Source organism: Mustela putorius, unplaced genomic scaffold, assembly GCF_011764305.1.
Source record: "Mustela putorius furo isolate JIRA1106 unplaced genomic scaffold, ASM1176430v1.1 tig00000081_pilon_pilon_pilon, whole genome shotgun sequence".
Classification (NCBI taxonomy): Eukaryota; Metazoa; Chordata; class Mammalia; order Carnivora; family Mustelidae; genus Mustela; species Mustela putorius.
Genome location: NW_025421272.1, coordinates 2,690,535 through 2,762,623, shown reverse-complemented (window position 1 = coordinate 2,762,623; position 72,089 = coordinate 2,690,535). Strand labels below are relative to the sequence as shown.

Below are 72,089 nucleotides of genomic sequence, written 5' to 3'. Positions count from 1 at the left end.
CAGTTCTACAAAATAGAAAGGCATTAGATATTTTAGCTACTTCACAAGGTTGAACTTCTGCTAATATAAAGACAGAATGCTGTGTGTACATTACAAGATAATCACAAACAGATTTCTGGGTTCCTATCAGACATGACTGTTCCAATTGGTGCTTTAAAGGATCCCTCTCTTTCCTTTAAGGATTGGCTCAACTCTTGGATTGGGGGAGGATTCTCATCCTCTATCAAAGGACTTTTAATGAGACTTCTCTTTCTTTTTGTTATTCTAATCATGTTTTGTTGTTTTCTCCCATTGTTCCACCTGGTGCCAAAAATCCTTCACTACAATAATTTCCAGACACTAGATGGTCCTTTCCACTCCTGGATTCAGCTGTCTCTGCCTTTTGCAACTCCTACATAGATGGGTCCCCAGCTGACCAACAGTGACTCATAGGTAGGGGCATTTATATCCCCCTACTGAGCAGGAAGAAGTTACAGAAGATGAGACCCTTTCTGTCCACTGGTACTATCCCCGTGCTTTAATAAAGTCACATTTAGTCAACAAAGATTTCTCAAGAATTCATTATTTTTAAATTTATTCTTTATTTATTTTCAGCATAAGAGTATTCATTATTTTTGCACCACACCCATTGCTCCATGCAATACGTGCCCTCTATAATACCCACTACCTGGTACCCCAACCTCCTACCCCCCGCCCCTTGAAAATCCTCAGATTGTTTTTCGGAGTCCATCTTTCATGGTTCACCTCCACTTCCAATTTCCCCGAACTCTCTTCTCCTAACTCCCCATGTCCTCCATGTTATTTGTTATGCTCCACAAATAAGTGAAGCCATATGATAATTGACTCTCTCTGCTTGACTTATTTCACTCAGCATAATCTCTTCCAGTCCCGTCCATGTTGCTACAAAAGTTGGGTATTCGTCCTTTCTGATGGAGGCATAATACTCCATAGTGTATATGGACGACATCTTCCTTATCCATTCATCCGTTGAAGGGCATCTTGATTCTTTCCACAGTTTGACGACCATGGCCATTACTGCTATAAACATTGGGGTACATATAGCCCTTCTTTTCAGTACATCTGTATCTTTGGGGTAAATACCCAGGAGTGCAATTGCAGGGTCATAAGGAAGTTCTATTTTTAATTTCTTGAGGAATCTCCACACTGTTCTCCAAAGAGGCTGCACCAACTTGCATTCCCACCAACAGTGGAAGAGGGTTACCCCCTTTCTCAACAACCCCCCAAACACATGTTGTTTCCTGTCTTGCTAATTTTGGCCATTTTAACTGGTGTAAGGTGATATCTCAATGTGGTTTTAATTTGAAACTCCCTGAGGGCTAGTGATGATGAACATTTTTTCATGTGTCTGAGAGCCATTTGTATGTTTTGATTGGAGAAGTATTTGTTCATATCTTCTGCCAATTTTTTGATATGATTGTTTTGTGTGTGTTGAGTTTGAGGAGTTCATTATAGATCCTGGATATCAACCTTTTGTCTGTACTGTCATTTGCAAATATCTTCTCCCATTCCGTGGGTTGCCTCTTTGTTTTCTTGACTGTTTCCTTTGCTGTGCAGAAGCTTTTGATTTTGATGAAGTCCCAAAAGTTTATTTTCGTTTTTGTTTCCTTTGCCTTTGGAGACATATCTTGAAAGAAGTTGCTGTGGCTGATACCGAAGAGGTTACTGCCTATGTTCTCCTCTAGGATTCTGATGGATTCCTGTCTCACATTGAGGTCTTTTATCCATTTTGAGTTTATCTTTGTGTACGGTTTAAGAGAATGGTCAAGTTTCATTCTTCTACATATAGCTGTCCAGTTTTCCCAGCACCATTTATTGAAGAGCCTGTCTTTTTCACACTGTATATAGCTGTCCAGTTTTCCCAGCCCCATTTATTGAAGAGGCTGTCTTTTTCCCACTGTTTATTTTTTTCCCATTTTATCAAAGATTAATTGACCATAGAGTTGAGGGTCCATATCTGGGCTCTCTACTCTGTTCCACTGGTCTATGTGTCTGTTTTTATGCCAGTACCATGCTGTCTTGGTGATCACAGCTTTGTAGGAAAGCTTGAAATCAGGTAGTGGGATGCCCCCTGTTTTATTTTTGTTTATCAACATTTCCTTAGTGAATCGGAGTCCCTTCTGATTCCATAGAAATTTTTGGATTATTTGCTCCAGCTCTTTGAAAAATACCAGTGGAATTTTTATTGGAATGGCATTAAAAGTATAGATTGCTCTAGGCAGTATAGATATTTTAACAATGTTTATTCTTCTGATCCAAGAGGATGGAATGGTCTTCCATCTTTTTGTGTCTTCTTCAGTTTCTTTCATGAGTGTTCTGTAATTCCTCAAGTACAGTTCCTTTACCTCTTTGGTTAGGTTTATTCCCAGGTATCTTATAGTTCTTGGTACTATAGTGAATGGGATTGATTCTTTAATTTCCCTTTCTGTATTTTCATTGTTAGTGTATAAGAAAGCGACTGATTTCTGTACATTGACTTTGTGTCCTGCCACGTTTCTGAATTGCTGTATGAGTTCTAGTAGTTTGGAGGTGGAGTCTTTTGGTTTTTCCATATATAGAATCATGTCATCTTTGAAGAGAGAGAGTTTGACTTCTTCATGGCCAATTTGGATACATTTTATTTCTCTTTGTTGTCTGATTGCTGTTGCTAGGACTTCTAATACTATGTTGAACAAGAGTGGTGAGAGTGGGCATCCTTTTGTGTTCCTGATCTCAATGGAAAGGCTGCAAGCTTTTTCCCATTGAGGATGATATTTGCTGTGGGTCTTTCTTAGTTAGTTTTGATGAAGTTCAGGAATGTTCCCTCTATCCCTATACTTTGAAGTGTTTTAATCAGGAAAGGATGCTGGATTTTGTCAAATGCTTTTTCTGCATTGATTGAGAGGACCATATTGGTTCTTCTCTCTTCTCTTATTAATTTGTTCTATCACATTGATTGATTTGTGAATGTTGAACCATCCTTGTAGCCCAGGGATGAATCATACCTTGTGTTGGTGGATAATCCTTTTAATATGCTGTTGGATCCTGTTTGCTCGGATCTTGTTGAGAATCTTAGCATCCTTATTTATCAGTGATATTGGTCTGAAATTCTCCTTTTTGGTAGGGTCTTTGCCTGGTTTGGGATTCATTTTTAATCATTGGGCAAACCATAACATCTTTCTTACATCAGTCCTCACTCTTGTAAGGGCCCTGTGGTGACACCCCTGCAACACTGCACCATTCCTTTCAAATCATCCATCTTCACCCACCTAATCAGCTGCACATTCCATGGTCTTGGGGGACATGACATTTCTGGTATTCTTGGACTACAACATGGCACCTCTATCAGTCCCTTATTTTTGTTGAGTTTCCCCATTTAATCTCCCTAGCTCCCCATCCTCATTTTCTTTTTCTCACATTTTACCTTATGAGTAGGTTCTAATTCCTGTGGTGGGATTGCGTGCAAGTGCCCTCAGCAAACATTTATCCCTTCAATGTCATGGGCACATTCACTGGAGAGAAATTGGTTGAATGTCGTCTGTGTGCAAAAGTATTTAGTCCAGCCACATCTTCAGCCAGAATCTGAGAACCCACACCAGTGGACAAATGTGGTCAATGTGAAAGAATCTTTAGATACAGCTCTTACTTTTGTAGATACTAGACAACTCAGAGTTGAGAAACCTATGTCTGTCATCACTGGGCTACTGCCTTTACCCATAGCACCCACCTTTTCTCACCAGCACAGAAATTACATATTACAAACCTTGTGTGTCTGATCAATGCGGTAGAGCCTTCAGTCAGAAGTGATCCCCTTTCAACCACGAGATAAATCATGTGGGGAGAAATGCCAGCACTGCATTTTGATGGGAGAAGCTTCAGCTGGAACTGTTCCCTTAACTTCTGATAATAACTCACAGGGCACATCATCCCTGACACAGTAGCAAGGTTACAGGAACCTCCTGGAACTCCCTGGATAATCACTGCTGCTGAATGCCGATGAAATCCATGTGGGAATCCCATTAGTCATGCAGCCAACACATGAAGGACCTGTGATGAATCACACAGAATAAAATTCTCTCAATGATATGAGGAAAGGAATGTCCTAAGCTATCTCTTTTTTCTTAGCGACCAAAGGCATCCTTACACTGTGAAAACTGATCCCAAGGCAAGGTGGATAATATTTCCCCTGATATTCACATGAGAAACTCTAACTGGGAAAATACTTCACAAAGAATTTTTTAGTATAAATTTGAGACGCAAACTCAAATATCAACAACTGTTCATTACAAATACATACAGTTGGGTAATCTTCTGAGGAATGTTGAATGTAAAAATATTACAGTAACTGGAAACAAAGCAATTCAACTTCAATCCATCAGTACTTGCGTACAGGCCAGCACTACTGAATGGCGTGGGTCTCACAACCATGAACATTGTGCAAAGTAAGAAGGGGTGAGTTTCCCTTTAGTAGCTGTCACAGTTGACACTTGTGCTATCTATATGTGAGAAGCTTTACATATAATTACAATGCCTGTCATCCAGAAGAATATAACATTGAATATTAACCCAGAAATGTAGAACACAAGGTGATATATGTTCAAGATAGTACTGAGCTTTTGATGCATGTAGATCGATGGCATGAATGGCAACAAGTTTCAACACACACAGGATTTGTGATTCAACTCTCATGTTTTATTAATCCTACTAATATTGTCCTCATAATTTAGAAAGAACTTACAAATTAATTTCATGTTTAGAAATATTTTTATTTTCTTTACTTATTTGAGAGAGAGTGTGCTAGAGAGAAAGCAAGAGTGGATAGCTTTGGGGGGCAGAGGGAGAAAGGTAATCAGGCTTCCCACTGAGCAGGGAGCCCAGCGATGGGCTTGATCCCAGGATCCAGAGATCCTGCCCTCAGGCCAAGGCGGATATTTAACCAATTAGTCACCCAGGGACCTCCAAATTAATTTCATCTTTAACAAAGGTGCTGTTTAGAAAGAACTGTGTATACCAGGACAAGAAAAATCTGTACAATTCAGAGTCAGACACTGAGGGATTCCTTCCATTCTCTGCCAAATTTTTATCCAAGTGTTTTTCTCCCCTCACCAAGAAGAAAGAGATATGTGAGACAGAGAAGGTGTAAGACCACTGCAGATGTGGAAATAGTCCTTTATTCAGAGGGCATTAGAACAGGAGGGTGTACATAAACTTCTTCCAATATAGACAATACACATGCAATGCAATGATGCCTGAATGGTTCTATTGATTAAGTCACTAACTCTTGATTTTGGCTCAGGCCATGATCTCAGGGGTGTGATATCAAGCCCCATGTCTCACTCTAAAAAGGGTGAAGAGCCTGCTTAAGATTCTCTGTCTCCCTCTGCAATGCCCACCCTCAAAAAACACAGTTCAGTCACATATTCATTTATAAAGGTGCCCGATACTCTGCTGTAGATGAATGATCCTAAAAAGAAAGTCTTGGCAGAAAGATCATTATAGAAAGAATGTCTGTTTATAAAGTAAACCTGCAATAACTCAAGATTATGCTAACAAGGGCTCTATTTCAGATATTTTTATGCAGAGATTTGCAGAACTTTGTAAATATGTGCCACTAAGTTATTTTCCCCAAAGAACAAATGGTATATTCTCTGGTTAAAAACTCATCTCTATTTTAATTGCCAAGAAGAGGGCATATATATATATTTTTTTTAGAAATAAAGACATAAACCAGCAAAAGAGGACACCCAAATCAAGGTCTGAACCTCATCTCAGGTGGGAAGTTCAGAACCAGGACAACATACCACTGTGACACACAACCACCAGGGAGACGACTGGGGTCACACCCCTGTACTTGTAGCACTTGAATCTACACTGAAGAGACAGAGGCCAAATGATGTGGATGCTGCCCACAAGGCCAAGTCATGTAAGCCAAGAAGCATTATCTGTAAAAACAAAGAGAACATGCGGAGAAAGGGGAACCCTCCTACACTGTTGGTGGGAATGCAAGCTGGTGCAGCCACTCTGGAAAACAGCATGGAGGTTCCTCAAAATGTTGAAAATAGAACTGCCCTATGACCCAGCAATTGCACTATTGGGTATTTACCCTAAAGATACAAATGTAGTGATCCAAAGGGACACATGCACCCGAATGTTTATAGCAGCAATGTCCACAATAGCCAAACTATGGAAAGAACCTAGATGTCCATCAACAGATGAATGGATCAAGAAGATGTGGTATATATACACAATGGAATACTATGCAGCCATCAAAAGAAATGAAATCTTGCCATTTGCAACAACATGGATGGAACTAGAGCGTATCATGCTTAGCGAAATAAGTCAAGCAGAGAAAGACAACTATCATATGATCTCCCTGATATGAGGAAGTGGTGATGCAACATGGAGGCTTAAGTGGGTAGAAGAAGAATAAATGAAACAAGATGGGATTGGGAGGGAGACAAACCATAAGTGACTCTTAATCTCACAAAACAAACTGAGGGTTGCCGGGGGGAGGGGGTTTGGGAGAAGGGGGTGGGATTATGGACATTGGGGAGGGTATGTGATTTGGTGTGTGCTGTGAAGTGTGTAAACCTGGTGATTCACAGACCTGTACCCCTGGGGATAAAAATATATGTTTATAAAAAATAAAAAATTAAAAAAAAAAAAAAAAAACAAAAAACAAAGAGAACATTTAGTTGAAGTCTCAGGGCCTGCACTTGTGGAGACAGAGAATCACCCAAAACTGAAAGTGTGCTCCTCCCTCCAAGCAGGGAGTGCAGACTCAAAGAGGTCAAAACCACAGGGCCCCGGGATATGTGAAAGACTTAGCATTGATGCTTACAGACCTTCACTTAATACGTGCTTGGCAATTTTGCTACCAGGTGTTCCATGATGTCTATGCCAGACCAAAGCAGGAGGATGTGGGCCAAGACGTGTCCCAGATGACAATCATCATCTGCAACTAGTGTGGAGAGTCTAAATAAAGTTCCTGCTGCTCCCAGAGCCAAAACGGAAGACCTGAAGAACCCTATTTCAACTGCATTTTGCATGACCATCCTAGGGATGCTTACTTCTCTTTGAATCTTCATTCACACTTGACATGCATTCTTATTCATCTACCCCATAACTTCAATGATAGGGAGCTCCTATAGGAGATGTGCATACACCCTAACTCCACAATGTCTTTTCCACTCTATGTGAGAGACCTTTTTAGTGTTACTTCTTTTCTTCTTTCACAACTCTGTATTCAAAAGCGTCTTAACAGTCATTAAATATGTTTCTTAATTTTTGGCTTATATTTTAGTCACAGGGTGAGTAAGCAATTCTTTAATTTTTTATTTTTTTATAAACATATATTTTTATCCCCTGGGGTACAGGTCTGTGAATCACTCTTGATCTCACAAAACAAACTGAGGTTGCCGGGGGGAGGGGGTTTGGGAGAAGGGGGTGGGATTATGGACATTGGGGAGGGTATGTGATTTGGTGAGTGCTGTGAAGTGTGTAAGCCTGGTGAGTAAGCAATTCTAAAAAAGTGAACAAGGATGTCTTGAGATAAATAACGCAGTAAAGTACTATTACTTTCTTAAATGGAATTCTGTAAAATTCAAGAGGCAAACTAGATTAATGCATATCAGAAGGAAGTTCTGATCTTTGCCATCTCAAAAATATCTATTTGGCTGATAAGGTCCTCTGGTCTTTCCTTGAAAAGATTTGCCTCTCATAGACAGCTGAACTCAAAAAAGTAATTTCCAAAAAATGCAAATGTAAAATTTAATGAGGAGGTTGAAGGAGTTTCACTAGTAACCAGCAATTATGATTCTGACCCACAGTGCAAGCCCTCCAACAACCAGCGTCTAGAGGATTCCAGGACCATTTAGGGATGCATTCTGATAGGATTTTCCCAGTCATAAAACACTGACATTCTCAAAAGTGATGTCTCTAACCCAAATTGCAAACAAAATAGTTTCATAGCTTCAGGGGACCTATTTTGAGCACATAATCTCTGGCAGTGTTTGCAATGGGTGCCAGTTCAGATGGGTGATGGATTTCAAGTAAACTGATTTGTTATTGTTTCTTAGATGCAAGAAGGTAGCAGCAATCACTCCACACTTGGTGTACTAGCATCTATTCTAACTAAGCTCAGCGATTACAGTAATTTACCATATAGATTTTTAAACTCTGCTTTGCTGGAGATTTTCATGAGGAATCTTTGGATTGAACTTTGAATAGTGTTTCAAGGCCCATAGCCAAGAAAATTCTCATATCACACTTGTCTGAAATACCTGTAGACTTGGGTGGAATCCTATTCTCGAAATTCCTAAAATATCCTAAGGTTCCGGTATCTGCCAGGAAATAAAATTCTTTTTTTTTTCTTTAAGGCCATACATACTGTATTCTCAACTTAATCTTTTTGCTTTCTTTGGAAACAGTCATGGAATTTTTGGATCAAATCGTAGTTCTATTTTTAAGTTTTTGATGAACCCCCCACAATGTTTTCTGAGTGACTGCACCAGTGTACATTTACAAGAACAGTGCTGGAGGGCTCCCCTTTCCCAAATGCTTCATCAATACCATTTGTTTCTTGTATTGCTGATTTTAGACTTCTTTTTTCAGCATAACAGTATTCATTATTTTTTCACCACACCCAGTGCTACATGGAATACGTGCCCTCTGTAATACCCACCACCTGGTACCCCAACCTCCCATCCCACAGCCACTTAAAATGCTTCAGATTGTTTTTCAGAGTCCATAGTCTCTCGTGGTACACCTCCCTTTCCAATTTCCCCCAACTCCCTTCTCCTAACTCCCCATGTCCTCCATGCTATTTGTTATGCACCACGAATAAGTAAAACCACATGATAATTGACTCTCTCTGCTTGACTTTTTTACTCAGTATATCTCTTCCAGTCCCGTCCATGTTGCTATGAAAGTTGGGTATTCATCCTTTCTGACGGAGGCATAATACTCCACAGTGTATATGGACCACATATTCCTTATCCATTCATCCGTTGAAGGGCATCTTGGCTCTTACCACAGTTTGGTTACCTTGGCCATTGCAGCTATAAACATTGGGGTACAGATGGCCCTTCTTTTCATGACATCTGTAACGTTGGGGTAAACACCCAGTAGTGCAATTGCAGGGTCATAGGGAAGTTCTATTTTAATTTCTTGAGGAATCTCCACACTGTTCTCCCAAAAGGCTGCACCAACGTGCATTCCCACCAACAGGGTAAGAGGGTTCCCCTTTCTCCAAATCCCCTCTAACACATGTTGTTTATTGTCTTGTTAATTTTGGCAATTCTAACTGGTATAAGGTGATATCTCAATGTGATTTTAATTTGAATTTCCCTGGGGGCTAGTGATGATGAACATGTTTTCATGTGTCTAACTCTTTCTATGAAGCCAGCATTACCCTGATCACCAAACCAGGCAAAGACCCTACCAAAAAGGAGAATTTCAGACCAATATCACTGATGAATATGGATGCTAAGATTCTCAACAAGATCCTAGCAAACAGGATCCAAGAGCACATTAAAAAGATTACCCACCATGACCAGATGGGATTCATCCATGGGCTACAAGGATGGTTCAACATTTGTAAATCAGTCAATGTGATAGAACAAATTAATAAGAGAAGAGAAAAGAACCACATGGTCCTCTCAATTGATGCAGAAAAAGCATTTGACAAAATCCAGCATCCGTTCCTGATTAAAACACTTCAAAGTATAGGGATAGATGTAACATTCCTGAACTACATAAAATCTACCTATAACAGACCAAAGCAAATATCATCCTCAATGGGAAAAAGCTTACAGCCTTCCCATTGAGATCAGGAACACAAAAGGATGTCCACTCTCACCACTCTTGTTCAACATAGTATTAGAAGTCCTAGCAACAGTAATCTGACAGCAAAGAGATATAAAAGGTATCCAAATTGGCAATGAATAAGTCAAACTCTCTCTCTTCAAATATGACATGATTATTTATATGGAAAACCCAAAAGACTCCACCCCAAACTACTAGAACTCATACAGCAATTCAGCAACGTGGCAGGATACAATGTCAATGTAGAGAAATCAGTGGCTTTATTATACACTAACAATGAAAATACAGAAAGGGAAATTAAAGAATCGATTCCATTTACTAAAGCACCAAGAACCATAAGATAATTGGGAATAAACCTAACAAAAGAGGTAAAGGAACTGTACTCGAGGAACTACAGAACACTCATGAAAGAAATTGAAGAAGACATAAAAAGATGGAAGGCCATTCCATCCTCTTGGATCAGAAGAATAAACATTGTTAAAATGTCTATACTGCCTACAGCAATCTATACTTTTAATGCTATTCCGATCAAAATTTGACCGTTATTCTTCAAAGAGTTGGAGCCAATAATCCAAAAATTTCTATGGAATCAGAAGAGACCCCGAATCACTAAGGAAATGTTGATAAACAAAAATAAAACTGGGGGCATCATGTTGCCTGATTTCAAGCTTTACTACAAAGTTGTGATCACCAAGACAGCATGGTACTGGCATAAAAACAGACACATAGACCAGTGGAACAGAGTAGAGAGCCCATATATGGACCCTCAACTCTATGGTCAATTAATCTTCGACAAAACAGGAAAAAAAATACAGTGGGAAAAAGACAGGCTCTTCAATAAATGGTGCTGGGAAAACTGGACAGCTATATGTAGAAGAATGAAACTCGACCATTCTCTTACACCATACACAAAGATCAACTAAAAATGGATAAAACACCTCAACGTGAGACAGGAATGCATCAGAATCCAAGAGGAGAACATAGACAGTAACCTCTTCGATATCAGCCACAGCAACTTCTTTCAAGATATGTCTCCTAAGGCAAAGGAAACAAAAGAGAAGATGAACTTTTGGGACTTCATCAAACTCAAAAGCTTCTGCACAGCAAAGGAAACAGTCAAGAAAACAAAGAGGCAACCCACGGAATGGGAGAAGATATTTGCAAATGACAGTACAGACAAAAGGTTGATATCCAGGATCTATAATGAACTCCTCAAACTCAACACACATGAAACAGGCAAACATATCAAAAAATGGGCAGAAGACATGAACAGACACTTCTCCAATCAAGACATCCAAATGCCTATCAGACACATGAAAAAATATTCATCATCACTAGCCCTCAGAGAGATTCAAATTAAAACCACAATGAGATATCATCTTACACCAGTTAGCATGGCGAAAATTAACAAAACAGGCAAGATACATGTGTATCTTTGTGGTAAACACCCAGTAGTGCAATTGCAGGGTCATAGGGAAGCTCTATTTTTAATTTCTCCACATGTGTTGGAGAGGATATGTAGAAAGGGGAAAGGGGAACCCTCTTACACTGTTGTTGGGAATGCAAGTTGGTGCATCCTCTTTGGAGAACAGTGTGGAGATTCCTCAAGAAATTAAAAATGGAACTTCCCTATGACCCTGCAATTGCACTGCTGGGTATTTACCCCATAGATACAGATGTTGTGAAAAGAATGGCCATCTGTATCCCAATGTTTATAGCAGCAATGGCCACGGTCGCCAAACTATGGAAAGAACCAAGATGCCCTTCAATGGACGAATGGATGAGGAAGATGTGGTCCATATACACTATGGAGTATTATGCCTCCATCAGAAAGGATGAATACCCAACATTTGTAGCAACATGGGCGGGACTGGAAGAGATTATGCTGAGTGAAATAAGTCAAGCAGAGAGAGTCAATTATCATATGGTTTCACTTATTTGTGGAGCATAACAAATATCATGGAGGACAAGGGATGTTAGAGAGGAGAAGGGAGTTGGGGTCAATTGGAAGGGGAGGTGAATCATGAGAGACTATGGACTCAGAAAAACAATCTGAGGGGTTTGAAGTGGCAGGGGGGTGGGAGGTTGGGGTACCAGGTGGTGGGTATTATAGAGGGCATGGATTGCATGGAGCACTGGGTGTGGTAAAACATAATGAATACTGTTTTCCTGAAAATAAATAAATTAATTTAATTTTAAAAAGATATTTAAAAATAAATAAAAAATAAAAATGAAAAAAATACAGACTTCAGAGTCACACACTCAAGTCTGCATATGGTTTTAATATTTACTATGACATTGAGCAACTTACTTAACTTCTATTAAAACATATTTATTTTAGAGAGAGTGGGTAGAATTGGGGGGAGGAACATAGAAAGAGGGAGAAGAAGACTCCCGACTGAGCAGGGTGCCTCACCTGTGTTTCAATTCCAGCAACTTTGGATTTATGACCTGAGCCAAAGGCAGAATCATCACCAACTGAACCACCTTGATACACCTACTTAACCTCCTTTGTGCCTTTGTGCCTGCATTTCCCCAACTTGGAGTTTAAGATTAATATTTGCTCTTTGAAGGGCTTTTGTTTATTTATTTATTTGTCAGATATATATCAGTATCTTTTTTTTTTTCTTTTCAGCATAACAGTGTTCATTATTTATGCACCACATTCAGTGCTCAATGCAATCCGTGCCCTCTCTAATACCTACCACCTGGCTCCCCCAAACTCCCACCCCACACCCCTTCAAAAGCCTCAGGTTGTTTTACAGAGTCCATAGTCTATCATGGTTCACTTCCCCTTCCAATTTCCCTCAACACCCTTTACCTCTCCATTTCCCCATGTCCTCCATGTTATTTGTTATGCTCCACAAATAAGTGAAACCATATGATAATTGACTCTCTCTGCTTGACTTATTTCACTCAGCATCATGTCTTCCAGTCCTGTCCATGTTGCTACAAAAGTTGGGTATTCATCCTTTCTGATGGAGGCATAATACTACATAGTGTATAAGGACCACATCCTCCATATCCATTCATCCATTGAAGGGTATCTTGGTTCTTTCCACAGTTTGGCAACCGTGGCCAATGCGGCTACAAACATTGGGGTACAATGGCCCTTCTTTCACTACATGTGTATCTTTGTGGTAAACACCCAGTAGTGCAATTGCAGGGTCATAGGGAAGCTCTATTTTTAATTTCTTGAGGAATCTCCACACTGTTTTCCGAAGTGGCTGCACCAACTTGCATTCCCACCAAGAGTGGAAGAGGGCTCCCCTTTCTCTACATCCTCTCCAACACACATTGTTTCTCTCTTGCTAATTTTGGCCATTCTAACTGCTGTGAGGTGATATCTCAATGTGGTTTTAATTTGAATCTTCCTGATGGCCTGTGATAGTTAACTTTTTTTCATGCGTCTGATAGCCGTCTGTATGTCTTTATTGGAGAAGTGTCGGTTCATGTCTTCTGCCCATTTTTTGATATGGTTATCTGTTTTATTTGTGTTGAATTTGAGAAGTTCTTTATAGATCTTGGATATCAGCCATTTGTCTGTACTGTTTTTTGCAAATATCTTCCCCCATTCCGTGGGTTGCCTCTTTGTTATCTTGACTGTTTCCTTTGCTGTGCAGAAGCTTTTTATCTTGATGAAGTCCCAAAAGTTCATCTTCACTTTTGTTCATTTGCTTTTGGAGACATATCTTGAAAGACGTTCCAGTGGCTGATATGGAAGAGGTTACCGCCTATGTTCTACTCTAGGATTCTGATGGAGTCCTGTCTCAGTTGAGATCTTTTATCCATTCTGAGTTTTTTTGTGTGTGTATGGTGTAAGAGAATGGTTGACTTTCATTCTTCTACATATAGCTCTCCAATTTTACCAGCATCATTTATTGAAGGGATTGTCTTTTTTCCACTGTATATTTCTTCCTGTTTTGTAGAAGATTATTTGACCATAGAATTGAGGGTCCATATCTGGGCTCTCTACTCTGTTCCGCTGGTCTATGTGTCTGTTATCATGCCAGTACCATGCTATCTTGGTGATCACAGCTTTGTAGTAAAGCTTGAAATCAGGTAGTTTCTAAAGTAAACTAAAATTTTAAAAAAAGGAATTCAAAAAATAAAAATGCAAAAGAAAAACATAGGTGTATGTATCAAAAAGTTCAGGTTAGAAAGGTATTATGGAATTTGATGTACTGTACAACTCACTGTGATGGTAAATAGGTTAAAAAAATTACCTATTTGTAAAAAAAAAAAAAAAAAAAAAAACCCGAATATGGGAACGAGTGAACAATACAAGTTTTCCTATGAAGTAGTGGTTGTTCTCTTGTAGCCCTTTTTTTTCCCTCTTTTTTTTTCTCTCTCTCTCTCTTTTTTTAATTTCTTGGTTTGTTTACTGGGGGAGGGGCCTGCCACAAGGGTTGTCAGTCAATGATGTTTCCTGAGTTAAGTCCTCCCGCACCCCTCAAGGGGGTGGGCTATGAGGAAACTGTTTTTTTTTTTTTTTTTCAAGCTTTTGTTCTCTGGCGGGTTTTATGCTTGTTCACTTTTTTTTCTCTCACCTGGACCACCTTTGATGGTTTTTGTAGTTTTAGAGGAAAACAAACCGCACCCTGATGTCCCTCTCAGAGAGAAGCCTCAGTCTGGGTGCAGAGCCTAAATAAGTTCCCCCTTGGCCACTGGCAGAGCAGGTTCCAATTTGCAGACCCTCGGGGCACAGGATCTTTTGCTTGTTTCCAAAGCCAAGGCAGTGGCAACTGTCTGGGAGCTCCCGACCACCAGAGAGGTTCCAAGCAGCAATCGCACACTGAGATTTTGCCACTGGCCTGGGCTGGGAGTGCCCGGCTTGGGCACACCTCTTTCAGAGGTGGCTATGGGTCGCACACACGTCTCAGGCACTGAGGACGGGGCGCAGGTCCGTAAGCACCAGGCTGGGCTTTTGTGCACCTCTGTCAGGGGAGAGTTTGGGGAGCTCAGCTTAGGCTTTGAAACAACGGCATGGGTCCAAGAGTGCCTGCCGGGCCTTTGTAACTCAGGGGAACATGGGGGACATGCGTATGAGTCTCAAGCTTTGTGCTAGGGCTCGCGTGTTCTGCCAACTGGCGTGGCTCCCATCCCCTCACAGGAGCTAGAACCCACGCATTCTCGGGCGCGCTGGCAGCTTATGGACCAAGAGCTGGCTTCTCCGCCACACTCTCTCTGCCTCAGCGCCAGGGAGGTTGTCCTGGGACCAGGGACTTAAGCCCCTGTCCCTAGCTGTCCCAATTCCAACAATTTCCCCCCGCGATCCTTTGCTCTTTTGGAGTGCTTTCAACCAGTTTCCAAGTTAATGCTGGTCCCCAGATGCAGGGCACTCTCGCTCGTATTGGGGTAATACTTTCCAACCGGTTGCCTCTGGTGGCTCCCTCCCCCTTTTGTTTATCTTCCAATATCAGTCCGCCGTTCCCACTCCACTTTACCTGCCCACTGGTGTCTTCTGCCCCTGTAGAGATGCAGACATATATAATTCTGATCTCAGGCTGATTTTATGGATGAATGGAGTTGTTTGGTAGGTAATCAGCTCACTTTGGGGTACTGGCTGAAAAGGTGCCTCCTCCTACTCCCCCGCCATCTTGCCCCCCCCCTTTTGTGTCTTCTTCCATTTCTTTCATGAGTGTTCTGTTGAACACTGAGTTCAGTTCCTTTACCTCTTTGGTTAGGTTTATTCCCAGGTATCTTATTGTTCTTGCGGCTATAGTAAATGGAATTAATTCCCTAATTTTCCTTTCTGTATTTTCATTGTTAGTGTATAAGAAAGCCACTGATTTCTGTACATTGACTTTGTATCCTGCCACGTTACTAAATTGTTGTATGAGTACTAGTAGTTAGGGGGTGGAGTCTTTTGGATTTTCCATTATCATATGGTTTCACTTGTTTATGGAGTATAACAAATAGCATGGAGGACAAGGGGAGTTAGAGAGGAGAAAGGAGTTGAGGGAAATTGGAAGGGGTGGTGAACCATGAGAGACTATGGATTCTGAAAAACAGTTTGAGGGTTTTGAAGGGGTAGGGGGTTGGAGGTTTGTGAACCAGGTGTTGGGTATTGGAGAGGGCACGTATTTCATGGAGCACTGGGTGTGGTGCAAAAATAATGAATACTGTTACACTGAAAAAAAAAAAAGATGGGGGATTTGTTGAAGGCCTTATACTGAGGTGGTAGCTCTTGCATCCAAGTATCGAGGATTAGTGTTGATTTTACAAACTAGATGAAATATAAGCATTGGCCAGTGAATTCTTTGATCCAATTCAAAGACAATTGATTTCCGATCAAAGATCTTGTTTCAAATCTTATCCCAACATGTTTTAGCTGCAGATCTCAGACAAGAAACTCAACTCCTTACTCTCAGTTTTAAGGGAAAAATAATTTGGAAACTACTAGCTAAAAATATTTAAAGAATCCATGTTCACATAATTAAAGTGAATCTCTGGACTCTCTTTTGGAGCTGTTTAAATAAACTGGATTTAAGAAAGAAAAAAATTCAAGGCCTGTTTAACATTACAAAATGAAACAATCTAATATTTTATATTAACCAGCTAAAAAAGAAAAAACATTGATCTTATCAACCAATAGAAAAAAAGAACATTTCACATAATTCAAAACTTATTAATTAAAATGGATGGAAATGAATGAAAAAATGAATAAAAATATTGAGAGCATAAAAATAGAGAAGCACATATTCAGCTTGATAAAGGAAGGTATAAAACTGTAGAGATCTATACAACTATAAAGCACACGCAGCTCACACACATGAAAAATGATAAAGTGAAACACTAAAAGCTTTCCTTCTCAGGTAAGGCCAAGGTGAACATGTCCAATCTCAACACTGTTGTTTGACATTGGACTGGATTTTCCAGAAATGTTTCAGAACTACAAGGCAAGAAAAACAATAAAAAGTGTCAGACTAAGACAAATAAGAGACAATCAACCCTATTATCAGGTAAGAACCATTCTCTACACCATACACAAAGATAAACTCAAAATGGATAAGGGACCTCAATGTGACACAGTAATCCATCAGAATCCTAGAGGAGAACATATGCAGTAAAGTCACATAGACACATAGACCTGTGGAACAGAGTAGAGAGCCCAGATATGGGCCCTCAACTCTATGCTATGGGCAAGTAATCTTCGACAAAACAGGAAAAATATACAGTGGAAAAAAGACAGTCTCTTCAATAAATGGTGCTGGGAAAACTGGGCAGCTTTATGTAGAAGAATTAAATTAGACCATTCTCTTACACCATAACCAAAGGTAAACTCAAAATGGATTAAAGATGTCAACGTGAGACAGGAATCCATCAGAATCCTAGAGGAGAACATAGACAGTAACCTTTTCAATATAAGCCACAGCAACTTCTTTCAAGATATGTCTCAAAAGGCAAAGGCAACAAAAGCGAAGATGAACTTTTGAGACTTCATCAAAATCAAAAGCTTCTGCACAGCAAAGGAAACAGTCAACAAAAGAAAGAGTCAACACACAGAATGAGAGAAGAAATTTGCAAATGACAGTACAGACAAAAGGTTGATATCCAGGATCTGTAAAGAACTCCTCAAACTCAACCCACACAAAACAGACAATCATATCAAAAAATGGGTAGAAGATATGAAAAGACAATTCTCCAATGAAGACCTATCAGACACATGAAAAAATGTTCATCATCACTAGCTATCATGGAGATTCTAATTAATACCACATTGAGATACCACCTTACACCAGTTAGAATGGCCAAAATTAAGAAGACAGGAAGCAACATGTGTTGGAGAGGATGTGGAGAAAGGGGACCCTCTTACACTGTTGGTGGGAATGCAAGTTGGTGTGGCCAGTTTGCAGAACAGTGTGGAGATTTCTTAAGTAAAAAAAAAAAAAAAAAAGAAAAGAAAAAGAAAAGAAAAGAAAAACAGAACTTCCCTATGACCCTGCAATCGTACTACTGGGTATTTACCCCAAAGACACAGATACAGTGAAAAGTAGGGCCATCTGTACCCAAATGCTTATAGCAGCAATGGCCATGGTCGCCAAATTGTGGAAAGAACCAAGATGCCCTTCAATGGATGAATGGATAAGGAAGATGTGGTCCATATACACTATGGAGTATTATGCTACCATCAGAAAGGATGAATACCCAACTTTTGTAGTAACATGGACGGGACTGGAAGAGATTATGCTGAGAGAAATAAGTCAAGCAGAGAGAGTCAACTATCATATGGTTTCACTTATTTGTGGAGCATAACAAATATCATGGAGGACAAGGGGTATTAGAGAGAAGTGAGTTGGGGTAAATTGGAAGGGGAGAAGAGCAATGAGAGACTATGGACTCTGAAAAAATAATCTAAGGTTTTTTAAGCGGTGGGGGTGGGAGGTTGGGGAACCAGGTGGTGGGTATTAGAGAGGGCACGGATTGCATGGAGCACTGGGTGTGGCGCACAAACAAAGAATAATGTTACACTGACAATAAATAAATAAATAAATAAGAAAATGACTTACAGGAAAATGCAAAGGAAGCTACAATATGTATGTGAATATATAAATTCAAAGAGTAATAAGTAATTTTGTGAAGGCGAGGTACACAAGATCAACCTCGAACAATCATTTAGATGTGTATATGCTGTAATAAACACATGAAAAATAATTAAAAATAACACTGAAACCCACTCAACCATGAAATGAATAATTGAGTATTTAACAAAATATGTACAGTCCACGGGTGCTGAAATGCTGATACATGTAATCTATGTGGATCTAAAACAATGGAGAGACATGTTCTGTTCATGGATTAGAAGACTCCATATCATAGGAATGTCAGTTCTTCCCAAATTGTGTGAAAGTCTAATTCAGTTCCTATCACAACAAGAGACATTGGTATGGATGGAAGATAGACATGATGGCACAATGTAACATAAAAGAAAATGCAGAAAAAGACCCACATAAGAGGAGGTAAGTATTTTTGACAAAGTTGCAGAAGATTTTCAGAGTAAGAAGTATGGACTTTTGGAAAAGTGACTACAGGATAATTGGATATCCATAGAGAAAAATGAATCTCATCCAAAACTATCACTTTATTTAAATAAGTCACTAAACAAAATACACAAACAGAAATTAGGGAAAAAAAAAACAAGTTTCAAAAACAAATTATATTTCCCCTTGCACTAAGAAACAGGACAGTAATATGAAGTATAAAACCTGAGCTACTGAAACTGAGCTCTGAACTAGCCATGGTAGCTGGGAACTTAACTTTTGTAGGGTCACCGGGTCTAAGCATGATCATATGCAGCCAGGGTCATTGCCAAAAAACAAAGACTGCACCAGGACTCCACCATCAAGGAAAGGAGGCTGAAAAGCCATTGACAACTGTATCTGATATGAGGCTTGCGTGAAGCTGTGGTCCTTGGGAGGCAAAGAACACAGTGAAGTTTATGACCAGGAATTAAATCAAGCTGTCCACTGAAAGATTGGCTGCCTATTTGCCATTGCTTCAATATCACCATGGGGCAGGAACCCTACATTGCCAGATAAGACTTACTCAGGACTTTGGGAGCTGGGAAGGTCCACTGGGCTGGCTGGTAAGATTGTGAAGCAAGAGGGGAAGGGGAGCAGAGTGATGACAAAACAGTTTCCAAAATACAAAGACTAAAATAGTCTATTTTAAATCAGATGTATCCTTTAGCAAGAAGAAAGAAGGAAAGCTGTGGGTTTCAAAGTACAATGATGAATACAGCAATTAATGAATGTGTGCATAAATTTAATTAACCATAGACTATAAAAACTGTTAACTTTTTTATGCATAGAAAAGTGAAACAAATGATAAGAATCAGTATTGTTTGGTGTTTTGTTCACAAGCAATATTAAAGCCTGTTGAGATTCTTAAAAAAAAAAAAAAGTCACTAAAGAATTATACATATAACTGTAAAACAAAAGCTATAAAAATAAAGAGAAAATGTTCTGGATCTTGGTTTGTATAAACATGTTTATATCATCAGCACAATCCATAAAATTGATAAATAACTTCATCAACCATGGATTCATTGTTTCTCTTTATTTTTAAATTAGTAAGTCATAAAACTAGCTTTAAATAGCAGATTAAAATAAAACTCAATTTTTTGGATAGAAGTTGGAATCCATTGCTATAATGCACAGGAGTTGTAAAACATTCACAAGGTAAGCATATTTGAAATTACATATCAAGGCAGTGATATGATGTCTGCAGGACCTTCTGCCAAGTGCCAACATTTACCACTTAATTGAGGTAAACGTTTGCATCTCACATAGCTCAGGACTCCTTCTGAGAGTGAAAAATGCTACAGTATTCATGGACAGCACTATGGAATTACATTATCCTTGATTCAGTTCACTGGTGGTTTAATCCAAAGGGATCTGGTGAACCAAGGAAACAGGCTGGGTTCTCAGAGCTTAAGGCCATGGTGATGTGTGTGCCCTGCAGCCAGCAGGAGGTGCTGTGGGACCGCCCTTTGGATCCTACAAAGTAGTATAATGAAAATCACTCATTCAAAGGAGCCTTGACTGGGAAACTGGGCCCTTTGCCCCCTGTTGGGGACTAATATTGTGTCCTCCCTGGCCTGGCAGAGTCCCCTGAGCAGGGACCTGTGTGTAGTCTAAACAGGTGTTTCCTACTGGGGTTTTCCCTATGTGAGATGCAAACTCTCATGAAAGCAATGGAAGAAGACACAAAAGGGGGGGGGGGCAAGATGGCAGGGGAGTAGGACAAGGCGCCTTTTCAGCCTGTTCCCCAAAGTGAGCTGATTACCTACCAAAGAACTCTGATCACCCATGAAATCAGCCTGAGATCAGAATTATACACGTCTGGATCTCTACAGAGGCAGAAGATGCCAGTGGGCAGGTAAAGTGGAGTGGGAATGGCGGACTGATATGGAAGATAAACAAAACGGGGAGGGAGCCACCAGAGGCGACCGGTTGGAAAGTATTATCCCAATACGAGTGAGAGTACCCTGTGTCTGGGGACCAGCATTAACTTGGAAACTGGTTGAAAGCACTCCAAAAGAGCAAAGGATCGCGGGGGGGAAATTTTGGGAATTGGGACAGCTAGGGATAGGGGCTTAGGTCCCTGGTCCCAGGACAGCCTCCCTGGCGCTGAGGCAAAGAGAGTGTGGCGGAGAAGCCAGCTCTTGGTCCCTAAGCCACCAGCGCACCAGAGAATGCATGCGTTCTAGCTCCTGTGAGGGGATGGTAGACACACCAGTTGGCAGAACTTGCAAGCCCTAGCACAAAGCTTGAGATACTCGCGCATGTCCCTCATGTTCCCCTGAGTTACAAAGGCCCGGCAGGCACTCGTGGACCCGCGCCATTGTTTCAAAGCCTAAGCTGAGCTCCCCAAACTCTCCCCTGACAGAGGTGCACAAAAGCCCAGCCTGGTGCTTACGGACCTGCGCCCCGTTCTCAGTGCCTGAGACGTGTGTGGGACCCATAGCCGCCTCTGAAAAAGGTGCGGGCAAGCCGGGCACTCCCAGAGCAGGCCAGCAGCAAAATCTTAGTGTGTGATTGCTGCTTGGAACCTCTCTGGTGATTGGGAGCTCCCAGACAGTTGCCACTGCCTTGGCTTTGGAAAGAAACAAAAGATCCTGCGCTCCCAGGGTCTGCAAATTGGAACCTGCTCTGCCAGTGGCCAAGGGGGAACTTATTTAGGCTCTGCACCCAGACTGAGGCTTCTCTCTGAGAGGGACATCAGGGTGTGGTTTGTTTTCCTCTAAAACTACAAAAACCATCAAAGGCGGTCCAGGTGAGAGAAAAAAACTGAACAAGCATAAAACCTGCCAGAGAACAAAAGCCTGAAAAAACCAGTTTCCTCATAGCCCACCCCCTTGAGGGGGGCGGGGACTTAACTCAGGAAACTTGTGGCAGGCCCCTCCCCCAGTAAACAAACCAAGAAAGAAAAAAAAAAATAGAGGAAAAAAATAAAAAGGACTACAAGAGGTCAACCACTACTTCATAGGAAAACTTGTATTGTTCACTCGTTCCCCCTATTCCGATTCATTTTTTTTTTTTTACAAATAGGTAATTTTTTAACCTATTTACCATCACAGCGAGTTGTACAGTACATCAAATTCCATAATACCTTTCTAACCTGAACTTTTTGATACATACACCTATGTTTTTCTTTTGCATTTTTATTTTTTGAATTCCTTTTTTTAAATTTTAGTTTAGTTTAGTCTAGTTTATTCCTTTTTATTTTTATCCTCTTATATTCATATAGAGTTAAGCTTCAAAGTAATCCCCTTTCCCCAATCAATACTACCCCTATAGGTAAACCAATTTTTAAACCCCTTTCTCTTAGGAAAGTTGAGTCCTTTAACAAAGATATCAAGATATATCCAGGAAGAATCAAAACAACCTTCTTCGCACACACTGAGAATTTATAAGAACTCTCCCATCTTCTTCCACCAGTATTTCTGTTTTTTGTGTTTGTCCTGATAACATATAAATTTTATACTTGGGATTCTTTTAGACGAGGTTCTTTCTTTATTGGCATATATATATATATATATATATATATATATATATATATAAAAATTTCTCTTGTCATATACTTGTATCAGTCTTTTTATCCCTTTTTGTTTGTCTACTTCATAAATCTTACCTTGGGGGCCATCTGGGCTCAACCTTCCTTTTTCATCTTCCCTTTATTTCCTGTCTCTCTCTCTTTTTTTCTTCTTCTTTTCTTTTTTTTTCTTTTTCTTTTCTTTTGTCTTTCATTTGGTTGGGGAATCCTGATTGCTCAGAAGAGTTCCAGGGTGCACCTTGACTGAACCACAGTTGATACATCCAGCTACATCTGTTCAGTCATCTCCCAACAGAATGACTAGGAGGAAGAATGCCCAACAGAGAAAAATACAGAGGATGGACCTTCCGCAACAGAGCTAACGACTATCAACATAGACAATATGTCAAAAAGAGAATTCAGGCTATCAATTATCCAGGCAATATCTAGGTTGGGAAAGCCATGGATGACCAAACAGAATTGATTAGGGCCGAACTGAAAGCGACCAGACAGGATGTTCACAATGTTAGGGTGGAGCTTAAAGCTACAGGGGAGGAGGATCACAATGCTCTCAATGAGTTCCAATCTAATCTAAGCTCTCTCAAAACTAGGGTAACTGAGACAGAAGATAGAATTAGTGATCTGGAAGACAAACAGATAGAGAGAAAGGATCAGGAGGAAGCCTGGAACAAACAGCTTAGAAACCACAAAAACAGAATCAGGGAAATAAATGATGCCATGAAACGTTCCAATGTCAGAATTATTGGAATCCCTGAAGGGGAAGAGAAAGAAAGAAGTCTAGAAGATATAGTGGAACAAGTCCTTCATGAAAATTTTTTCAGGCTCGCAAATGGAACCAGCGTTCATGTACTAGAGGCTCAACGGTCTCCACCCAAGATTATACATTCCAAGAAAACATCACGACACCTGATAGTCAAATTGAGGAATTATAATTGTAGGTTTAATCTCTTGAAAGCTTCTAGGGCAAAGAGGCTCCTTACTTACAGAGGAAAGCCCATCAGAATAATGTCAGACATTTCCACAGAGACCTGGCAAGCAAGAAAAGGCTGGCAATATATATCCAGGGCACTAAATGAGAAGAACATGAAGCCAAGAATACTTTATCCAGCAAGACTGACATTCAAAATGGATGGAGACATAAAGAGTTTCCAAGACTGGCAAGGCTTAAAAGACAATGCAACCACCAAGCTGGCACTGCAGGAAATATTAAGGGGGTCCTATGAAAGAGAAAAAATCCCAAGAATAGCATTGAACAGAAATATAGAGACAGTCTACAGAAAGAAAGACTTCAAAGGTAACTTGATGTCAATAAAAACGTAGCTATCAATAATCACTCTCAATGTGAATGGCTAAATGCACCTATAAAACATCACAGGGTTGCAGATTGGAAAAAACGACAGGACCCATCCATATGTTTTCTACAAGAGACCCATTTTGAACCTAAAGATACACCCAGACTGAAAGTGAAGGGATGGAGAAGCATCTTTCATGCCAATGGGCCTGAAAAGAAGGCTGGGGTAGCAATTCTCATATTAGATAAATTAGACTTCAAACTAAAGACTATCGTCAGAGATACAGAAGGACACTACATAATCCTTAAAGGTACTATCCACCATGATGATCTAACAATTGTAAATATCTATGCTCCCAATATGGGAGCAGCCAATTACTTAAGAAAACTGTTAATGAAGATAAAGAGTTATATTGGTATGAATATACTAATCGTAGGAGATCTTAACACGCCTCTCTCAGAAATAGATCATTGAAGCAGAAAATCAATAAAGAAACAAAGCATTGAATGACACATTGGACTACAAGTACCTCATAGATATATACAGAACATTCCACCCTAAAACAACAGAATACTCATTCTTCTCAAGTGCACACAGAACATTCACCAGAATAGACCACATACTGGGTCACAAATCAGGACTCAACCGATACCAAAAGACTGAGATTATTTCCTGCATATTCTCAGATCACAATGCTTTGAAACTGGAGCTCAATCACAAGGAAAAGTTCAGAAGGAACACAAACATCTGGAAGCTAAAAACCACCTTGCTTAAGAATGCTTGGATCATCCAGGAGATCAAAGAAGAACTGAAAGAATTCATGGAAAACAATAAGAATGAAGACACATTGGTCCAAAACCTATGGGATACAGCAAAGGCTGTCCTAAGTTGAAAATACATAGCCATCCAAGCCTCCCTCAAAAAAATTGAAAAACCCAGAATACACCACCTGTCTCTTCACCTTAAAAAACTGGAGACTCAACAACAAATCAAAATAACTCCACACATAAGGAGGGAAATCATAAAGATTAGAGCTGAGATCAATGAGGAAGAAACCAGAGATACAGTAGAAGGTATCAATGAAACTAGAAGCTGGATTTTTGGAAGAATCAATAAGATCGATAAACCATTGGACACACTAAACAAAAAAAAAAAAAAAAAGAGAGAGAGAAAGCCCAAATTCATCAAATTATGAATGAAAAGGGAGAGATCACAACCTACACCAAGGAAGTAGAAACAATCATCAGAAGTTATTATCAACAGTTATATGCCAATGCACTTAGCAACCTTGATGAAATGGATGCATTCCTGGAAAACGATAAACTCCCAAAATGAACCAGGAAGAAATCAACAACCTGAATAGACCAATATCTAATAATGAGATTGAAGCAGTGATCAAAAATCTCCCAAAAAACAAGAGCCCAGGACCAGACAGATTCCTTGGGAATTCTACCAAACATTCAAAGAATAAATAACACTTATTCTCCTGAAGCTTTTTCAAAAAATTGAAGCAGAAGGAAAAATTCCAGACTCTTTCTATGAAGCCAGCATTACCCTGATCCCCCAACCAGGCAAAGACGCTACCAAAGAGGAGAATTTCAGACCAATATCACTATGAATATGGATGCTAAGATTTTCAACAAGATCCTAGCCAACGGGATCCAACAGCACATTAAAAAGCTTATCCACCATGATCAGGTGGGATTCATCCCTGGGCTACAAGAATGGTTCAACATTCGCAAATCAATCAATGTGATACAACAAATTAATAGAAGAAGAGAGAAGAACACATGGTCCTCTCAATTGATGCAGAAAAAGCATTTGACAAAATCCAGCATCCATTCCTGATTAAAACGCTTCAAAGTATAGGTATAGAGGGAACATTCCTGAACCTCATCAAATCTGTCTATGAAAGACCCACAGCAAATATCATCCTCACTGGGAAAAGGCTTGCAGCTTTCCTGTTGAGATCAGGAACAAGACAAGGATGCCCACATTCACCACTCTTGTTCAACATAGTATTAGAAATCCTAGCAACAGCAATCAGACAACAAAGGGAAATAAAAGGCATCAAAATTGTTAATGAAGAAGTCAAACTCTCTCTCTTTGCAGATGACATGGTTCTTTATATGGAAAACCCAAAAGACTCCACCCCCAAACTACTAAAACTCATACAGCAATTCAGCAACGTGGCAGGATATAAAGTCAATATGCAGCAATCAGTGGCTTTCTTATACACTAACAATGAAAATACAGAAAGGGAAATTAGAGAATCGATTCCATTTATTATAGAACCAAGAACCATAAGGTACCTGGGAATAAACCTAACCAAAGAGGTAAAGGAACTTTACTCAAGGAACTACAGAACACTCATGAAAGAAATTGAAGAAGACACAAAAAGATGGAAGACAATTCCATTCTCTTGGATTGGAAGAATAAACATTGTTAAAATGTATATACTGCGTAGAACAATATATACTTTTAATGCCATGTCGATCAAAATTTCACCGGTATTCTTCAACGAGCTGGAGAAAATAATCTAAAATTTGTATGGAATCAGAAGAGACCCCGAATTGCTAAGGAAATGTTGAAAAACAAAAATAAAGCTGGGGGTATCACGTTACCTGATTTCAAGCTTTATTACAAAGTTGTGATCACCAAGACAACATGGTACTGGCATAAAAACAGACACATAGACCAGTGGAACAGAGTTGAGAGCCCAGATATGGACCCTCCACTCTGTGGTCAATTAATCTTTGACAAAACAGGAAAAAATATACAGTGGAAAAAAGACATTCTCTTTAATAAATGGTGCTGGGAAAACTGGACAGTTATATGTAGAAGAATGAAACTCGACCATTCCCTTACACCGTACACAAAGATAAACTCAAAATGGATAAAAGACCTCAACGTGAGACAGGAATCCTTCAGAATCCCAGAGGAGAACATAGGCAGTAATCTCTTCGATATCAGTCACAGCAACTTCTTTCAAGATATGTCTCCAAAAGTAAAGGAAACAAAAGTGAAAATAAACTTTTGAGGCTTCATCAAAATCTAAAGGTTCTGCACAGCAAAGGAAACAGTCAAGAAAAAGAGGCAACCCACGGAATGGGGGAAGATATTTGCAAATGACAGTACAGACAAAAGGTTGATATGCAGGATCTATAATGAACTCCTCAAACTCAACACACATGAAACAGGCGAACATATCAAAAAATGGGCAGAAGATATGAACTGACACTTCCCCAATCAAGACATACAAATGGCTATCAGACACATGAAAAAAATGTTCATTATCATTAGCCCTTAGGGAGATTCAAATTAAAACCACATTGAGATATCATTTTACACCAGTTAGAATGGCCAAAATTAACAAAACAGGAAACAACATGTGTTGCAGAGGATGTGGAGAAAGGGGAACCCTCTTCCACTGTTGGTGGGAATGCAAGTTGGTGCAGCTTCTTTGGAGAACAGTGTGGAGATTCCTCAAGAAATTAAAAATAGAGTTTCCCTATAACCCTGCAATTGCACTCCTGGGTATATACCCCAAGGATACAGATGTCATGAAAAGAAGGGCCATCTGTACCCCAATGTTTATAGCAGCAACGGCTATGGTTGCCAAACTGTGGAAAGAACCAAGATGCCCTTCAACGGACAAATGGATAGGGAAGATGTGGTCCATGTACACTATGGAGTATTATGCCTCCATCAGAAAGGATGAATAGCCAACCTTTGTAGTAACATGGATGGGACTGGAAGAGATTATGCTGAGTGAAATTAGTCAAGCAGAGAGAGTCAATTATCATATGGTTTCACTTATTTGTGGAGCATAACAAATATCATGGAGGACAAGGGGTTTTAGAGAGGAGAAGGGAGTTGGGATAAATTAGAAGGGGAGGTGAATCATGAGAGACTATGGACTGTGAAAAACAATCTGAGGGGTTTGAAGTGGTGGGTGTTAGGAGGTAGGGGTACCAGGTGGTGGGTATTATAGAGGGCACAGATTGCATGGAGCACTGGGTGTGGTGAAAAAATAATGAATACTGTTTTTCTGAAAATAAATAAATTGGGGCGCCTGGGTGGCTCAGTGGGTTAAGCCGCTGCCTTCGGCTCAGGTCATGATCTCAGGGTCCTGAGATCGAGGCCCGCATCGGGCTCTCTGCTCAGCAGGGAGTCTGCTTCCCTCTCTCTCTCTGCCTGCCTCTCCATCTACTTGTGATTTCTCTCTGTCAAATAAATAAATAAAATCTTTAAAAAAAAAAAAGAAAGGAAATAAATTGAAAAAATTATATAAAAAAGACACAAAAAGATGGAAGACCATTCCATTATCGTGGATTGGAAGAATAAACATTGTTAAAATGTCTATAGCGCCTAGAGCAATCTATACTTTTAATGCCATTCTGATCAAAATTCCACAGGTATTTTTCAAGGAGCTGAAGCAAATAATCCAAAAATTTGTATGGAATTAGAGGAGACCCCGAATTGCTAAGGAAATATTGAAAAACAGAAATAAAACAGGGGGCATCATGCTACTTGATTTCAAGCTTTACTACAAAGCTGTGATCACCAAGACAACATGGTACTGGCATAAAAACAGAGACATAGACCAGTGGAACAGAGCAGAGAGCCCAGATATGAACCCTAAACTCTATGGTCAATTAATCTTTGACAAATATATACAGTGGAAAAACGACAGTCTCTTCAATAAATGGTGCTGGGAAAACTGGACAGCTATATGCAGAAGAATGAATTCGACCATTCTCTTACACCATACACAAAGATAAACTCAAAATGGATAAAAGACCTCAATGTGAGACAGGAATCCATCAGAATCCTAGAGAAGAACTTAGGCAGTAACCTCTTCAATATCAGCCACCCCAACTTCTTTCAAGATATGTCTCCAAAAGCAAAGGAAACAAAAGCGAAGATGAACTTTTGTGTCTTCATGAAGATAAAAAGCTTCTGCAATGCAACAAAACAAAGAGTCAACCCACAGAATGAGAGAAGATATTTTCAAATGACAGTACAGGCAAAAAGATATCCGGGATCTGTAAAGAACTCAAACTCAACACACGCAAAACAGACAATCATATCAAAAAATTGGCAGAAGATGGGAACAGACACTTCTCCAATGAAGACATACAAATGACTATCAGACACATGAAAAAATGTTCATCATCACTAGCCATCAGGGAGATTCAAATTAAAACCACATTGAGATACCACCTTATACCAGTTAGAGTGGCCAAAATTAGCAAGACAGGAAACAACATGTGTTGGAGTTGATGTGGAGAAAGGGGAACCCTCTTACACCGTTGGTGGGAATTCAATTTGGTGCGGCCACTTTGGAGAACAGCGTGGAGATTCCTCAAGAAATTAAAAATAGAGCTTTCCTATGATCCTGCTATTGCACTACTGGGTATTTACCCCAAAGATACAGATGGAGTGAAAAGAAGCGCCATCTCTACCCTAATGTTTATAGCAGCAATGGCCACGGTCGCCAAATGTGGAATGAACCAAGATGTCCTTCAATGGATTAATGGATAAGGAAGATATGGAGTATTACACCTCCATAAGAAAGGATGAATATCCAACTTCTGTAGCAACATGGACGAGACTGGAAGAGATGATGCTGAGTGAAATAAGTCAAGCAGAGAGAGTCAATTATCATATGTTTTCACTTATTTGTGGAGCAGGCCTTGAATTCTCACAGCAGATCCCATTTCCTCATAGTGCGTATGTCTTGAGATTAATAAGTGTATTTTTTTTTCTAAAATTTCCTTTAGGATTTTTGTGTCCATATTTGTGAGAGATATTCCATTCGTCTGTTTGCTTTGTGCACAATAGCTATTGGTACCAGCTACAAATCAAAAATTTAGAATAACTACTTTAGCCAAATTCAGCATTCTGAACCACAAGCAAGGAATGTGTGGTCATTTTTTCAAGTTTGTATTCATTTATCTTACAATGTTTTATAGTTTTCCATGTACAGAAGTTTTGCTTTCTCTAAAATTTATTCCTAGGCATTTCATAATTATGCCATTAAAGATGGCATTGATTTTGTTTTATATGTTCATGGTTTATTACTCAATATAGAAAATCATTTATTCCATTATATTTATTTATTCATCTATTTCCTACCAGATATTATCTTTTTTTTTTCTTTGTCTCTTTATTGTCATGTGTCCAAAAAGGTCTCACCATGGGGCAGATGGCAGACATAGGCCCTAGAAGCCTTCTATTGCAGTGGGACCCACAGATTGGTGAGTTCACAGTTCTCACAAGTTTGGGATTAGTTTGGAGAACTTCTAATGTGGGTCACAGTCTTTTGGTAAGGGACATTTGGGAAGCCAGAGTGCAGAATTAGTGGCACAGGTCAAAAACTTAAATGCTGTAAGAATTGCTCACTTCAAAAAACTCAGTTCATGGTCTAAGTTTTCAGGGAACACGTTAGACTGATACTAGGTCATTCACCAACCTGTAGAATACATCAGTACAATGAGGTACACTGTAAGCACCACACAATTCCCAACCCCATGGCTCGTCCCCCTTAGGTATTAGTGTGGCTAAAAGAGACCCAAGGGTTAGCCAGAAAAATAATTAATGAGTTTTTTTTTTCTTTCTTTATATTCTATATCCTAATAGTGTGGCTTTGTGACCAATGAGAATATTCTTTCTGGTTTCTACATTCTGGAAGGTTACATTATCAGTAATGTTTGTGGCCAGAGTAGGAATCTAAGTCTCAGTCTTTCTTTTACTTTTCCCCCTCTCTCTCTCTATCTCCCTCTGTCTCTTTTGCTATCTCCGTCTGTCTGCCAGTCACTGATGGGAAAATCTTATTTGGTTCCAGTAATATAAATATTTTAAATGGGAAAATCAGAGAAGCATAGAATAGCTGTTGTCAGGGACTGGAGGAGAGGAAATGGATAATTGTTGCTCAGTGAGTAGAAAGTTTTATTTATGCAATATAAATATTCTCCAAAGATGTGTGATACAGCATAGCAGCTCTAGTTAACAATATAGTATAGTTTACTTTAAAATATATTAATGAAATAGATCACATGCCATACATTGTATAACAAAACAAGAACACAAGGGTCACACAGGTGGCTCAGGGGGTGAAACCTCTGCCTTCAGCTCAGGTCATGCTCTCAGGGTCCTGGGATCAAGCCTGCATCAGTCTCCCTGCTTAGCAGGGATCCTGGTTCCCCTCTCTCTCTTCCTGCTTCTCTGCCTACTTCTGATCTCTCTCTGTCAAATAAATAAGTAAAATCTTTTTTTTTTTACTTCTTTATAAGTAAAATCTTTTAAAAATATTTTACTTATTTATTTGACTGACAGAGATCACAAATAGGCAGATAGGCATACAGAGAGAGAGGGGAAGGAGGCTCCCCACTGAGCAGAGAGACTGAGGCAGGGCTTGATCCCAGGATGCTGAGATCATGACCTGAGCCGAATGTAGAGGCTTAACCCACTGAGCCTCCCAGGAGCCACTAAATAAGTAAAATCTTGGGGAAAAAAAAAGAATACAATAACATACATGGAGGGGATAGATAAGTTTAGTACCTTGATTGTGTTGATGATATCACAGATCTCCCATCATCAAGATGTATATGTTCAAGAGGCATATGTTCAATGGGTAGCATGTGTGCATGCATTATGCTACAATAAATCTAAAAAGTAAAACCACTAAGAGAAAAACCATCAAACTTCCATGTTTCTGCTTCCCCCCATTCACATTTTGAATTAATTCGTGCTTTTACTTCTATATTTCAAGACTTCAATGCTATTGCCCTCATTTTGTAAAAAATTTCTATTTGAGTATATTCCTCAAAATTTCTACAAAAGTAGTATTCTCTTTGCAGAAAATATTTTCAAATTTAAATCGATGTCTTCAGATATTATGTGATTTATATATTAGTCAATCAGTTACTCATAATATGCAATTTAATATTTAGGTTTTTATTAAAGTGGTATAGTCAGGGGAACCAATCTGGTCCTCAGTTTTCCTATGCTGAGCACACTGAAAAGAAAATAAAACATATTTTTGAGTGAAACACTATGAATGGTACACAAACACGTACACACACACACACACACACACACACACACATGCACCACAAGCAGTACATCCAAACATCATAGTTGTGTATCGGCAGAGTTTAAATTTATTTTTCATGCTAATTCCACCCAGATATCTTTACAGATAACTCTTGTGAACAGGTCCATAGAGGAATTATTTCAGGCTTTCCTCTCTTTCTTAAAAAATATCTATTTGATCAAATGCATATCATCTTTCCACAGCTGTTATTAAATGATATTACAATATTATTGTTCCACATTTACCAAGAAAGCAATGAGAGCACCTTTCAAAATCTGCAATGTATCTACTTCATTCATTTGAATAGATGCTCAGTATTGCAATGGATTTCAGAAAAAAAAAGAAAGAAATGGTAAGCACCCCTTCTTTTTTTTCCTATTTTACAACTTTGCTGAGTGAGAATCCTCCAAGTATTTTTTTTTCCCTATATGCAGGATTTTCTGCGGATGAGGCTACTAGAAGTGGGAATGTATGGTGTGGCTCTGGAAATAATCTAGATGTAGGAGTATCCTGGGTGAAGACATAGTGGATGATGATGGTCAAGGTTACAAGAACACAGAGCCTGTGAGTTTAATGCACCAGTCTGTGAAATCCCCCCATGAGAAAGGGAGAGCAGGAACTTGTCTGGGAGTAGGTCAGGCATGAGGGAGAACAGGGATCATGAGAGTTTGAAGAAAGGCTACCTGGGGAAATCAGGAAAACTGAATAAATATAAGCTGATCAGGAATAAGATTTTCCAAAGAAGTTAACCAGCAAGGTCTTGGGGAGTAGGAGAAAAAGAGAAGTAAACATGATATATGGAGTCCACACTGGGTGATGAGTTGGATGTAGTCATTTTTTTTTAATTTTTAAAATATTTTATTTTTTTATTTGACAGAGAGAGAGATCTCAAGTAGGCAGAGAGGCAGGCAGTCGGGGGGGGCAGGCTCCCTGCTGAGCAGAGATTCCCCATGCGGGGCTTGATCCCAGGACCCTGAGATCATGACCTGAGCCAAAGGCAGAGGCTTAACCCACTGAGCCACCCAGGTGCCCCTGCTCGCTGTATTTTATTTTATTTTATTTTTTTATTTTATTTATTTATTTATTTATTTTTGCTTTATATAATTTTTTATTTTTTATAAACATATATTTTTATCCCCAGGGGTACAGGTCTGTGAATCACCAGGTTTACACACTTCACAGCACTCACCAAAGCACATACCCTCCCCAATGTCCATAATCCCACCCCCTTCTCCCAAACCCCCTCCCCCCAGCAACCCTCAGTTTGTTTTGTGAGATTAAGAGTCACTTATGTTTTGTCTCCCTCCCAATCCCATTTTCTTTCATTTATTCTTCTCGTACCCACTTAAGCCCCCATGTTGCATCACCACTTCCTCATATCAGGGAGATCATATGATAGTTGTCTTTCTCCGCTTGACTTATTTCACTAAGCATGATACGCTCTAGTTCCATCCATGTTGTCGCAAATGGCAAGATTTCATTTCTTTTGTAGTCATTTTTTTAAAGATTTCATTTATTTATTTAACAGAGAGAGAGAGAGAGAGATAGAAAGCGAGATAACAAGTAGGCAGAGAGGCAGGCAGAGAGAGAGGAAAGAAGCCTCCCTTCAGGGCAGAGAGCCCTATATGGGGCTCTATTCCAGGATATAGAAGCCATGATCTGAGCTAAAGGAAGATGCTTAACCCACTGAGCCTCACAGGTACCTGGATGTAGTCATTTGATTTCATACCTCTTAGAGAATTTATTGGATTCCCTCTTTTTCAAAAGTTGCTGTGTATATAGTGTTATGTGTATATAACAATAGTTCAGGTCACTAATTGGCAATAGAAGGTGAGGGCCACCCATCAATACTTGTAACAGATCACCAAGTGAGGTGTATGGGATGTCAAGGGAAAAGCAGACTCAATGATGGTTAATGTGTAGAGTAAGAAGACCTGGAAAACCATATCAATGAGGAGGTTGTGAACGAGAACCAAACCTGAGAGGATGAGAGAGACCCATTCTCATCTATCATTCTAATAGTTTGGTTATGATCACAACTGATTTTTTTCCAATTGCAGTTTAGTATCAAGATGACAAGGTAGAAAAAAAAAGAAAAAGATGACAAGGTAGGAGGCAGAGTGTGAAAGTGGACTTCTGGACCTAAGCAAGGGTAGCTGGGAACATATTCATGATATAGAAGAAATGACATTTATGCTCTCCATTACTCTGATGCTTTCTTCACTTTCACATACTCCCTGTTGTTCCTCAATTATTAAAAATAATGGGTCATCATTACCATCATCACAACCCATGCCATGTTCTCCTCAAGGATTAGTGCCCTCACTTCACTAACTCCAACTCCATGGAGTCCACCATGCTTCTCCCTCCTCCATGTCCCCAGCTGCCTGTGGCCACAGGTGCACATGGCCTTGCTGACTGCTTCTTTACTAATGTGTGAGTCACTCTCTAAGATGGTCCTAGTTCATATACTCTGTCTGTGGCCCTTCATTTCTCACATACCTCTCTGTAATCCTTTGCCATCTCTCCCCATCTATAGTACATCCTCAGACTTTCTTCAATTTCCTTGAAGTTAGAAAGTATCTTCCTATTCAAAGTCCAAACTAGAAAACAGAACCTAGAAGACAAGGTATATGAAATCACCTACTACTTGTTAACATGTTTTTAGTCAGTTTCCTCAATGAAGACAAAAATAAGATGCTCACCATTTTTTTTCAAATATTTTTCATATTCTTCAGGGAATTTTATAATTTAATTAATATACAAACCACATACATCTCAGGATGTTTCTTCTTAGTGTAACAGCCCTCTCACTGGTGTTAAGGGGGGGGACTTGCTTCAAACTTACATATTCCATATTTGTTGTGTTAAGTCTCTTTGTCTGTTTCAGAAATACCCCACTTTCCTTGAGATTTGTAGAGTACTGGCCTTGAGGAGTGAAAGACCAGACTTTCCTGGGGGAGAAGGCCTGACCGCATTTGAAACAGCTACCAATGATGCCAGCAAGTCTGTTTAGGTCATGCCCACATAGGATTAACTGCCTATGCACTTGCTTTTTCTGCACAGAGCCCCAGCCACTGCCTGTGCCTGCCCTTGTAAAATTCTAAGGCTTCTCCTGGATGGGGAAGATGGTATTTGAGACATTAGTCCACCATCTTCCCAGGTTGCCGGCTTCCTGAGTAAAGCACCCATTCCTTTCCGACCATCCCTTGTCTCAAGTGCTGACTATCCAGAGGCAAAGAAACCAGTTCTCTGTCCCATAACATTACCACTTTCACTTTTTGGTTATATTATAAGAACCATCATATGTGAAATAGTACCATTATTATTAAATTATTAGTGAAATAATTAATAGAAACTTTATTTTATATACTTCTCACAACTTTACTGAAGTATCCTATCAGTGTAATATTTTTCAAATAAAGACCCTGTGCCATCTGGAAGCAGAAAGTTAAGAGTCCTCAAAGTAGGGAAATAAAAATTAAAAAGGTTAAATTAAATAAAGAAGAGACAGCTTTCCTGATGCTACAACAGTAATTTTATGCCCCCAGCTATTTCCTGTGGTCCATGCCCTGGAGGTTCTACTTGCATACATTTTGTGGAATATCCTAGGTGGGAAAGAACAAGGGAATGCAACAACCTCAGTAGTTAAGTATCTTAACTGCGCAAAGGGAATGCAATACCTAAGAGTCCATACCGGGCCAGGCAACAGTCTAACTATGTCAGAGACAATAACAGTGGTAAAACTCTGAGTGCTTTAACAAATGCAAACATATACCTAAAGCACATTCTCCAATTATTTTAGCATGATTGAAACCATGCGCCAAATAGTTAATGAGATTAAAAACTTCATCAACAGGACTGTCATGAACACACCTTCTTCTTCACAGGAATGTTAACCTTATATTTTAGAGGCAAACAGCAGGAAGGGCCTTGCATTCTAGATGGGTTTGAGCTCCTCCACCAATAACACCTGCAGAGGACCAAGGAGTGTCCTCCAGTGACCTCTGTCTAATTATCATTGGGAAATCTCCACCCTGAAAAGAGCACAAGCTTCAAGAACACACAGCTGGGTACATCACAGCTTGTGTTCTCCTTTTCCCTGCAAAACCTTATGCCCTTATGCCCTTATGCCCTTCACCTGGGATGAGAAAAATTATGTACCAACTTCACACAAGTGTGAAAATAGGTTAATAGCTAAATATGACACTAATAACTGAATCCTGGCAGACTAGCTCCAATGCTCACACCCAAATCATGATCTTCCATGGAAAGAAAAACCAGTTCTGGAAAAGTCTGTGGGAGACAGAAGGGTGAAGCTATCTGTTGCTTGAACCCTCATCAGAGGATAAAGTCCCTGAGTGTAAAGACACGGGACAGTGAGGGAGACACCAGAGCCCCGACCACAGGGCGGACATCCAAGGTGAGCAGGAGAGAGACAGGAGGTCTCAGATGTACTGCTATTGGCAGACAGGATGAGAAACTCGGGTAGGGGGAGCCTTGGAAACACCAGAGTAATAGGAAAAGAGGGGGATGGAGAATTTTAGAGTCTGCCAGGTACAGGAAAATAGGAAAAAGGGAAAGGAGACAAAGCCTACTTATCAATTGATGTAGTTTTGGAATGTTTGTAAGGTCCAGAGCCAACATCCAAAAAAGAATTCTTGAGACATCTTTGGTGAAAAAAGGTAATTTTATTAAACACTGGAACAGGACTGGTGGGAGGAAAGAGCTGCTTCACTGGGTTGTGAAGAATGGCTGATTATATACTTGGGAGTTGGATGGATGAAGGGAGGTAGGTGCCCAAAAGAATTTTCATCTGCTGCAGAAGACTCACAGAATACTGGATTCCTGTATATTGTAAAGCTAAGGTTGTTTCCCCCTCTAATAAGGCATTAACATTAAGACAGTTGAGACTTTCCTGGAGGAAAGTTATACTTTGTTTGTCTCAAGTATTTGTCCATGGGGGTAGGTTATAAGGAAATTTTATGCTATTTACATTCCCTTCTACGTTTGTTTCCACATAACTGTGGAGGGGAGGGTGATGTCAGTATTCCAGGAAATTGAGTCTATAGGTCTCTGAAAGTGAGCCTATTGATAAGAATTGTTTTTTCTTATAAATCACTAAGACATATGTAAACTGAGGGAGACTCCTGTCTTGCAGGTCTGCAATCTCTGTCAGTTAACTACTTGTTCTTCCCTTCCCTTAGTTGTAGGGCATCCAGGAGTGCCTGAGGAATGTCACATGGATCTCACCCTGGACTGGGGAGGTGGGGTTTGCTGCGTGTCAGCTCTTGCTTTGCCCTCAGTTTGCTTTCTGTTCCCTCATCAGCAAAGGCAAGTAAAGCAAAATTGTATGAGACCAAAACTATTAAAATTATGTGATTAACACATAACATTATCTTTCATCACCAAATAAAACAACCACTGGATAAATTGTTAAATAAAAAGGGAGTATGCACAATGTACAAAATAAAAATAACAAGGGGAAATAAAAATGAAAATATGTGAAATCCTTAATTATAGACCACTGTGAAAAATTGCACTCCTTTTGATGGCATATACATTAAAATTGAAGCCATACAGAAGCTTAGCATGGCTTCTGGACAAAGATGACAAACAAATAAGTGAGGCAATCCACATATTTACAGATGGTGTTATGTTCCCACAGAAATGCGCAGGTTCCTTATGCCATTAAATAGAGAACTTACAAGGGCACCTGTTCTGTGATTCAGTCTCTGAAATGTGCACAGTAGGGAACTCACTGCAGACAGGAGGGGATTGGGGACCTCAGAGGATGGAATGCAGGGGGACAAAGGCCAAAATGCTGGGTATCAGGTTTCTCTGCATGTAATGGTAATGATGTCAATTTGATCATGGTGGTTGTGGCCATACCCTTGATGTGGGAAACAATCACATAAGAAAAAATATTAAGTTTCCTTATTACTACAGCCCACTTAAAGTCCTTGAAACAGGCTGAGTGACATCCCTCTAGGAATGCAACTGCCTCCATGTTTATCTCTTACTAAGTGTAAAAGACAACCTTAGCCCAATCCCCATGATCCTGTCAGTCTATTTTAACTTATAAATAGTGCTTAAGAAATTACCTTTATCTTTAAAACCCCCAAGATATATGTTGGCAATCATCCCCCAAGCATATGGTCCACCAATATATATCTGATGGGTCTCAAGTCTAAGGGTTTATTAGAGGGTAATAAATCACATTTTCCTAACAATAGCTAGCCCCCTCAAGGTCCTGGAAAACTTCCAAAATTATTTAGAGACTTACACTATCCCTAAACCCCTCCCAAGTTGAAAATATATAATGGGTCACTCTGTTTGTCTCCACTGCAGCTTTTCTGCTCATGGGTCCTGTCCCTGTGTTTTAATAAAACCATGTTTGTTGCACCAAAGAAGATTTCTTTCATTGTCATTGGCTTCTAGTGGTAATGTTCTTTCCTACATTACTGGTGCACCTGTGCTGTCTCAGGCAACAGCACAATCAGTGTGTCACTCCCTCCTCCTCAAGGACAGGTCTTCCCACAGAGTACTATACCCTACAGGAGCCTCCAGAGAGGCTTCTCAATTAAAGAGGCTCAGAGGCAAGATCTCTGGTTTTTTGTCTCACTTCCTTGTTATCTGAGACATTGTAAGTAATAATAGCTGCTGCCACTGGTATGGTACACAGCACAGTAATAGTCAGCCTCGTCCTCAGGCTGGAGCCCAGAGATGAGTAGAAGCCCTGCATTGGCATCTTTGGAGCCAGAGAAGCGGCTGGGGACCCCCGAGCCCTGGTGCTTATCTGAGTCTGAGTAGAACCACAGGAGATACCTGGGAGGGCTCCCTGGCTTCTGCTGGTACCAGTATATGTTATAACTCCTGACACTGAAGCCACTGCTCAGGGTGCAGGTGAGTCTGGCTGTTGTTCCGAGAGAGGCAGAGAGGGATGGTGGCTGAGTCAGCACTGGCTGGGACAGGGAACCTGCAAACAGAGAGAACCACAGAAATTTCTCATGACCCTTAGCTCAGGAAAAATAACTTTGAAAGTTTCCAAAGTTTCCTGAGACCTGTACCTACCTGTATACTGGGAGAGGAGCATGAAGAGGACTGGAATCCAGGCCATGGTGACATAGACACAGGACACCACTTGTGTTGGGCTGCCCCAGACTTCCTTTTCTCCTAAACTCTCTGCCATAGGCAGGGCTACCCATGCAAATGGGGTCCATCCAGTGACTACACAGCCCCTCCCAGAGTCCTGGTGCAGGAGTTCAGCTCCCACCACATACTGGGGAGAATGGTGTTTGGTTTCAACCCCTGGGGAGAGTCCTGGGAGGAAGCACCTGCTGAGATCACAAGTATGTACTTGCTCCGGGGACTGTGCCAAACCAGAGACGACACAGCTGCTCAACCCCTATTATGGAGGACAGCACCCAGTCCTCAAGTCATTTCTCTTGAGTGAATGTTCTACACTGAGCAACCATGTAGGAATCACAGGGCAGTCCAACAGCCCCCCCTCCTGGTCACAAGGTGCAGCAGGCCCTGCATCCCAAAGCCCTGAGAGCCCAGCTGATTTCTGCAGCTCTAGAGTTCCTTCTCTATACACACATCTGAGGACCAATTCTTAGTACGTCGTTTCCCCTGCTATCCCTAAGATTCCTTAGTAAACCACAATGACATAAGGCAAATGAGTAATTAACATATATTGATATGCACAATCTTCTGCATGTTTCCAGACTCAAAAAATAAACTATCCTAGACTTCTCTAATACCTATGGACAGTTTGCTGTCACATGTACAGAATAAATGTAGATAAAGCACAGATGATAACATACACATTTCAAAATCCTGGTGTCCTGATACGGAACTGCTGTGTGTAGTTTCCAGGGAAAGAGCTGGAACTTATGTTTTCTGAGTTGTGCACTGTCTTGTATAGTGTCCCTGAAAAAACAAATGCAATGCTTTCTTGGCTTAATATATATATATATATATATATATATATATATATATATATATATATATATATATACACGTGTGTATATATATGTATGTATTTATATACATATATATACATATATATGTACATATATAATACGTACTATATATGTGTTTATATAAGTATGTGTGTGTATGTGTGTGTGTGTATATATATATATATATATATATAGAAAGAGAGAGAGAGAGAGAGTCTCCGTTTAGAAGTTTAATGGGAAATGTTAGCGTTTTCCAAATGTGTCCAATGGCTGAGCAGTTACTTCCATAAATTCTCCCTTCTTCAGTGCCCCATGAATCTCGTTCAGCTATTGTTATTTGGCCATGGCAGGAGTTCTGTGTGACATTTGATTGCATTCATCTCTATAAAAATGATATTCAGGCTCTCCTCAGAATGACGTCAAGAGACAGTAAAAGAGTTCCTGATAACAGAGTTGGATCTGGGGAATGTGGTTGGAATGAGGATCATCCTTCATGCTGTCCCAAGTACAAGCGTAGGGTCTCAGTTTGAGCCTTGGTACCAATTTCATGTGAACCCCCAGTATTTCTTCTCACCTGGGCAAGTGATGATGGCCTCAAATCTGGAGTCACCAAGAGCTTCACAGGGTCAGTGACACATATACTTTTGGGGGAATCCATGCTTTGGACGTCCCACAGCCTGACCTTACAGAAGCTCTAATAAGGTTTGGCGGGTGAGCAAGAAAGAGATCCTGATTGTGAGCCCAGGAAAACATATTCAGGGGAGTCCCCATGGGCCCTGAGTGGTGTTGGCTGTAGCAGAGTCTCACCCATGGACCTCATTCCCCCAGCATCTCTGCGACATGCTCTCCCTTTTCCAGCAACGATGAAACATATTCCATACTCTCCTGGCTCATAAGATGGCCCCTACCTTCAAGCCCAAAATTTACTCTCACCTTGAATTCACAGCAGAATGCAAAGATGGCCAGCAAATATTGAAGCCAACCCCTCCCAGGTGTGTGCCCTCAAACAGCATCTCACATCCTGGAGCCTCATCCATGGAGCAGAGGATGCATTGGCCAGTCCTGAGCACAGGATCCTGAGCAGGAAGCCTGATCTCCGCTCTGACACCCGGCAGGGAGGAGTTCATGTTGTGGAAGACTGACTACCTGTTGAGATTGTCCCTGGGCTCTGTTGAGGATAAAGATAAAGAAACACTCATTTTATTTATTTCCAAGGGTGGCCAGTAGGACAGAATCTGATTTTATCCCAGAAAAATGGCCAGGAAATGTCATCATGACATTGAAGCATTTGATTTTTTTTTTTCTTGAAGCCATAGAATCACTGAATGGATAATCGAGAGTAGACCCATCATAAGCTTGATGATAAATACAAGTAGTTTGTGTATATACATTTTTTACATGGTCATAGAACAAGATTCTGAGCAGGTGGAGCATTCAGTTTCATGTCTCCATTGGTCTGTGTAAATGTGAGCAGCCCTGTTGTCCAATCACTCAGCAATAGTCAGTCTCTTCATCAGCTTGCAGTGCAAAGATGAGCAGAAGCCCTGAATTGGTGGAGGCATCTTTGCAGACAGGGAAGCAGCTGGGGACATTAGGTCCCAGTTGTGTGCTTGAGTCTGAGTAGTAGTTCAGCAGATACTGGGGAGGGCTCCCTGGCTTCTGCTGATATCCGTGTATGTCATAGCTGCCCACACTGAAGCCACTGCTCAAGATGCAAGTGAGTCTGGCTGTTGTTCCCAGAGATGCAGAGAGTGAGGGGAGGGGACTCTCCAATGTTTGCCCCTACCTGTGCAGTGAGAGAGGATCATGAGGAGGAGAGGGCTTCACATCCTGGTGGTCACAGTGCCAGAGGTCATAGAGCTGAGACTGAACTAAGCCATGTCTTTCTTATCCACTTTACAGCCTAAGAGGGAGGAGACTGTCATATAAATTTGCTGCCATCTGTACCTCATTGTGTCCCTCTCTGAGATAAGACAAGGAACCTGAGAAAGGTTTGTGGACAGAGAAATAAAAGGGGAAAAGATGCTCTGAGTTTTTCTGTGTAAAGAATCTAGGTGGAAGCAGCTATGTGGTCAAACCACAGGTGTGTGGGTAATGGGGACTCCCTTGCAACATTTGGGACAGTGGCTGAGACCTGACCACTATGTTAAGGACCAGTGCCCTCTAGAATGACTTGGTGTCAGAGGGGTTGCCTAACTGGAACTGCCCCCATTGACTCAGGGAGAGCCATGCCACCCCATGTTGGTCATGTGTCCATCTGCAGGCACCTGGGAGGTTCCCGTGGATTCTGAATCTGTCCTTGTCACTGTCATTCAACAAACAGGGAGTAACATGCCTGTGTGGCAAGCAGTGTGGTCAGATTGAATTTACTCATGTGGTTCACTCTATGTGGGATTGGGAGGATTGGATTTTATAGAAAATATCAATAGTAAATAATACTATTTTCTTGCTTTTTGATGTCTGGCTTCTCTGGCTTCATATAGATTGTGCATATGTTGTGTCCAGTTTAATGTTGACTGTGTTGTGAGGGGCCCTAGTAGGTGTGCCTCATCATGGCCACTAGACAGAAAGTATTGTGCTTTTCAGAGTTCTTTCTCTGAATTGGTGTCTCCTATCTGGATTCAATCTCAGAATTTGACATAACTTCAGTGCAATTATTGAGGTCAAAACCAGGTACCTAATGGAGCCCCTATACCCATAAAGGTAGTCTGCTACATCATTGCTGGTTCTCTGGCCAGAAAGGGGCAAACTGCTGGTACTCTATGTGATTCAGGCCATTCCCCCAACAGTAGGCACCAGCAGGTCTTAGCATGATAACCTCAAATTCCCCACTCTAAAGACCTACCCCAAATATCTCATCAACTCAGAAACTTCCCATTGCTATTCCGATCAAAATGCCACCGGTATTCTTCAAAGAGCTGGAGCAAATAATCCTAAAATTTGTATGGAATCAGAAGAGACCCTGAATCGCTAAGGAAATGTTGAAAAACAAATAAAACTGGGGGCATCACGTTACCTGATTTCAAGCTTTACTACAAAGCTGTGATCACCAAGACAGCATGGTACTGGCATAAAAACAGACACATAGACCAGTGGAACAGAGTAGAGAGCCCAGATATGGACCCTCAACTCTATGGTCAAATAATCTTCAACAAAACAGGAAAAAATATACAGTGGAAAAAAGACAGTCTCTTCAATAAATGGTGCAGCTGGGCAGCTATATGTAGAAGAATGAAACTCAACCATTCTCTTACACCGTACACAAAGATAAACTCAAAATGGATAAAAGACCTCAGTGTGAGACAGGAATCTATCAGAATCCTAGAGGAGAACATAGGCAGTAATCTCTTCGATATCACCCATTGTCATAAAATAGATGGTTGTACCCTTTGTCACTGTAATTTGCAAGTTATAATTTCTGATGCATTGTCATTCTCAGCACATAATTTATTCTAGCTCCCAGAACGTGATTTCTGGATCATCTTTTTGAAAGACTTATCTTTAAGTTTACTGCCCAGAGAAACCCCTCGGTAAGGGTGCATGAGCCCACCACTACCACAAAGATCACCTGAACTGCACAGTGTGTGATGACAAATGACTCCTCTCATGATTATCTCGGCTTGCAGTGTTTGCTGGAAGTCCACAATCATGAGAATGCTCAAAAAGAGGTTTGACCAAGGTCCTGGGGCCTTTTTGAGTTTGCAGAGCTTCTGTGATATGTGATAGGATCCTGTTGATACATTCTCAGGGGCACTTCCAGCCACACAAGCTGTCCACATGAGGAAGGGTGATTCCCCACCCTGAAGTAGTCAACATACAACATTGATCTAACATCCACATTCAGGAGGAGCATTTTTCTTCACTGCACAGTTGCTGCAAATGCAAATCTCACAAGGTTGTGTGTTTTCCCAACCAATCAGACTTTACTGCAAATATTCCATGGTGAACTTGGCAACAGTAAAGTGGTGACTTAGCTCACCTGTATCTCTGTGATCCTATCTTCATATACTGTGGAAGTGCAACTTTTATTTTTCTGTATATGTCCCTAAGCCCTGAGTACTCTTGGCCTTGTCAGCATTGTGGCATGAGCCCCAGATCATCTTGAGATGAAGAAGAAACATGGTTCTTCCAGTTGCTTCTGTGATGAGGGAACCTGATGCTGCGTGTCCAGTGCACACCGGGAGACACGCACACAGTCTCATCCTACTTTAAAGAGGGATCTGTTGCTCAACACATTTGGAGCTGCAAAGACCTGCTTCCTCTGGGCTTCAGGGTGGGGGAGGGGTGTGGGGAGAAAAACAGCTCATTGAAAAGAAAGAAAAAGAAAAAAAACAGTTCCTAGGGAATGATTGAAGTGAGCAGGTGCTGACAGAAGGTGTCTGACTCTTAATACTGGGTCCTGAGAGATGGGCATGGACTATGTTAGACATAGTGACCTACCACAGGCTCTCAGACAACCCATGTCTCTGAGTCAGGCCTAGATCCTGAGCTAGTATGGGTGGGGTCACCCAACTCCATCTTGTCTATAATCTCCCTGAACTGGTACTTTGGCCTAAGATCTGATTTATTCCTGGAGACAGTGAGATCTATATAAGAAGATATTAGAAGTGGAGCAAATAAACCCTGAAAAATAAATAAGAGGGCATTTCCACATATGAACTTCCTAGGAAGGGAAGTCGACTGAATACATGATGACAGATTCACCTGGAGTAGGCTTGGTACCAGGCAATGCAGAGCTGACTGCAGCATGGAGGGAGAGCAGGGAGAAGTGAGGATTTAGTCTCACTTCTCAAAGGTTCTGGAGGATATTGTGCATATAATAGCTGCCTTGACAAATATCGCAGTAAGAGTCAGCCTTGCCCTCAGCCTGCACCCAGAGGTGAGCAGAAACTCTACATGAACCAAGGCATCATTTGAGCTAGAGAGTCCACTGGGGACCCCGTAGCTCTGGTGTTATCTGAGACTGATTAGTAGCAAAGGAGACTCTGTGAAGAACTCCCTGACTTCTGCTCATATCAGATGATATAGTATCATCTGATACTATATTGAACATTGAAGCCACTGCTCCAGGGCCAGTGAATCTATCAGTTGATTCCAGAGATGAAGAGATGGAGCAGGGCTGAGTCACCACAGACTTCAAGAGGAGACCTGCAAATCCAGACACTCATAGGTGATGGGGCAAGGGCAAGTACAGTGTTTCTCAGAATCTGTAACAGAGGTGCTGACATCAGCTGTAGGGCTGTCTTTTGTCTCTGTGGCCTGTCCCTATCTCTGACAAGAGAAGGCAAAACAATGACTGTAGTCCAGGTCATGGTGACACAGACTCAAGTTCCCACAGTGGTCTGGGCTGTCTGAGGCCCCTTTTTCCCACCACCCTCTGATACAGGAGAGGCTGTCCATTTAAATGGGTCCATCAATTGGCTGCCCCATCCCTCTCTAAACACTGGTGCTGAAGCTCAGCTCTCACCACACTGAGGAAGATAGGCATTGGCCTCCTCACTGGGGAAGGCCCTGGGAAGAATCACATAGGTCTAGGAGCACATGGGTATCTGCTGATACACACATAGGTCTTTGCTCTCCGGTCTCTGTCAGGACTGAAACGATGCAGATGCTGCGTCCCTTTCAAGGAACATAAGACCCAGTTTCCAGTCCCAGGTTTCACTGAGTGAAACCTCCTTCTTGATCCTCTGTGGAAGGACCACCCTCCAGTCCTACAGCACCCCCCCCCTGTTGATCACAGGACACAAATCTCACAAGACACAAAAACCTGAGAGCCTAGGTGGTTTCTGCAGCTCACCAGGTCCCTGTCATATATATATATGAGTATATGTAACCATGAGTGTGAATATAGATAGATAGATAGATAGATAGATAGAGATATATATAGATATAGATATATATAGATATATAGATACATAGATATAGATATATATATAGATATATTAACATTCATGGTTATATATAAATATGTATATACTTATATTATATTATATATAACCATATATATGGTTACATATTATATATATATACATATATATGCATGTAAGTGTGTGTGTATATATATATATGTATGTGTATATATATATGTATATACATATATATATATATATATTCATGGTTCGATTTCAAGTACAGGTTTCTTCTGCAATCTGGTACTTGAATATTCCTAAAAAAACCTTTCTTATTTTAAAATGGTATCATGGGAAGAAGTATTTGCAATGACTTTACATCATATACATATATATTCTCAGACCTAAAAAGTAATCTCTCTTTGGCTTTTCTGATTGATACATTAGGGAACATATATCTAGCAGGCACAAAAAGTAAACGGAGATAAACCACAGATACTCACAGGCTGTTCAAACATCTGACAGCTGATGGTACACTAGTGAGTGAAGTTCTTTTTTTTTCCATTTTCAATTAGCCAACATATATCATAAGATTTTGTTGTAGTGTTCAACAAACTCACTGGTTGCATATAGCAGCCTGTGTTCTTCCCATTACATTTTCTCCTTAATGTCCATTGCCCATTCACCCCATCCTCCCACCCCTCCCTTAAGTAAGTGAACATTATCAGGGGAAAAGTAACAACACTAATATTAAATTGTGAGATTTATTCAATGAAATCACACATATAAATAACAAAAATAATGCATGCGTTTCATACTCTGAAGTAAGAAGGACAGTATCTGAAAATATCCGTGTGAATATTTGTGTGAACATTATAAAATACTATTTCATTTAGCAGTCACATTGGAGCAGAAAAAAAAAAATAGAATGGTGGTTGTGGATGTGATGGTGGATTTGGGAGCAACATACAATTTCTAGAGTAATGGGTGAAAGAGAACCCTCAAATTTGGAGTTCACCCCATAATTCAATAAAAACGTGATAGAATGCTCATTTGTAAATTGTTAGTAAATTGTTTAATGAAGTTTGCATGGCCAATTTTCCCCTTTATTTTATTTTATTTTTAATTTATATTTTATTTATTTTCAGTATAACAGTATTCATTATTTTTGCACCACACCCCATGCTCCATGCAATCCGTGTCCTCTATAATACCCACCACCTGGTACCCAGACCTCCCACCCCCCGCCCCTTCAAAACCCTCAGATTGTTTTTAAGGGTCCATAGTCTCTCACGGTTCACCTCCCTTTCCAATTTCCCCCAACTCCCAACTCCTCTCTAACTCCCCATGTTCTCCATGCTATTTGTTAGGCTCTACAAATAGGTGAAACCATATGATAATTGACTCTCTCTGCTTGACTTATTTCACTCAGCAAAATCTCTTCCAGTCCCATCCATGTTGCTACAAAAGTTGGGTATTCATCCTTTCTGATGGAGGCATAATACTCCATAGTGTATATGGACCACATCTTCCTTATCCATTCGTCCATTGAAGGGCATCTTGGTTCTTTCCACAGTTTGGCGACCGTGACCATTGCTGCTACAAACATTGGGGTACAGATGGCCCTTCTTTTCATGACATCTGTATCTTTGGGGTAAATACCCAGGAGTGCAATTTCAGGCTCATAGGTAAGTTCTATTTTTAATTTCTTGAGGAATCTCCACACTGTTCTCCAAAGAGGCTGCACCAACTTGCCTTCCCACCAACAGTGGAAGAGGGTTCCCCTTTTTTCACATCCCCTCCAACACATGTTGTTTCCTGTCTTACTAATTTTGGCCATTCTAACTGGTGTCAGATGCTATCTCAAGGTGATTTTAATTTGCATCTCCCTGATGGCTAGTGATGATGAACATTTTTTTCATGTGTCTGATAGCCATTTGTGTGTCTTCATTGGAGAAGTGTCTGTTCATATCTTCTGCCCATTTTTTGATATGATTGTGTGTTTTGCGTGTTTTGAGTTTGAGGAGTTCTTTATAGATCCTGGCTATCAACCTTTTGTCTGTACTGTCACTTGCAAATATCTTCTCCCAATCTGTGAGTTGCCTCTTTGTTTTGTTGACTGTTTCCTTTGCTCTGAAGAAGCTTTTGATTTAGATGAAGTCCCAAAAGTTCATTTTCACTTTTGTTGCCTTTGCCTTTGGAGACATATCTTGAAAGAAGTTGCTGTGGCTGATATTGAAGAGATTACTGCCTATGTTCTCCTCTAGGATTCTGAGGGATTCCTGTCTCACATTGAGGTCTTTTATCCATTTCGAGTTTATCTTTGTGTACAGTGTAAGAGAATGGACCAGTCTCATTCTTCTACATATAGCTGCCCAGTTTTCCCAGCACTATGTATTGAAGAGACTGTCTTTTTTCCACTGTATATTTTTTCCTGTTTTGTTGAAGATTATTTTCCCATAGAGTTGAGGGTCATATCTGGGCTCTCTGCTCTTTTCCACTGGTCTATGTGTCTGTTTTTGTGCCAATAACATGCTGTCTTGGTGATCACAGCTTTGTGGTAATGCTTGAAATCATCTAGCATGATGCCTCCTGTTTTATTTTTGTTTTTCAACATTTACTTAGCGATTCAGGGTCTCTTCTGATTCCAAATTTTTGGATTATTTGCTCCAGCTCTTTGTAATATACCAGTGGAATTTTGATCGGAATGGCATTAAAAGTATAGATTGCTCTAGGCAGTATAGACATTTTAACAATGCTTATTCTTCTGATCCAAGAGCATGGAATGGTCTTCCACCTTTTCTTGTCTTCTTCAATTTCTTTCATGAGTGTTCTATGGTTCCTCGAGTACAGTTCCTTTACCTCTTTGGTTAGGTTTATTCCCAGGTATCTTATGGTTCTTGGTGCTATAGTAAATGGAATCAATTCCCTCATTTAAATTTCTGTATTTTCTTTGTTAGTGTATAAGAAAGCCACTGATTTCTGTACATTGACTTTGTATCCTGCCACGTTGCTGAATTGCTGTATGAGTTCTAGTAGTTTGGGGGTGGAGTCTTTTGGTTTTTCCATATAAAGAATCATGTCATCTGCGAAGAGAGAGAGCTTGAGTTCTTCACTCCCAATTTGGATACTTTTTATTTCTCTTTGTTCTCTGATTCCTGTTGCTAGGACTTCTAATACTATATTGAACAAATGTAGTGAGATTATGCTGAGTGAAATAAGTCAAGCAGAGAGAGTCAATTATCATATGGTTTCACTTATTTGTGGAGCATAACAAATAGCATGGAGGACATGGGGAGTTAGAGAGGAGAATGGAGTTGGGGGAAATTGGAAGGGGAGGTGAACCATGAGAGATTACAAACTCTGAAAAACAATCTGAGAGGTTTGAAGTGGCAGGGGGTGGGATGTTTGGGGTACCAGGTGGTGGGTATTACAGAGCACACGGATTGCATGGAGCACTGGGTGTGGTGAAAAATTAATGAATATTATTATGCTAAAAATGTAAAAAAAAACTAAAAAAAAAAAAGAGTGGTGAGAGTGGGCATCCTTGTCATGTTCCTGATCTCAATGGGAAGGCTGCAAGTTTTTTTTTTTCCCCTTTGAGGATGATATTTGCTCTGGGTCTTCCATAGATAGATTTCTTGAAGTTCAGGACTGCTGCCTCTATCTATACTTGGAAGCGTTTTAATCAGGAATGGATGATGGATTTTGTCAAATGCTTTTTCTTTTTTTTTTTTTTTAATTTTTTATTTTTTTTTCTTTTTCTTTTTTTTTTTTTATTTATTTTTTATAAACATATATTTTTATCCCCAGGGGTAAAGGTCTGTGAATCACCAGGTTTACACACTTCACAGCACTCACCAAATCACATACCCTCCCCAATGTCCATAATCCCACCCCCTTCTCCCAAACCCCCTCCCCCCGGCAACCCTCAGTTTGTTTTGTGAGATTAAGAGTCACTTATGGTTTGTCTCCCTCCCAATCCCATCTTGTTTCATTTATTCTTCTTCTACCCACTTAAGCCTCCATGTTGCATCACCACTTCCTCATATCAGGGAGATCATATGATAGTTGTCTTTCTCTGCTTGACTTATTTCGCTAAGCATGATACGCTCTAGTTCCATCCATGTTGTTGCAAATGGCAAGATTTCATTTCTTTTGATGGCTGCATAGTATTCCATTGTGTATATATACCACATCTTCTTGATCCATTCATCTGTTGATGGACATCTAGGTTCTTTCCATAGTTTGGCTATTGTGGACATTGCTGCTATAAACATTCGGGTGAATGTGTCCCTTTGGATCACTACGTTTGTATCTTTAGGGTAAATACCCAGTAGTGCAATTGCTGGGTCATAGGGCAGTTCTATTTTCAACATTTTGAGGAACCTCCATGCTGTTTTCCAGAGTGGCTGCACCAGCTTGCATTCCCACCAACAGTGTAGGAGGGTTCCCCTTTCTCCGCATCCTCGCCAGCATCTGTCATTTCCTGACTTGTTGATTTTAGCCATTCTGACTGGTGTGAGGTGATATCTCATTGTGGTTTTGATTTGTATTTCCCTGATGCCGAGTGATATGGAGCACTTTTTCATGTGTCTGTTCGCTATCTGGATGTCTTCTTTGCAGAAATGTCTGTTCATGTCTTCTGCCCATTTCTTGATTGGATTATTTGTTCTTTGGGTATTGAGTTTGCTAAGTTCTTTATAGATTCTGGACACTAGTCCTTTATCTGATATGTCGTTTGCAAATATCTTCTCCCATTCTGTCAGTTGTCTTTTGATTTTGTTAACTGTTTCCTTTGCTGTGCAAAAGCTTTTGATCTTGATGAAATCCCAGTAGTTCATTTTTTCCCTTGCTTCCCTTGCCTTTGGCGTTGTTCCTAGGAAGATGTTGCTGCGGCAGAGGTCGAAGAGGTTGCTGCCCGTGTTCTCCTCAAGGATTTTGATGGATTCCTTTCGTACATTGAGGTCCTTCATCCATTTTGAGTCTATTTTTGTGTGTGGTGTAAGGAAATGGTCCAATTTCATTTTTCTGCATGTGGCTGTCCAATTTTCCCCAGCACCATTTTTATTGAAAAGGCTGTCTTTTTCCATTGGACATTCTTTCCTGCTTTGTCAAAGATTAGTTGACCATAGATTTGAGGGTCTATTTCTGGGCTCTCTATTCTGTTCCATTGATCTATGTGTCTGTTTTTGTGCCAGTACCATGCTGTCTTGATGATGACAACTTTGTAATAGAGCTTGAAGTCCGGAATTGTGATGCCACCAACGTTGGCTTTCTTTTTCAATATCCCTTTGGCTATTCGAGGTCTTTTCTGGTTCCATATAAATTTTAGAATTATTTGTTCCATTTCTTTGAAAAAGATGGATGGTACTTTGATAGGAATTGCATTAAATGTGTAGATTGCTTTAGGTAGCATAGACATTTTCACAATATTTATTCTTCCAATCCAGGAGCATGGAACATTTTTCCATTTCTTTGTGTCTTCCTCAATTTCTTTCATGAGTACTTTATAGTTTTCTGAGTATAGATTCTGTGTCTCTTTCGTTAGGTTTATTCTTAGGTATCTTATGGTTTTGGATGCAATTGTAAATGGGATTGACTCCTTAATATCTCTTTCTTCTGTCTTGCTGTTGGTGTAGAGAAATGCAACTGATTTCTGTGCATTGATTTTATATCCTGACACTTTACTGAATTCCTGTATAAGTTCTAGCAGTTTTGGAGTGGAGTCTTTTGGGTTTTCCACATATAGTATCATATCATCTGCGAAGAGTGATAATTTGACTTCTTCTTTGCCAATTTGGATGCCTTTAATTTGCTTTTGTTTTCTGATTGCTGAGGCTAGGACCTCTAGTACGATGTTGAATAGCAGTGGTGATAATGGACATCCCTGCCGTGTTCCTGACCTTAGCGGAAAAGCTTTCAGTTTTTCTCCATTGAGAATGATATTTGCGGTGGGTTTTTCATAGATGGCTTTGATGATATTGAGGTATGTGCCCTCTATCCCTACACTTTGAAGAGTTTTGATGAGGAAGGGATGTTGTACTTTGTCAAATGCTTTTTCAGCATCTATTGAGAGTATCATATGCTTCTTGTTCTTTCTTTCATTGATGTGTTGTATCACATTGACTGATTTGCGGATGTTGAACCAACTTTGCAGCCCTGGAATAAATCCCACTTGGTCGTGGTGAATAATCTTTTTAATGTACTGTTGAATCCTATTGGCTAGTATTTTGTTGAGTATTTTCGCATCTGTGTTCATCAAGGATATCGGTCTATAGCTCTCTTTTTTGGTGGGATCCTTGTCTGGTTTTGGGATCAAGGTGATGCTGGCCTCATAAAATGAGTTTGGAAGTTTTCCTTCCATTTCTATTTTTTGGAACAGTTTCAGGAGAATAGGAATTAGTTCTTCTTTAAATGTTTGGTAGAATTCCCCCGGGAAGCCGTCTGGCCCTGGGCTTTTGTTTGTTTGGAGATTTTTAATGACTGTTTCTATCTCCTTACTGGTTATGGGTCTGTTCAGGCTTTCTATTTCTTCCTGGTTCAGTTGCGGTAGTTTATATGTTTCTAGGAATGCATCCATTTCTTCCAGATTGTCAAATTTATTGCCGTAGAGTTGCTCATAGTATGTTCTTATAATAGTTTGTATTTCTTTGGTGTTAGTTGTGATCTCTCCTATTTCATTCATGATTTTATTTATTTGGGTCCTCTCTCTTTTCTTTTTGATAAGTCGGGCCAGGGGTTTATCAATTTTATTAATTCTTTCAAAGAACCAGCTCCTAGTTTCGTTGATTTGTTCTATTGTTTTTTTGGTTTCTATTTCATTGATTTCTGCTCTGATCTTTATGATTTCTCTTCTCCTGCTGGGCTTAGGGTTTCTTTCTTGTTCTTTCTCCAGCTCCTTTAGGTGTAGGGTTAGGTTGTGTACCTGAGACCTTTCTTGTTTCTTGAGAAAGGCTTGTACCGCTATATATTTTCCTCTCAGGACTGCCTTTGTTGTGTCCCACAGATTTTGAACCGTTGCATTTTCATTATCATTTGTTTCCATGATTTTTTTCAATTCTTCTTTAATTTCCCGGTTGACCCATTCATTCTTTAGAAGGATACTGTTTAGTCTCCATGTATTTGGGTTCTTTCCAAACTTCCTTTTGTGGTTGAGTTCTAGCTTTAGAGCATTGTGGTCTGAAAATATGCAGGGAATGATCCCAATCTTTTGATACCGGTTGAGTCCTGATTTAGGACCGAGGATGTGATCTATTCTGGAGAATGTTCCATGTGCACTAGAGAAGAATGTGTATTCTGTTGCTTTGGGATGAAATATTCTGAATATATCTGTGATGTCCATCTGGTCCAGTGTGTCATTTAAGGCCTTTATTTCCTTGCTGATCTTTTGCTTGGATGACCTGTCCATTTCAGTGAGGGGAGTGTTAAAGTCCCCTACTATCATTGTATTATTGTTGATGTGTTTCTTTGATTTTGTTATTAATTGGTTTATATAGTTGGCTGCTCCCACATTGGGGGCATAGATATTTAAAATTGTTAAATCTTCTTGTTGGACAGACCCTTTGAGTATGATATAGTGTCCTTCCTCATCTCTTATTATAGTCTTTGGCTTAAAATCTAATTGATCTGATATAAGGATTGCCACTCCTGCTTTCTTCTGATGTCCATTAGCATGGTAAATTCTTTTCCACCCCCTCACTTTAAATCTGGAGGTGTCTTCGGGGCTTAAAATGTGTTTCTTGGAGGCAACATATAGATGGGTTTTGTTTTTTTTTATCCATTCTGATACCCTGTGTCTTTTGACAGGGGCATTTAGCCCATTCACATTCAGGGTAACTATTGAGAGATATGAATTTAGTGCCATTGTATTGCCTGTAAGGTGACTGTTACTGTATATGGCCTCTGTTCCTTTCTGATCTACCACTTGTAGGCTCTCTCTTTGCTTAGAGGACCCCTTTCAATATTTCCTGTAGAGCTGGTTTGGTATTTGCAAATTCTTTCAGTTGTTGTTTGTCCTGGAAGCTTTTAATCTCTCCTTCTATTTTCAATGATAGCCTAGCTGGATATAGTATTCTTGGCTGCATGTTTTTTCTCGTTTAGTGCTCTGAAAATATCATGCCAGCTCTTTCTGGCCTGCCAGGTCTCTGTGGATAAGTCAGCTGCCAATCTAATATTTTTACCATTGTATGTTACAGACTTCTTTTCCCGGGCTGCTTTCAGGATTTTCTCTTTGTCATTGAGACTTGTAAATTTTACTATTAGGTGACGGGGTGTGGTCCTATTCTTATTGATTTTGAGGGGCATTCTCTGAACCTCCTGAATTTTGATGCTCGTTCCCTTTGCCATATTGGGGAAATTCTCCCCAATAATTCTCTCCAGTATACCTTCTGCTCCCCTCTCACTTTCTTCTTCTTCTGGTATCCCAATTATTCTAATGTTGTTTCGTCTTATGGTGTCACTTATCTCTCGAATTCTCCCCTCGTGGTCCAGTAGCTGTTTGTCCCTCTTTTGCTCAGCTTCTTTATTCTCTGTCATTTGGTCTTCTATATCACTAATTCTTTCTTCTGCCTCATTTATCCTAGCAGTTAGAGCCTCCATTTTTGATTGCACCTCATTAATAGCTTTTTTGATTTCACCTTGGTTAGATTTTAGTTCTTTTATTTCTCCAGAAAGGGCTTTTATATCTCTCGAGAGGGTTTCTCTAATATCTTCCATGCCTTTTTCGAGCCCGTCTAGAACCTTGAGAATTGTCATTCTGAACTCTAGATCTGACATATTACCGATGTCTGTATTGATTAGGTCCCTAGCCTTCGGTACTGCCTCTTGTTCTTTTTTTTGTGTTGAATTTTTACGTCTTGTCATTTTGTCCAGATAAGAGTAAATGAAGGGGCAAGTAAAATACTAAAAGGGTGGCAACAACCCCAGGAAAATATGCTTTAACCAAATTAGAAGAGATCCAAAATCGTGAGTGGGGAGAAAGGGGATAAAAAGAGGTTCAAAAAGGAAGAAAGAAAAAAAAAAAAAACAAAAAGAATAGAAAAAGAAAAAAAAAAGAAAAGAAAAGAAAAGAATTTTTTAAAAAAGAAAACACCTAAGAAAAATGTAAAAATATATATATATATATTAGATAAACTAGTAAAAAATCGTTAAAAAAGAAAAAGGTAACAGTTAAAAAAAAAAAAATTTTACCCGAAGGCGAGAAAAAAAAAAATGAAAAAGAAAAAATTAAATTAACTGCAAGACTAAAAAAATCACAGGAAAAAAGCCATGAGTTCCGTGCTTGGCTTTCTCCTCCTCTGGAATTCTGCTGCTCTCCTTGGTATTGAAACCGCACTCCTTGGTAGGTGAACTTGGTCTCGGCTGGATTTCTTGTTGATCTTCTGGGGGAGGGGCCTGTTGTAGTGATTCTCAAGTGTCTTTGCCCCAGGCGGAATTACACCGCCCTTACCTGGGGTCGGGGTGAGTAATCCGCTCGGGTTTGCTTTCAGGAGCTTTTGTTCCCTGAGCGCTTTCCGTAGAGTTCCAGAGGACGGGAATACAAATGGCGGCCTCCTGGTCTCCGGCCCGGAGGAGCCGAGAGCCCAGGGCCCCACTCCTCAGTGCGCCCTCAGAGAACAGCGCCCAGTTACTCCCGTCTGCCTGACCTCCGGCCGCGCTCCGAGCTCACCGAGCCTGCGACCGGTTCAAGGTAACACGGAGCTGCGAGCTTATTGTCAGCTCTGTCTCTGTAGCCGGCTTTCCCGTTCCAATACCCGCAAGCTCTGCGACACTCAGACACCCCCGATCCTTCTGTGACCCTGTGGGACCTGAGGCCACGCTGACCCCGCGTGGGCTTCGCCCCGGTTTAGTCTCTGGAGCGATGTCCCTCAGCGGAACAGACTTTTAAAAGTCCTGATTTTGTGCGTGGTTGCTCCGCCGCTTGCCGGGAGCCGGCCCCTCCCCCCCGGGGTCTATCTTCCCGTCGCTTTGGATTCACTTCTCTGCTGGTCCTACCTTTCAGAAAGTGGTTATTTTTCTGTTTCCATAATTGCTGTTCTTCTTCTCTTCGATCTGCCGATGGATTTTCAGGTGTTTGCAATCTTTAGATAAGCTATCTAGCTGATCTCCGGCTAGCTGAAGCAGTCTCAGCTTGCTACTTCTCCGCCATCTTGACTCCTCCCCTCAAATGCTTTTTCTGCATTGATTGAGAGAACCATGGGGTTATTCTCTCTTCTTATATTATTTTTTTCTATCACATTCATTGATTTGCAAATGTTGAACCAGGCTTGCCTCCCAGGGATGAATCCCACCTGGTCATGGTGGATAATCTTTTGAATGTGCTGTTGGATCCTGTTTGCTAGGATCTTGTTGAGAATCTTAGCATCCATATTCATCAGTCATATTGGTCTGAATTCTTCTTTTTGGTATGGTCTTTGCCTGGTTTGGGGGTCAGGGTAATGCTGGCTTCATAGAAAAAGTCTGGAAGTTTTCCTTTTGCTTCAAGTTTTTTGAAACAGTTTTAGGTGAATTGGTGTTATTTCTACTTTGAAAGTTTGGTAGAATTCCCCAGGGAATGCATCAGGTCCTGGGTTCTTGTTTTTTGGGAGATTTTTGATCACTGCTTCAATCTCGTTACTAGATATCAGTCTATTCAGGTTGCCAATTTCTTCCTGGCTTAATTTTGGAAGTTTATAGTTTTCCAGAAATGCATTCATTTCATCTAGATTGCTTAGCTTATTGGCATATAACTGTTGATGATAACATCTGATGATTGTTTCTACTTCCTTAGTGTTCACTGTGATCTCTCCCTTTTCATTCATGGTTTTATGAATTGGGCTTTCTCCCTTTTCTTTTGCATTAGTGTGACCAGTGTTTTATGGCTCTTATTGATTCTTTCAAAAAAATAGCTTCTAGTTTCATTGATACATTCTACTGTATCCCTGGTTTCTACCTCATTGATCTCAGCTCTAATCTTGATGATGTCCCTTCTTATGTGTGGAGTTCGTTTCATTTGTTGTTGATTCTCCAGTTCTTTAAGGTGTAGAGACAGCTGCTGTGTTCTGGATGTTTCAGTTTTTTTTTTTTTGTTTGTTTGTTTGTTTTGTTTTGTTTTTGAGAGAGGATTGGATAGCTATATATTTCCCCCTTAGGAGTGCTTTTGCTGTATCCATAGGTTTTGGACTGAAGTGTCTTCATTCTCATTAGTTTCCATGAATTATTTCATTTCTTCCTTGATTTCCTGGTTGATCCAAGCATTTGTAAGCAAGGTGGTCTTTAGCTTCTAGGTGTTTGAGTTCCTTTGGAACTTTTCCTTGTGATTGATCTCCAGTTTCAAGGCATTGTGATCTGAGAATATGCAGGGAATAATCTCAGTCTTTTGGTATTGGTTGAGTCCTGATTTGTGATCCAGTATGTGGTCTATTCTGGAGAAAGTTCCATGTGAACTTGAGAAGAATGAGTATTCTGTTGTTTTAGGGTGGAATGTTCTGTATATATCTATGAGGTCCATCTGGTCCAGTGTGTCATTCAATGCTCTTGTTTCTTTATTGATATTCTGCTTCTATGATCTATTTCTGAGAGAGGTGTGTTAAGATCTCCTATTATTAATGCATTCATATCAACATGGTTCTTTATCTTGATTAACAGTCTTCTTATGTAATTGGCTGCTCCCATATTGGGAGCATAGATATTTACAATTGTTAGATCATCTTGGTGGATAGTTCCTTTAAGAATGATGTAGTGTCCTTCTGTATCTCTGACTACAGGCTTTAGTTTGAAGTCTAATTTATCTGATATGAAAATTGCTACCCCAGCCTTCTTTTGAGGCCCATTGACATGAAAGATGCTTCTCCATCCCTTCACTTTCAGTCTGGGTGTATCTTTAGGTTCAAAATGGGTCTCTTGTAGACAATATATGGATGGGTCTTGTCATTTTATTCAATCTACAACTCTGTGCTGTTTTATGGGCGCATTTAGGCCATTCACCTTGAGAGTGAATATTGATAGATACGTTTTTATTGACATCATGTTACCTTTGAAGTCTTTCTTTCTGTAGATTCTCTCTATATATCTGTTCAATGCTGTTCTTAGGATTTTCCCTCTTTTATCGAACCCCCCTTCATATTTCCTGCAGTGTTGGCCTGGTCGTTGTGTAGTCTTTTAAGCCTTGCCGGTCTTGGAAACTCTTTATCTCTCCATCCATTTTGAATGTCAGTCTTGCTTGATAAAGTATTCTTGAATGCATGTTTTTCTCATTTAATATCCTGAATATATCTTGCCAGTCCTTTCTGGCTTACAAGGTCTCTATGGACAGGTCTGACATTATTCTCATGGACTTTCCTCTGTATGTAAGGAGCCTCTTTGTCCTAGAGGCTTTCAAGAGATTATACCTACAATTATAATTCCTCAATTTGACTATCAGGTGCCTTGATGTTTTTTTTTTGGAATGTATAATTTTGGGTCGAGACCGTTAAGCCTCTAGTAAATGAATGCTGGTTCCATTCGTGAGATTGGGAAAATTTTCATGAAGAACTTGTTCCACTATATCTTCTAGACTTCTTTCTTTCTACCCTGCCCTCAGGGATTCCAGTAATTCTGATGTTGGAACGTTTCATGGCATCATCTATTTCCCTGATTCTGTTTTTGTGGTTTCTAAGCTGTTTGTTCCAGGCTTCCTCCTGATCCTTTCTCTCTATCTGTTTGTCCTCCAGATCACTAATTCTATCTTCTGTCTCATTTACCCTAGCTATGAGAGAATTTAGATTAGACTGGAACTCATTGAGAGCATTGTGAAGCTCATTCCTGGTAGCTTTAAGCTCAGCCCTAACATTGTGAACATCCTGTCTGGTCACTTTCAGTTCGGCCCTAATTAATTCTGTTTGGTCATCCATGGCTGTCTCCAACCTAGTTATTGCCTGGGAAATTGTTAGCCTGAATTCTCTTTCCGACATATTGTCTGACATAGCTGTTAGCTCTGTTGCAGAAGACCCATCCTCTGTATTTTTCTTCTGTTGGGCATTCCTCCTCCTAGTTATTTTGGTGAGAGATGACTGAACAAATGTAGCTGGATGTATTGACCATGGTGCAGTTAAGGTGCATCCTATGCTTCTGAGCAATCAGGATTCCCCACCCAAATGAGAGACGAAAGAAAAAAAAAAAAAAAGAAAAAAGAGATAGAGAGAGAGACAGAAGAAAAAAGGGAAGATAAAAGAGAAGGTTCAGCCCAAATGGACCCCAAGTAAGATATATGAAGTATACAAACAAAAACAGACAAACACAAAGACTGATAAAAGTATATGACAAGAGAAATATATATATATATGCAAATAAAGGAAGAGCCTTGTCAAAAAGAACCCCAAATGTAAGATTTATATACTATCAGGACAAACACAAAAACACAGAAACAGTGGTGGAAGAAAAAGATGGGAAAGTAGTTATAAATTCTCAGGGTGGGCGAGGAAAATTGTTTTGATTCTTCCTGGATGTATCTTGATATCTTTGTTGAAGGACTCAACTTTCCTAAGATAAAGGGGGATTAAAAATTGATTTACCTATAGGGGTAGTATTGATTGGGGAAAGGGGATTACATTGAAGTTTAACTCTATATGAATATTAGAAAATAAAAATAAAAAGGTATATATTAGACTAAACTAAACTAAAATTAAAATAAATAAATCCCAAAAATAGAAATGCAAAAGAAAAACACAGGTGTACGTATTAAAAAGTTCAGGTTAGAAGGTTATTATGGAATTTGATATACTGGACAGCTCACTGTGATGGTAAATAGGTTTAAAAATTATCTATATATAAAAAAAATGAACCAGAATAGTGGGAACGAGTTAAAAATAAAAGTTATCCTATGAAGTAGTAGTGGTTGTTCTCTTGTAGTCTTTTTTTTTTCTTTTCTTGGTTGGATTTCTGGGGGAGGGGCCTGCCACGTGGGTTTTCAGTCAATGATGTTCCCTGAGTTAGGTTCCACCATCCCCCTGAAGGGGGTGGGCTCTGAGGAAACTGGTTTTTTTTTTTTTTCAGACTTTTGTTCTCTGTTGGTTTAAATGTTTGTTCACTTTTTTTTTTCCTCTCACCTTGACGGCTTTTGATGGTTTTTGTAGTTTTAGAGGAAAATAAACTGTACTCTGACCTCCCTCTCAGACAGAAGCCTCAGTCTGGCTGTAGAGTTCCCCCTTGGCCGCTGGCAGAGCAGGTTCCAAGCCGCAGTCCCTGGGGATGCAGGATCTTTTGCTTGTACCCAAAACCACGGAAGAAGCAGCTGTCTGGGCAGCTCCAGATCGCCAGAGAGGTTCCAAGCAGTGATTGCACACTGACATTTTCCTGCTAGCCCGGGCTGGGAGTACCTGGTCTTCCTAGGTCTAAAGCGCCTGGCTTGTGTGCACCTCTTTCTGGGGAGGCTGTAGGTCACACACACGTTTCAGGCTCTGAGAACGGGGTGCAGGTCTGAAAGCACCAGGCTGAGCCTTCGCGCACCTCTTTCAGAGGAGAGTTTAGAGTGCGCGCCTTATGCTTTGAAACAATGGCATGGGTCAAAGAGCACCGGCCGGGCCTTTGTGTACCTCTTTCAAAGGAGGATGAGGGGTGCGTGCATCTCAGGCTGTATAGCAGGGCTCATGCATTCTTCTGTCTGGCGTGAGCCCCCTCACAGGAGCCGGACCCCACGCGTTCTCCGTGGTGCTGGCGGCTTAGGGATCAAGACCTGGTTTCTCCACCGCACTCTCTGTGGCTCAGCGCCAGGGGAGGCTCTCCTGGGATCAGGGACTTAAGCTCCTGTCCCTAGCCGCCCCGATTCCCACAATTTCCCCCCACAATCCTTTGCTCTTTTGGAGTGCTTTCAACCAGTCTCCAAGTTAATGCTGGTCTGCAGATTCAGGGCACTCTCGCTCATATTAGGGGTATTACTTTCCAACCGGTCGCCTCTGGTGGCTCCCTCCCCCTTTTGTTTAAGTTCTGATATCAGTCTGCCATTCCCACATTGCTTTACCTGCCCACTGGCGTCTTCTGCCCCTGTAGAGATCCAGACGTGTATAATTCTGATCTCAGGCTGATTTCATGGGTGATCAGAGTTCTTTGGTAGGTAATCAGCTCACTTTAGGGTACAGGTTGAAAAGGTGCCTCCTCCTACTTCCCCGCCATCTTGCCCCCCATCCCCTTTATTTTAATCTGTGTTCAGGGACTTAAATGACATCAGACATAAATATTCATATTAAATTCAATGATATCTATTAAACAATGTTATTCTTGGAAAAGTAGTTATTGCATAATTATATGAATGAAATCTTAATATAGAGAGGACCTAATACTTAAGGGGAAAATGAAGAATTAGAAAGGATAATTAACACATCTGAAGATGTATGTTTCTGTTCTCATCCATAACTACAAAATGATGAAGCAAATAAGAAGTAACACAATAGTCATAAATACCATCTATGGATATTGCACCTAGCTGCATGTATTGTGCACTTCATCAGGGAAAGCAGGGAAGCCAACTTTTCCAGAAGCGTCCCTGACCACTAGAGGGAGCCCTGAGACACAACTACTGATTATCCCAGTCATTCTCATGGGTGGGTCTGCATTACTGAATTACTGTTCCTGAGGACTGTCTAGTGGGTAAATAGGAACCAGAGCTATAAGGGAGAAGTGGAAAGCTGGATGAGAGAAAACCAGGGTACCAGGAGCCCCTCACAATGAGAAGCACAAACACGCAGCTGTCCAGGTGTTCTATGGTAATGCTGCTTGATGCAGCCAAGAGGTTTCCTTGGGTGGTGCTTTCCTTTTCTGAAGGGCATGCCCATTCACTTTTCCTGCCCTGGGTGAGGGTAGCAGTGAGTCCCAAGGCAATGTATGCAGTGACTCCACCTTCCCACTCACCCCACTTCTTCAGGCAACTGGAGCTGAGGACTCTTCACCAGTGTCCTCATTGAACACCTTATCTGTGGAGTGAGATTTGTGAAGGGCAGAGAAATCATGGACATGCTAAAGCCCCTTGACTCTGCTTGCAGAGGACAAATATTTAGAAATATGACACTTCTATCCACATGTGTCATTGATCTTATTTCCATTTGTCTTCATAGTTCTGGTATCTTCATACAAATCTGTCCCTATGTTTCACTGTCCACCTATCCCTGCCTTGACACAGGCCAGGATGACAACTCATGATGATGGAGGACAAAACTTGATACAGTGATGTGAGTCAGTGTTGAATACTCATGTGGTTTCTGGTGACCTCATTTGCAAAAAGTCTCAGTTCACTGGGGACAATCCTTGGTCATTTAAGCAACACTCAGTAGAGAATTTTCCTAGTTGCCTTAGCCAGAGCCCTGTCCCTTCTGGGCAAGCTCAGTAATGCCACCTGCAGACCTCAAAACACCTGTGACACCACCCAGCTCTCCTGGACCATACTGATTTCAGATGGATATTTCTGATGGTACTGTCCAGGTGCATAGAATGAGTAAGTCTCTTACACAATGATTGGGAGAGTGACATTATTTTTTCAGGTCACTAATGAACTCCAGAAAGCTAAATACAGAATGCACTGCACAGTGATTATGTTACCAGATATTAGGAATTACCTGGCATTTGGATTTATTCAGCCCTGTAGCAGTGCCATTAGCAGTCCATGACCAGCTTGAACTGGTGCTAAAAATTAAGGTTTTATCTTCCCCAGAGTTCTCCCATGTTTATAACTGGAGTTGATTATACAGGGGCTCTTAAAATATGTCTCATTGTGCTGTTGCTGTTGTTGATATAAGGGTCTCCTGTTAGGTTACCCCAGTACATACTGTATAGGACTTGGCATTTGGTCAAGTATTAGTTTTGAGACTATAACATTGTTGGGAAAAGTGTCTTCTGTTCATTCTTACCTCTTTTGGTTTGCATTTGCCTTTTAAGCCTGGATATTTCTTATTTTCTTTTGCTCCCCTGATATATCTAACATATTTTTAGTGGAGTTTGGTAATTTTTCTCAGTAAGACAATTGGTATAAAAATATCATTGCAGGGTGCCTCGGTGGCTCAGTGGGTTAAGTTTCTGCCTTTGGCTCTGTCATGATCTGGGGGTCCTCGGATTCAGCCCCACATCAGGCTTTCTGCTCAGCAGGGAGCCTGGTTTCCCCCTTTCTCTCTGTATGCCTTTCTGCCTACTTGTGATTTTTTTCTCACAAATGAATAAATAAAATTTTATATATTTGCTATAGTGGAACCGTCTCTGACTTAGAGGTCCTCTTTCTAATTCTGAACTTCAGGAACCTTGTGACTTGTTACCCACCAGTACAGGGTCTGATAAAGTTTGTTGAGAGCTCAATTTATCATCTCTTAGAAAATAAGGACACTCTAGAAATTTCCCTATAATAAAAGTTTAACTGATAATAGGATTTGGGTTTACTCCATCTAGACCTGCAATAACATTTATTTAACATCATCCCAAACTAAGAACCAGGGAGAGAAAAGTATGTGAGTTCTTGGATTAAACGGGATTGAGTGAGCATATCTGAGGTCCCTATCCTCCAAAGGGGAAGGGTCATCTCCTGCCCCATGGCATTTCCATGATCTCCCAGAGCCATTGGAAGATGTAGAGAGCCACAGACTGGCTAGTTTCAGAGTCAGGAAATGATCAGCAAATCCTAGGCTAGGACCAGGGGACTTATAGAGAGATTGGCAGAGGAGATTTTGTTCTCTAAGGTCACAGTCCCATATTATTGCTTTCCTTCCCATCTCCAACCAACATGTGTGGGGGATACTTTGGCTTCTTGAGACAAAGTGAGTTTGTGTAGACTAGGGAACAGTAAGAATGTAGGTTATTTTCTCTATTTTTTTAGCCTTTATTTATTTGAGAGAGAGAGAGAGAAAGAGAGCATGTTGGGGAGTGCAGGGGGAGAGGAGGTAATAGACTTCCCACTGAGCAGATGGTCTGATATTGAGTTTGATCCCAGGGTTTTGGAATGGCGACCCAAGCCTAAAGCAGATTCTTAACTGACTGAGCCATCTAGGTGCCCTTAAAGTAAGTTATTTTATTTGACTCCATAAAATAGACAGAGTCAAGTATGTAGCATTCTCTTGCTTCTGAAGCACCAGTTACAGCAGAGAAGGAAAATTTATGTTGGTCACAGACAAGGATGGAGGAATATGGGTCAGAGAATCTGCTGGTTGGGGGAAGATGTGGAAGGGTAGGTCTTGGTTGCAGTGGATCTGTGCTCAGCTCTGTGATAGAGGGAGTCAGTCTCATCCTCAGGCTGCAGTCCAGGGGTGAATAAGGAGGTCATGTTAATAAACCAGGAGCAGGAACATTTCCTTGGGACTCTTGAAGATCCATCACTGCTTTACTAGCTCACATACAGGGACTATGCCTGGGAGACCTTGCTACCCACCTTCATAATAGCTTCCAAATATTGTGCTGTACTCTGTGTGACAAAGGTGAGCTCCTAGTTGGGACCTTATTGAAAGATTCAGAGAGAGTGTTGTTGCACATCCCATGGGCGTTTTACACTCCTCAACCCTGGCTGACACCCTGCAAGCTTAAAAGCTTCTACAGGGCAGAAAGGAGGAAAAGGGTACATGTCACTTCCCATGGAGTCTGGAAGCCCACGATTAGGAATTCATGTGGGAATTCATTCATTCCCAATTCTTTGGGGATTAATTCATTCAGGTATCACCTGTAGGAAAGTCTCATATAGGACTCAGCCATTTAGTCGCAATCTTGGAACCTCCCCTCTTCTCCTTTCCCAGCCCCTAATATAGGTTTGCAGGCCTCAGGTAGCAGACGTCCCCCATACCTAACCCCCATATCCTTGACATGTGAGTGGAAGACACAGACACCACAGCAGTGATCCAGGTCAGCTCTGGCCTTTGACCTCCTTCAAGCCTACCTTTGCCATCTTCCTGCCTTATATCAGGAGAACAGTGCACGTTGGCCAGCCTCTAAGATGGGGAAGGGAGGGAAGGTCTCTCAGTGACATCAGGAACCAAAGTCGTATCTATAGGACTGTACACCTGCTGGGATGGTGCCTCACTCTGAACAAGAAAGCTCTTCAAATTATATGTTTCTTTCACTGGGTCTAAGTTTAGTTTTGTTGTGATTTTGCTGCCTCTTCTTATTCTTCTTCCTCCTCCTCCTCCTCTCCTTCCCCCTCCCCCTCCTCTCCTCCTCCTCCTCCTACCTTTTCTTCTCATTTTGCTTCATTTTCCCCCAGGTCTAATGTTTCATTGATGGGAAATCGACAGAAAGGATTCTAGGGCCTGGAATAGGCTTCTTGACAGGATCTCATGACTGTTCCCACAGCTGTTCACTCCAATCCCTCTTGGGCCCCACTCAAAGCAGGTAAAGGTTTTGTTCTACATCCCCTTCTGCCTGTGTCACTACAAGGAGCACCACTGTCTCCAGCCAGATAGTAACACTCAGCTTCATCCTCAGGCTGCAGCCCAGAGATGAGCAGAAGCTCTGCATTTTCTGAGGCATCTTTGAATCCAGAGAAGATTCTGCAAACCCCAGCCTTTATCTAAGTCTGAGTAGAAATTCAGAAGATACTGGGGTAGGCTCTCTGTCTTCTGCTGGTACCAGTCTATGATGACACTTACAACTCTCCCAACACTGAAATCACTGTGATAGTGGGAGTCAGTCTCACACTGTTGAGTCTTGCTTTTGTTCCCAGAGATGCAGAGAGGGAGGGCAGCTGGAAAAGGGAACCTGCAAACACAGGCACTCATGGGTGATGTGACATTTACCCTTGGAGTTTCCAAGTCTTATGGAATTAATGGAATGATAATAACTGGGAAGATCCTGGTAAGTCAGATAATGCCCCTACCTGAGCAGAGAGAAAGTGACAGAAAAATGATAAGAGTCCAAACCATGGTAAACACAGATCTTGGTCCCCACAGTGCAGCCACGTTGTTTCAGACTTGTCTTATCCTCCATACTGTGTCCATGTTGAGGTGGGTACTCCTTATGCAATTGTGTACCCCTTTCCAGACTCTGTCAGTCCTCACCTGATCCGTGATTCAGGAGGTTGGGAGCAGCCCTGAGGACAAAATAGGTTGAGGGAAGGATATTCTCTGAATGGGACCCAGGAGAGGGTGGAGGGAGCAGCTGTAGGAGGCAGCATTTTGGGTCCAATTTAAAGAACATAGAAACATGTTTGTGATTGAAAAGGCTTATAATATAGAGGGTAAAGTCATGAAGAAATAAACACTCCTGTGAGAACAACAATGTCTACAAGACATAATTCATATAAAAGAGTGAGATTATCCCACACTTGGGGACAATTTTGGAGCTCCTCTGAGGGGACATTCAAGTATGTCTCAGGAGAAGAATGGCCGTGTGTTCTATACATGAGCTCATAGAAGAGAAAATCAAAACAGGTTGTGAAGTTGCCCAAACTATGAAGGGAAACTGCAATTTCACAGAATGGGGGAAACCATCTGGTGATGGTGGGTACAGGGGAACAGATGGATGAACACAACAGGGAAGGACTGAAGAAACTATGCTGTTGGGGAAGAACAACTGAGGCAGGAAAACAGGAGGATGGGAGGCAGGTGGTTGTGCTCACAGGAGATGCTCAGAACTGCGGAGCAGAAGGAACTTGGGGAACGAAAGAGGAAGAGTATATTGTGAACTGGAAGTTTCTACTTTGACTGACACATCAGGCAGTGCTGCTGTGTACTGCAGTGGAGCATTAGATAATGAGATGTTTCTCTGTTCATGAAGGAGTTGAAGATCTGAGAAAACAAAAAGTCAAAAATACTGAATTCCCCTCCCCTCATGCGCCGCTGACAGGCAGCCTCGGTGGGGAGAGCGCAGTTTATTCTGGGCCTGTGTGGAATGGAAAGACATTTCTTTATTTGACTGGGAGGAAAGAAAAGAGAAGACTCCTCAGGGTTTCCAAGGAGGACTGGAGCGGCTGCTTTAAATTCTTACTTCCTTGGGACTCTGAGGCAAACCAGTAGAAGCAATCCCAGGTCTTGATATCAGGATTGTGAGTTCAACCCCTGCATTAGGCTGTACTATGGGCATGAAGCCTAATTTAAAGAAATAAATAAAAAGATGGCGGAGAAGTAAAAGGCTAAGACTACTTCAGCTGGCCGGAGATCAGCTAGATAGCTCATCTAAAGATTGCAAACACCTGAAAATCCATCGGCAGATCAAAGAGAAGAAGAACAGCAATTCTGGAAACAGAAAAACAACCACTTTCTGAAAGGTAGGACCGGCGGAGAAGTGAATCCAAAGCAACGGGAAGATAGACCCCGGGGGAGGGGCCAGCTCACGGCAAGCGACAGAGAAACGGAGCACAAATTCAGGACATTTAAAAGTCTGTTCTGATGAGGGACATCGCTCCAGAGGCTAAACTGGGGCAAAGCCCATGCGGGGTCAGCGTGGCCTCAGGTCCCGCAGGGTCACAGAAGGATCAGAGGTGTCTGAGTGTTGCAGAGCTTGTGGGTATTGGAACGGGAAAGCCGGCTACAGAGACAGAGCCGACAGTAAGCTCACAGCTCGGTGTTACCTTGAACCGGTCGCAGGCTCGGTGAGCTCGGAGCGCTGCCGGAGGTCAGGCAGATGGGAATAACTGGGCGCGGTTCTCTGAGGGCGCATTTAGGAGTGGGGCCCTGGGCTCTCGGCTCCTCCAGGCCGGAGACCAGGAGGCTGCCATTTGTATTCCCGTCCTCCAGAAATCTACGGAAAGCGCTCAGGGAACAAAAGCTCCTGAAAGCAAACCCGAGCGGATTACTCACCCAGGCCCCTGATAAGGACGGTGCAATTCCGCCTGGGGCAAAGACACTTGAGAATCACTACAACAGGCCCCTCCCCCAGAAGATCAACAAGAAATCCAGCCAATACCAAGTTCACCTACCAAGGGGTGAGGTTTCAATACCAATGAGAGAATCAGAATTAGAGAGGAGGAGAAAGCAAAGCATGGAATTCATGGTTTTTTCCCTGTGATTTTTTTTAGTCTTGCAGTTAATTTGATTTTTTTATCTTTTCATATTTTGTTTTTTTTTCTCACCTTCTGGTAAATTTTTTTTTAAACTTTTACCTTTTCCTTTTTAACGTTTTTTAACTAGTTTATCCAATATATATATATATATATATATATATATATATATATAATTTATTATATTATTCTTATTTGTTTTCTTTTTTTAATTCTTTTTTTTTTAGAATTTTAATAATTTTTTATTTTTTTATAAACATATATTTTTATCCCCAGGGGTACAGGTCTGTGAATCGCCAGGTTTACACACTTCACAGCACTCACGAAAGCACATACCCTCCCCAATGTCCATAATCCCACCCCCTTCTCCCAAACCCCCTCCCCCCAGCAACCCTCAGTTTGTTTTGTGAGATTAAGAATCACTTATGTTTTGTCTCCCTCCCAATCCCATCTTCTTTCATTTATTCTTCTCGTACCCACTTAAGCCCCCATGTTGCATCACCACTTCCTCATATCAGGGAGATCATATGATAGTTGTCTTTCTCTGCTTGACTTATTTCGCTAAGCTTGATACGCTCTAGTTCCATCCATGTTGTTGCAAATGGCAAGATTTCATTTCTTTTGATGGCTGCATAGTATTCCATTGTGTATATATACCACATCTTCTTGATCCATTCATCTGTTGATGGACATCTAGGTTCTTTCCATAGTTTGGCTATTGTGGACATTGCTGCTATAAACATTCGGGTACACGTGCCCCTTTGGATCACTACGTTTGTATCTTTAGGGTAAATGCCCAATACTGCAATTGCTGGGTCATAGGGCAGTTCTATTTTCAACATTTTGAGGAACCTCCATGCTGTTTTCCAGAGTTGCTGCACCAGCTTGCATTCCCACCAAAAGTGTAGGAGGGTTCCCCTTTCTCCTCATCCTCGCCAGCATCTGTCATTTCCTGACTTGTTGATTTTAGCCATTCTGACTGGTGTGAGGTGATATCTCATTGTGGTTTTGATTTGTATTTCCCTGATGCCGAGTGATATGGAGCACTTTTTAATGTGTCTGTTGGCCATCTGGATGTCTTCTTTGCAGAAATGTCTGTTCATGTCCTCTGCCCATTTCTTGATTGGATTATTTGGTCTTTGGGTGTTGAGTTTGCTAAGTTCTTTATAGATTCTGGACACTAGTCCTTTATCGGATCTGTCGTTTGCAAATATCTTCTCCCATTCTGTCAGTTGTCTTTTGATTTTGTTAACTGTTTCCTTTGCTGTGCAAAAGCTTTTGATCTTGATGAAATCCCAGTAGTTCATTTTTTCCCTTGCTTCCCTTGCCTTTTGCGTTGTTCCTAGGAAGATGTTGCTGCGGCAGAGGTCGAAGAGGTTGCTGCCCGTGTTCTCCTCAAGGATTTTGATGGATTCCTTTCGTACATTGAGGTCCTTCATCCATTTTGAGTCTATTTTTGTGTGTGGTGTAAGGGAATGGTCCAATTTCATTTTTCTGCATGTGGCTGTCCAATTTTCCCAGCACCATTTATTGAAAAGGCTGTCTATTTTCCATTGGACATTTTTTCCTGCTTTGTCGAAGATTAGTTGACCATAGATTTGAGGGTCTATTTCTGGGCTCTCTATTCTGTTCCATTGATCTATGGGTCTGTTTTTGTGCCAGTACCATGCTGTCTTGATGATGACAGCTTTTTAATAGAGCCTGAAGTCCGGAATTGTGATGCCACCAACGTTGGCTTTCTTTTTCAATATCCCTTTGGCTATTCGAGGTCTTTTCTGGTTCCATATAAATTTTAGCATTATTTGTTCCATTTCTTTGAAAAAGATGGATGGTACTTTGATAGGAATTGCATTAAATGTGTAGATTGCTTTAGGTAGCATAGACATTTTCACAATATTTATTCTTCCAATCCAGGAGCATGGAACATTTTTCCATTTCTTTGTGTCTTCCTCAATTTCTTTCATGAGTACTTTATAGTTTTCTGAGTATAGATTCTGTGTCTCTTTGGTTAGGTTTATTCCTAGGTATCTTATGGTTTTGGATGCAATTGCAAATGGGATTGACTCCTTAATATCTCTTTCTTCTGTCTTGCTGTTGGTGTAGAGAAATGCAACTGATTTCTGTGCATTGATTTTATATCCTGACACTTTACTGAATTCCTGTATAAGTTCTAGCAGTTTTGGAGTGGAGTCTTTTGGGTTTTCCACATATAGTATCATATCATCTGCGAAGAGGGATAATTTGACTTCTTCTTTGCCTATTTGGATGCCTTTAATTTCCTTTTGTTGTCTGATTGCTGAGGCTAGGACCTCTAGTACGATGTTGAATAGCAGTGGTGATAATGGACATCCCTGCCGTGTTCCTGACCTTAGCGGAAAAGCTTTCAGTTTTTCTCCATTGAGAATGATATTTGCGGTGGGTGTTTCATAGATGGCTTTGATGATATTGAGGTATGTGCCCTCTATCCCTACACGTTGAAGAGTTTTGATCAGGAAGGGATGCTGTACTTTGTCAAATGCTTTTTCAGCATCTATTGAGAGTATCATATGGTTCTTGTTCTTTCTTTTATTGATGTGTTGTATCACATTGACTGATTTGCGGATGTTGAACCAACCTTGCAGCCCTGGAATAAATCCCACTTGGTCGTGGTGAATAATCTTTTTAATGTACTGTTGAATCCTATTGGATAGTATTTTGTTGAGTATTTTCGCATCTGTGTTCATCAAGGATATCGGTCTATGGCTCTCTTTTTTGTTGGGATCCTTGTCTGGTTTTGGGATGAAGGCGATGCTGGCCACATAAAATGAGTTTGGAAGTTTTCCTTCCATTTCTATTTTTTGGAACAGTTTCAGGAGAATAGGAATTAGTTCTTCTTTAAATGTTTGGTAGAATTCCCCCGGGAAGCCGTCTGGCCCTGGGCTTTTGTTTGTTTGGAGATTTTTAATGACTGTTTCTATCTCCTTACTGGTTATGGGTCTGTTCAGGCTTTCTATTTCTTCCTGGTTCAGTTGCGGTAGTTTATATGTTTCTAGGAATGCATCCATTTCTTCCAGATTGTCAAATTTATTGCCGTAGAGTTGCTCATAGTATGTTCTTATAATAGTTTGTATTTCTTTGGTGTTAGTTGTGATCTCTCCTCTTTCATTCATGATTTTATTTATTTGGGTCCTCTCTCTTTTCTTTTTGATAAGTCGGGCCAGGGGTTTATCAATTTTATTAATTCTTTCAAAGAACCAGCTCCTAGTTTCGTTGATTTGTTCTATTGTTTTTTTGGTTTCTATTTCATTGATTTCTGCTCTGATCTTTATGATTTCTCTTCTCCTGCTGGGCTTAGGGTTTCTTTCTTGTTCTTTCTCCAGCTCCTTTAGGTGTAGGGTTAGGTTGTGTACCTGAGACCTTTCTTGTTTCTTGAGAAAGGCTTGTACCGCTATATATTTTCCTCTCAGGACTGCCTTTGTTGTGTCCCACAGATTTTGAAAACGTTGCATTTTCATTATCATTTGTTTCCATGATTTTTTTCAATTCTTCTTTAATTTCCCGGTTGACCCATTCATTCTTTAGAAGATACTGTTTAGTCTCCATGTATTTGGGTTCTTTCCAAACTTCCTTTTGTGGTTGAGTTCTAGCTTTAGAGCATTGTGGTCTGAAAATATGCAGGGAATGATCCCAATCTTTTGATACCGGTTGAGTCCTGATTTAGGACCGAGGATGTGATCTATTCTGGAGAATGTTCCATGTGCACTAGAGAAGAATGTGTATTCTGTTGCTTTGGGATGAAATATTCTGAATATATCTGTGATGTCCATCTGGTCCAGTCTGTCGTTTAAGGCCTTTATTTCGTTGCTGATCTTTGGATTCAATGACCTGTCCATTTCAGTGAGGGGAGTGTTAAAGTCCCCTACTATTATTGTATTATTGTTGATGTGTTTCTTTGATTTTGTTATTAATTGGTTTATATAGTTGGCTGCTCCCACATTGGGGGCATAGATATTTACAATTGTTAGATCTTCTTGTTGGACAGACCCTTTGAGTATGAAATAGTGTCCTTCCTCATCTCTTATTATAGTCTTTGGCTTAAAATCTAATTGATCTGATATAAGGATTGCTACTCCTGCTTTTTTCTGATGTCCATTAGCATGGTAAATTCTTTTCCACCCCCTCACTTTAAATCTGGAGGTGTCTTCGGGCTTAAATGTGTTTATTGGAGGCAACATATAGATGGGTTTTGTTTTTTTATCCATTCTGATACCCTGTGTCTTTTGACAGGGGCATTTAGCCCATTCACATTCAGGGTAACTATTGAGAGATATGAATTTAGTGCCATTGTATTGCCTGTAAGGTGACTGTTACTGTATATGGTCTCTGTTCCTTTCTGATCTACCACTTGTAGGCTCTCTCTTGCTTAGAGGACCCCTTTCAATATTTCCTGTAGAGCTGGTTTGGTATTTGCAAATTCTTTCAGTTGTTGTTTGTCCTGGAAGCTTTTAATCTCTCCTTCTATTTTCAATGATAGCCTAGCTGGATATAGTATTCTTGGCTGCATGTTTTTCTCGTTTAGTGCTCTGAAAATATCAAGCCAGCTCT

At 40.7% G+C, this 72,089-nt stretch overlaps 1 non-coding gene and 1 gene segment (V, D, J or C); one reads left to right on the top strand and one right to left on the bottom strand.

Annotated features, from left to right (window-relative positions):
• Window positions 1-36,457: 36,457 nt before the first annotated feature.
• LOC101681270 lies at window positions 36,458-38,935 on the bottom strand. The segment is given in 2 exon segments: window positions 36,458-38,755; window positions 38,851-38,935. Coding segments are annotated over 2 exon segments (393 nt in total).
• Window positions 37,318-37,420, top strand: LOC123388736. The gene has a single exon (XR_006603265.1). It is a non-coding gene; the product is annotated as a U6 spliceosomal RNA (small nuclear RNA).
• Window positions 38,936-72,089: the final 33,154 nt, after the last annotated feature.